Source organism: Macaca mulatta, chromosome 7 (genome assembly GCF_049350105.2).
Source record: "Macaca mulatta isolate MMU2019108-1 chromosome 7, T2T-MMU8v2.0, whole genome shotgun sequence".
NCBI classification, from domain to species: domain Eukaryota; kingdom Metazoa; phylum Chordata; class Mammalia; order Primates; family Cercopithecidae; genus Macaca; species Macaca mulatta.
Window position 1 is genome coordinate 47,440,792 of NC_133412.1, and position 72,089 is coordinate 47,512,880.

Sequence of the window (72,089 nt, forward strand, 5' to 3'; positions counted from 1 at the left end):
CCAGCACACCTGGAGTTAGGCTTTATCCATGGAGGCCCAGGGCTCCTAGAGCCAGTGTTTTCAGAGGCACAGGCAGAAGCTACAAGAGACCTAGCTTCGGAACATCACTTCTTCCTTATTCTATTGGCCACACAAGTCACGAAGACCAGCCCGGATTCAAGGGAACAGAGTAGATCCCACCTCTCAATGGGAGGAATGTCAAAGGATTTGTGGCTATCTCAAAGCGACCATCACACACTTCACCAGGGCATGGTCTTAGGTGTGTTTTGTGCACTGCTAGTTTCCAAGCACCTGGCACAGAGTAGGTGCCCAATAAACATGTACTGACTGAGTGAATGAATGAAAAAATGTAATCTTTACAGTCCATGCCAAGCCCACCTCTCCCTGGATGTCCTCTACACGACCCCAGGCCATGGGCCCTCTCTCAGCTCAGCCTCCACCCCTCACCTGCCCTGCCCTCCCTCTGGGCCTTGGGCTCTTTCCCCCTTTATAGATGACCCTAGAAACCAAGCATTGAGTTCCCTGGGGGCAGGTGTGGGTTCTGCACCATGCAGAGAGGATTCGAACAGGAGTTCCTAACTGTATGCATGGTATAGGTGCATTTTATATGTATAATGGTTCACAAATCACAACCACCCATCAGGTAACTATCGCTATCCCATTTATAGAAGAGGAAACTGGGGCCCAGAGAAGTTGAATCATTTGCCTCAGTTCACCCAGCCAGCCTGAGTCTAGCTCAGTGTCTCCGTAGCGGTAGAGTGGCTCAGTGGCTCTGTGGACTGACTGTTCAATCCCTACGCTGCGCATGTGAACATGAGGCGCCCAAGGCTTCCCCTTGACGTTCCAGAGCCCACTAAAGCAGGGCTTTGGGGCCTCACTTTTCCTTTCTGTCCCCTGGAGACCACTGAAATGCACTGGCAAGACAGCTGGGTTTAATATTCGTGAACCAGCCAGGCATGAGTGATTAGCTGACTCCTGTTGGAGGAGGAGGAATAATTGAATACGGTATTTACATAACAAGTTAATGCTGCCGCCCGCCTGTGGGGCTCCTTTGTGGGTCTGTCCTCCACCTCCCTATTTGCCCACGTTGTGCTTCTCCTCACCTGCCTTGGATGGCCAAGGAGGAAGTGCAGTAGCTTTGCACCCCTCTGCTATTGGAGCTGCCATCTAGATGATAACATTATTTAGGGAACAGAGTTCCAGTGCCTGGGAGAGCCTGTAATGGGCTGGCTGGTGGCCTGCCCAGGGGCGCTGGACCCCTAAACAAAACCCTTCTGCAGACTCTGAGAAATGACAAGGGGAGGCTGAGAGGCTGAGACTGGGTTTTTGACATGGGCCTTCTTGCCCCAAACCTTCAGGAGACCTTAGACACATTCCATCCCATTTCTTGGCTTCTCTCCTTTTCTGCAACACGCAGGACCCCAGCCCGACCCTCTGCACCCTCTGCCGTCTAGGACTGCATTCCAGCTGCCTGGTTGAAGGCAGCAGACAAGGGGAGAAGCTGGGGTGCGGGGCCATTTGAAAGAGAACTCCTCCTTTGTGGCTGCAAAGGGGAGGTAAGGCACTGTTTCCATGCCTTCCTCAAGAGCTGCCTTTGGGTTACCCCGGTCAGTGCTCACTTGGGGTTCTGGAATCAAAGGTTATTAGCTTATAATCACCTCATTCATAACTGGCTGGGAGGTGTGCTGTGTGCATGTCTGACCCTGGGCACGAGGAATACCAGCCAAGTCTTTCTGGCTGCAGTTAAAAGGGCTCACCAGCCTCTCCCTGAAGGTGAAGTGCAAAGATGGGCTGGGGAGCTGGGGACTTTCAAGGGGAGTGGGAAGTATTAACCACTGGGGTGCTAGCCCCACTGTAAATGCATTAAAGCCAGCGTTCTTTGTGTCTCTGGAATGGTGGATGGTGTCCGGCAAGGGCCAGAATAGCCTGGTTCTTCTTGCCCAGATGCAGAAGTGTAGACCTTGGAGAGCTGTACATTTTCTCATTTGCATGACTTCTCCGCAGAATGGGCAGGGTGACAGAGCTCCCCTCATAGGGCCTGTGTGAGGATTGAGTTGCTGTATGTTACGGCTCGAAACAGAACTAACTCCCCAAGCAGAAAGCTGGGATGGCTTCTGAAGAGATTGTAGGGCACAATGTCAACACTTGAGTGACCAACTCAAGTTTTTGATGACCAACGTCCTGAGAAAACTTGGGTTCCTTTCACGACTCTGAGCTTTCGTTTTCTTACCTGTAAAATGGGGGTAATAAGCCCGATCTCTCAAGCTTGCTGGGAGGATTAGACAGTCACCCTGGTAGAAGGTGCCTGGCCTTGGTGCCTGGCACACAGTGGGTGCTCAGAGCATGCACAGATGCAGTATCGGGTCTGTGAGGGTCTGCCTGGGGAAGGGGGGCACAGATCCTGGAGAGGGAAGACCTAGGGACTCAAGACAGCTGGCTTCAGGTGGCTAAAGAGCCCTGAGGGCCAGAGGTTGCACTTCTATGCATTTCAGAATGACAGACCGAGGAGCATTGATAAGTGTTGCAACTAGAAGTATTTTAATCCAAAGTAAAGAGGAGCCCCAGCTGCCTGATGGTCAGGCAGCATGAGTGGGGTGGGTGCCCTATCACAGGATGTGTCTAAGCTTAGATTGGTTGGGAGGTCATGGAGGGGCTCCAAGTAATGGAGAGGAAGGAGGTTCCTGGGCTGGTTACTAAGGTTCCTTCTGTGATATATGATCCTGAGGTCAGCAGTGGTGACACTGTCTTGATTTCTTATCACTCTCAGTAGCCATGTGGCAGCCCGTGCTCCCTGCTGCTGTCCCCATCCCCTTCCATGCACCTGCCTCACTGCCCGTGGCCAGTGGCATCCTTCCAACACTCTCTAGAACATATCTCTTCTCTCTCTGCCCCCAGGCTGTGGGGAATCCAGACCCTTGCACTTGGCAAAGGGGGCCCTCCATGCACAGACTCGGACCATCTCTCCAGCTACTTGTCCTGCTGCTAGACAAAGAATCAATATTTAAGCCCATGTTTCTGGACACTGACACCCTTTCTGTTTCTGTTTCCACTGTATCACAACATATTCCCAAACATTCCAGTGTGGTCCCCACTCTAGTGCCACTCAGACATGCTCTCATCCCCCACCCTTCATGGGCCATGTGTCTGAGTGGGGTTGGGGGAGGTCCGCTTCCCTCATCTCTTGCTTTCTAAGGGCAGGACCTCTGGGCATGCCCCCCATGCCCACAGTGCCCCCCAGTGTCAGGGACTCAGGAACGGCTAAGCTCCTATAGGCAAGGTTCTTGGGAAAGCCTTAGTTCCCTCAGTGAAGGGTTCTCCTCACAGTAAGGGCAGGAACTTGGGTGTTGGGGTCCCTAGCCTTGTCCTGTTCCCTCTCCTCACTCAGGCCCAGAACTCAGCAGCACCCAAGCTGGAGGCAGCAAGCCCAGGGGAGGCCACGGCTTTCAGGCACCCCACTCTGCTGCCACAGGATACTCGCTCACATCAGGGGGCTGTGCTAGATATGGTGCGCCATCCCCTCCAACTCACACAGCCCTGCAGGGCAGCCTGTCAGCCTCATCTGACAGACAGAGAGATGGAGACTAAGGCTCAGAAAGGCCACATGATTGCCCTCAGCCAGGGTTTTGAGGGCCAATGTTGAGGAACAGAGCTAGTTCAGGGGAGATGAATGAAGCACCTGGCCCAGGGCACAATATTTAAGAGGGTGCCCCAAAACTTGGCAATCAAGATAAGTATTATTTCAGTGCAATATATGTAAAAATTGAAAGTAATGCAATAGACATTTTGCATTAAATCTGACCTTTTAAAATATTGCTTGGAGATATTATTCATCGTAATTGATGAGTTTTTGGTTTTCCTGAGAATTGCCCCATACCCAGTGAAATCATTCATTTCCTTTCCCCTAGTCTTGGCCCTGGAGCTTGTGTCCTCCAGGTGGCTGTGGGGTGGGGACTGGAGAGGGCTGAAGAGCTGAGGAGGGGACTTTAACCTCTGGCTTTGTGGGATGTGGGGTGAGTGGGGAGGGAGGAGGAACCCAGTTTGGAGCTGTGCAGGGGGGACTGGCTCCAAATGTCTGAGAGACCCCTCTGACCTGGGATGCTGGAGGGAGCAGGGGAGCAAGCTGGCTCTTGACAGGCTGGGCTGTGAAGCAGAGGCAAAAGGGACCTGGGGGAGCCTCTTTGTCCCCCAGTCCCTGGAGCTTAGCAGACAGGAAGGACGCCAGAGTCCAGCCTGAGGTTGGGGAGCAGTGGCTGGCTGGGATTTCTGCAGGGCTTTTGGGGAAGCTGAGGCCCAGGCGCCCCTCACTTTCCCACCTCACACCTGCTCTGCTCCCTGCTGGTGTGGGAGGACCCCAGACCCTGACAAGGTGCAGGTGGGTGATGCATGCAGGAAGCGCAGAGCCCCTCCTGTCAGCTCTGGGCCAGGGCTGCAGTCAGCCTTCCCGGCTCCTGTATCATCTCAGGGCATTCTCCCATCACTTAGGAGGAAAGGCTCTGTGTCATCCTTCCTGCCTTGTGTGGATGAGGAAACCGAGGCTCGGCGAAGAGCAGATGCCCAGACAGTAGGACAGGGCTGGGGCCCTGCCCAGGGCTTTCCTCTCTCTCAGCCCCCTTCCTGTCACTCTCTCAGGCTGCCAGGGAATTACAACACCCTCCCTGCTCCTGCCTGCCCGACCCCAAACTGTCACTTCCACCTTTCCCTCTTCTCCTAACTTTCCCAAAGTGAATATCATTATTAATATTATTTGCCTAATTAACACGTTGGCTGAATGACAGAAAACATGCAAACAGGTTTTGCCAAGGAAACTCTGTCTGATTAAAACTGCAGCCTGTCTAATTAGATGGAGATTTCTTCATTAGTTTCCCCATTTTGGATGCACCCATTCCCTCCCCCAGCTCCCTTCCCTGCACTTTCACCTCCCAGCTCCCACCCCTAACCCTGGAGGCCTTCTCCCCTTGCAATTCTGCTGCCCGCCTCCCCAAACCCTCCCACTGCCCCCACCCCTCTTCCCTAGGAGGAAGCTGATGGAAGGGCTGACCTGCTTTGGTCTGAAGCTGACCAGATGACAAGAGGACACTGCCCTGGGGGACAGGTGCTGGCCCACCTTGTAGGACTGAGAACTTCCTGGGATCAAGGTCACACCTGAAGTCTGTTTAGAATGGGAGTGTGCAGGTTGCTAAAAGTGTCTTCATTAAAAATCCCCATTGACAAACAAAGCAAAGCAAAACAAAATTTCCAAGTCCTCTCAATCAGATGCCATTGAGAGCAAAATGCACACTTAATAACAAAAGTAGGGTTAGGGAACATTTGTTGTGTACCTACTATGTGTCAGAACTTGCAAGTGTTTTCTTATCTCCATAGCAACCCTTCGAATGAAGTTATCACCATTTTGCAAGTGAGAAAATTGAGGTTTAAAGGAGGTTGGCAAGGAGTAGAGAGTAGACTCAGATCTAGCCCATTCCAGCTCCCATATACTGGTTTCTTCCTCCCAGGGGCTCCTTTGTGGTGTCCAGAAGCCCCCACCCTCCTTCCTCCTTTTCCCTTCTCTTCCTTTCTCTTCGCCACAGTGCTCCAGGAAGCAGGAGGTGCTGCACCCTGGGTGTGGCCGGGCAAGGCCAGGGCAGTCTAGCAAGGTCCCAAGCTGAAGTTCATGGAGCCTCCGGACTGGTTCCTTTAAGGGCCTCAGGAATGTGCTCTGGCATGAGAGGGGTGAGGGTGGAGGAGAAGGCATTAGACACATTATGACACCTGAGGTCAAGCAAAAATAGGGGTAAGGGTGCTTGGTTTGGAAAGAGCAGGCCAGTATTGGATTACTTGGAGGAGGTGAGATGGAACCCATCATGTTTTGTGTCTATCCCATGCCAGGGAACTGTGCAAGATACCTTATGTGCACACATGTCCACTCATTACAGCAAAGTGCTGTCATCTCCACATTTTTTTTCTTTATTCTTTTTTCTCTGAGACGGAATCTTGCTCTGTCACCCAGGCTGGAGTGCAGTGGCACGATCTCAGCTCACTGCAACCTCTGCCTCCTGGGTTCAAGCAATTCTCCTGCCTCAGCCTCCTGAGTAGCTGGGACTACAGGCGCAAGCCACCAAGTGCGGCTATTTTTTATTTTTATTTTTTGTATTTTTAATAGAGATGGGGTTTCACCATGTTGGCCAGGCTGGTCTCGAACTCCTGACCTCGTGATCTGCCCACCTCGGTCTCCCAAAGTGCTGGGATTACAGATGTGAGCCACCATACCCGGCCCACTCCACCAGTATTTACAGTGTGACAGGAACTGGGTGCGTGGTGAGCAGGGCAGGAGCGCTCACTCCGTGTGGAGCTGGCCAGCTCAGTGGCAGGACTTGGCTTCAGCTCCCTGCCCCCACGGCTGGCCCTTTCAACCCTCTCAGGGGTGTCCACTGCCCAGCTGCCGCACATCCATCCCTTAGGACGTTCTGTCCAGTCTCTTGACACCCAGGATTGCTGTTACTGCCTGCCAGGACCTGCCAACTCCACCTCAATTCAATGATTCAAGAACCATTGAACTTGGGGAGCGTCGGGGGTGGGGAGTATGAAGAGAAGTGAGCTAAAGGGTACAAACACACATTAAGATAGAAGGAGTAAATACAATTGATAGCAGAGTAGGATGACTCTGCTTAATGTATGTACCTGGGTGATAGGCACTCTGTACACCCTGACTTGATCGCTACACATTGTATACATGTAAAAACTTTCTCATGTAGCCCATACATTTACACGCACACACAAGAATGGTTGAACTTAGGGCAGAAGAGACGGTGTGAGTGGGATGAGCTGCTCCTTCCCTCTCTACTCCTCCCACACCCCATCAACCCACAAATGATGGAGCAAAACAATTTGCCATCGAGGAAGCTCTGGCAGGCTGTTCCCTGGACACATCTAGTGAGACAGCAGGTTGCCAGGTGGGGCTGGGGGAAAAACGTGGGCACAGCTGGTTCATTAATAGAGGAGCCTGACTTGTCAATTCTATGGTCCAGGTCGTTGCGAAGCATCTTGGGTCGGGGCTTTGTGTCTGAGGATGGTGGGGCAGAAGACCTCAGCCCTTGCCCTCAAGGAACTTCTAGTCTAAGTGGAAAAGCTTATTTCCTTTGGCTTCCTCAACCCTCCTGTGAAAAGAGCCCTGGCCTTGGGTTTGAATCCCAGCTCTGCCATTTGTTGGTTCTGTGACCTTAGGTGCATGCCTTAATCTCTCTGAACCTCTGTTTCTTCATCAGTGAAATGCAGAAATGATAATGCCTCACAAGCTGGTTGCACAGATTGAATAACAACGTGAACAGAGCACCGAGTATAATCCCTGGTAAGTAGAACAACTCCATCCCAATACTCAAAGTTCACAAGCACAGTTGTGGCGTTCTGAGCTCAGGGTTATGTCTTCATCCCCGTGGGTGGGAGAACACTGACTTTGACCTGCCACCGCTAAAGGTCCTTCCTGGAATCCCCAGCTTCCTTCCAGCTCTAACATGTTCCATGTGCCGGTTCTCCCACTGATGGGCCTTTGCCTTTAGGTGCTCCAAACGTCCGAGTCCTCCTATGGGCCTGGCAATGTCTGGTGGCTTCCCAAAGCCTCACTGTGCTCTTCCAGCAAATGGGCACAGGCCCAGCACTTCCAGAGGTGATTTGAGGCCTGTTGGCCAGTTTTACCAGGAAGCCCAAGACGCGAAGGGAGCATGATCAGAGGTGGGGAGACAAGCCTCATTAGATAGCTCCAGCGCCGCGGGCTCTGTCACCATGGCAGCCAGCGCTAGCGCAGGCAAGGTGGTTTTTATTACCGAACTTGGAAAACTTTACGGCGGCACCAACAATGAATCTTTATTCTGTTGTTAATAGCGTGTCTCTTATTAGCATGTATCTTTTCCCCTTCTTAATAACCTTTAGTTTCCAAGCCGCATTTATAATTAAGTCATTAATCCCTTACTGGAATTTCTTGTTTTTCAGAAACAGCAAACCAGAGGTCCCGTCTGGCTGGCATGAATGGAAGGGCAAACACTCTGACCAAATTACTCTGGGAATGTCATTCTCATTACTGGATCCTGACCCAGCAGTGAGCTGATAAGCTCTGGGCTGGAGACGCCCTATCTCCAAGGAGCTCCAAACCTGCTCAAGGCCTTTTCTTGCCCCTGCGACTTTCCTGCCAAGCAATTAGCCTCCAGAGGTATCTGAGAGCGGGAGACTGGGAGGAACGGGGTCCCCAGGGATTGCAGTGAGGAGGGCTGACAGGCTGGGGAGGCCCTCCGTTGTGTTTCCAGGGAAAGCCTGTCCAGAATGCCGTTGCCTTCTTTACCTTCGGTGTCAGAGTTGGGGTCCAGCCTGTATCGTGGAGAGTAGGAAGACCTTTACTAGTTGAGCCCTGGGCTTCTGTTAGGGGTTGAATTATGTCCCTCACCACACTCCACATTCATATGTTGAAGCCCTAATCCCCAGTTCCTCAGAAACTGTATTTGGAGATAGAGTCTTTAAAGAGGCCATTAAGTTAAAATGAGGTCACTGGGGTGGGTCCTTATCCAGTAAACCTGGTGTCCTTAGAAGAAGAGGAAATTGGAACACAGACATGCACAGAGGAAAGACCAAGCGAAGACACAGTGAGAAGACGGCCAGCGACAAGCCGAGGAACGGGGTCTCAGACAGAGTGAGAAGATGGCCGTCAACAAGTCAAGGACTGGGGTCTCAGAGGAAACCAACCCTGCTGACACCTTGATCTTGGGCTTTCAGCTTCCAGCACTGTGGCAAAATTCATTTCTTCTGTTTAGGCCACCCGGTCTGTGACATGTTGTCACGGTAACCCCTGAAGACTCAGACAGCTTCCTTCTAGCTCTGGTTCTCCCACAAGTGTGCTTTCAGGCGCTCCGAGGGCTCAGGTGGGGGGAAAGCCAGGTCTCCAGGCTCCTGGCCCAGGGTGTGTTTAGGAGGCAGGGCCTTATCTGACACAAGTATGAGGGGCAGAGAGGTTTTTCTTCTTCAGTCTCCACTAGGTCCTGGCCTCCCTGGCTTCTGTAGGCAGAGACCTAGACAGGGCATTCACCAGAGACTTTGACAGGGAGTCCACGCCCAGACCCCATAGGCAGAGCCGGGAGCTCTGTGCCAGCTTCGCAGGGAGCACCGGGCCCCAACGCAGAGTCAAGAGCTGGCATCAGCACAGGTGCAAGGTGGGGTTGGGAAGGGCATGGCAGCTTGGGGGTCTGCAGTGCCAGGCATTAGTCACAGGTGGCCTGGTATGAGGTAGGTGGGCTGGCTTGAAGATCTAGAAGATGGATAGACACCAGAGACTTGTAGTCCTTGTCTCCCTCTTGCTGTCCCTTGGATATCACCTCCCCTCTGCCCCCAGTGCTGAACTAACCCCCTTCATCTTTTACTTGGGACTCATCAGAGACTCATCATTGCTTTTGATGTGACTTGCCAGCAGCTGCTCTGTCTGCCTCTTCCTTCCTCTCCAGGGTCATTTCGGACACTCTTCCTTCCTGACAACTAAACTTTTCACTGTTTCCCATCATAACATGTTATTTTATACTTCATTTACCTATCCGCCCACCTATCCATTTATCCACCCACCTACCCACCTATCCATCCACCCACCCACTCATCCATCCATCCATCCACTCATCCATCCATCCAGCCATCCATCCAGCAAGCCAGCCAGCAAATATTTGCCTAGTGCCTGCCTTGGGCACCCATGCTGGACTCTGGTGCCACAGTGCTGAGCCCACGCCCAGCCCCTCCCGCCATGAAGCTCACAGTCTAGCAGGGGAGCTAGACATCAGCCCATTCGATGACTTACATCTAAAATTATAAACAGACTTGCAATGAAGGGAAAAATCAGGGTGCGCTGAGCACAGAAAACCACGGGACTGATGGGGTTGGTGGTTGAGATGAGCTCCATGTGGAGGAGGGGACATGGTGTGGGCTGAGACCTGAACTGTGAGTCAGGTGAATCAGAAGAAGGGGAAGGAAGGGTGTTCTTGGCAGAAGGGACCACACGTGTGAAGTCCCTGAGGTGGCTGGGAGCTGGAAGAAAGCCGAGTGACTGCAGCACAGAGTGAGAGGGTGGCGGTGGTATTGGGTTGGGAGCTCCCAGGGGTCGCATCTTCTTATTTCTAGGGCAGTAACTGGTTCATGCTGAGAACTCAGTGGGAACTGAGGAAGGCATGAGTTTGTCACTAGTCATTCTTTGCAGGGGGATGGCAGTCTACTCAGGGACTCTTGCCGCACATCACAGCACAGCCCCCTCCCCCCGCCCCATTTACCATCTCTAAGGGGTGCTGCTAAGGTCGTCTGTCTCCTCTGGAGCCCAGAATCCCTTTGTTCCTCCCTCTTCCACTGTTAGTGTTTCGACAGGTTTTCCTCTAGGCTTTTTGGGTGCAGGTCACTCAGATTTCTGCAGGCCACCCTAGCCCAAGCAGTCACTTTGTTTCTCTGGCTCTGCCCTGCCTGTCAAATCTCCACACATGCTTTCTGGAGTTCTGTGGGTATGTCTGGTGTGTGCCCACAAGCCAGGCAGTTTGATGCTGTGTAGCATCTGTCATGTTTTAGTGTTGCCTCTGGTGATGTCCATGTCTGAGACCTCAGATGTCGAGGCGGGGTGAAAATGCCTCACCGTCACCTCCGCTGAGAGCAGCAACACCTCCAGGTGCCAAAGGGATGTGCAGCGAGCCAGCCACGAAGCTGCCATGTGGGGTTCTGCCAAGAAGGCTGAGAACGCGCTTGTTCTCCATTCTACATGACAGTTGGTAACCCGGACACCAGAACAACTGGCTGACCACCGCTTGAAAACAGTGCCCAGTGTCCACCTGCAGCTCTCTCTCCTTCAGGCTTGGTCTGTGAATTTGGACTGGGGATCCAAATGTTGGAGGCAGGTGGTGTAGGCTCCCCAGTACCCTCTGGGGTGCACACACTCAGGGGGCTTCTCCCCCAAACCTTCATGGAAACCAGCACATGGAAATCGTGACCCCACCTCACAAGATAACCAAGCAGGCTTAAAAATACCTAGACCCTTATATGAACACAGCTCAGGTGCTGACTTCGCTCTAGTATAGAGGGTATTTTAATTTTGTATGAATTGTAATCACTGTGCATTCCATGTTGAGTGCTTTTTTTTACTCTACATTGTAAACATGTTCATATTATTACAGTCTTCTTAGCAGCTCCTTGATAGTTCAGTAAGGGGATGCACCCCTTTTCCTGAGCACTCCGCTATTGTTGGACATTTAGCTGATTTCCAGATTGTTGCTATTTTCAATGATGTGCATGGAACATCCCCTTATATTGGGCTATCAGTACATATTTTCAGAATAGGAATGATCAAGTTGGGAAGTATAAAAGAGTTTGATCCATTAAATTTAATTGCCATCCAACTAGTTTGTAGCAACTCACATGTCCACCAATATTTTCCATGGGTAGATACCAGATCCTTAACTGTAATTGCTATAGGATCTGCCTGGCTGGATTACCTCTCTTCATAATGACAACAATGATTCTTGAAGCTCGGGGTTTTATAAAGAGCAAGGGAATTAGTTAAGGACTGAATGTAGACCATAGAATCAACTGCATAGAGTTTCTAACCAACCATTTAAACATACCTGTAGATCTAAAATAACAAACTATCTATAGCTATAGCGCCTGTGGGGATCTTGTGTCAATGGCACTCTCATCTCCTAGGATGTGTGAGTGAGGAAGAAATCCCTTACTTAGCCTGGTAAGGTGAGTCCCTACCAACTGCCCTGGAACCCCCTTCTGTCATCGGTGGGGGGATCACCTGCTGCTTCTCCATGCTCACCTTGGCCCGCATTCTGACTGATCCACACTGTAGCAGATGCTCCCTCACCTGTACTGGGAAAGGCCTGACAATGGCACAAGAGTTCTTACTCTAAAGTTGTGCAAAATCCACGCTTCAGGGGCGGGGCCTTCATCAGCTGCATTTCTAAAGCTTTGTTTACTTTTGTTCCTATTTGCTACTATTCAGACCTGCTGCAAAAGCTGAAAGTGTGACTGTCCTCCAGTTTAGCAATTGTATCTTCTGCAGGTCCCTGGTACAAAATGACCATCTCTCTCTCTCTCTCTTTTTTTTTTTTTTTCTCATTTTGGTAGTAGGAAGTGTATGTGGACCTTCCCAGCTATTTACAGGAGGAGGAAATCTACTTCTTCTACACACATGGTACCCAAATTTATACTAAGCCGTTTTCTAGGTTGCTTAAGTGCACCCTCCCCTTGGCACAGCAGCTCTGTGCCCTGTGTATGTGTGGGGAGGGAGGTTTAACTCTTTCATAGTACACCTTCGTTATCTATGAACTAAGGTGATAACTTATACAGATGGTCCCCAACTTCTGATGGTGCAACGGCATGACATTTTGACTTTATGATAGTGTGAAACAGTTGCAATTTTCATGTAGTGTACAGTATTCAATTCAACAAGTGACATGAGATATTCAGCACTTTATTATAAAATAGGCTTTGTGTTAGATGGCTTTGTCCAATGGTGGGCTAACATAAGTGTTCTGAGCAAGTTTAAGGTAGGTTATGCTAAGCCATGATGTTCAGTAGGTTGGGTGTATTAAATACATTTTAGAGTTATAATATTTTCAACTTGCAGTGGGCTTATTGGAGCATAACCTCATAACCCCATCATAAGTCAAGGAGCATCTGTACCTGGTTAATAGAAGGAGGGACCGCCCCCGCCACAGGTGGCCATGTGCCTTTTTGAATGGGAAAATTCTTATGATTAATCCTCTTTAACAATAAAAAAGCAAAGCTATAATGGGGGAATGACAGGCTGAAAGACAAGGACCCAGACTACTCCATAGAGGCACATCTCATTTTGGGGCCATTTTTTGGTCATCTGGTCATCCTTGGAGGTGATGGGAAAGGTCATAATTTCCTACTTGGTGGGTTGCATCAGTGACCATAGGTACATGCCAAAGTCTCAGCACCAGGTGAGCAGTTTAGCATAGCAACTAATTCAGACTGGAGTCAGGCTTCCTGGACTCAAGTCTTGGTTCCTCCACATGTAGCTGTGTGACTTTGGTAGAATCACTTTCTGGGCTTCAGTTGGCTCATGTGTAATCTAGATTAACAATATCAACTTAATAATGCTGCAGAAATTAAATAAGATACTTAGTTTGTAAAGTGCTGAATGCAGAACCTGGCATATAGTAGGGACCTAATAATTGCTGGCTATTACTGTAATTGTGAGCATCTCATTCTCAAAATCTCTTCCCCAACACTCCAGCAGTAAATACACACCAGGTACAGTGTCTTACAACTCACAGATGACTTTCACTCCATTAACCCTTTGGATTCTCATAATTATGGAGGAAGACAGTTTTTTTTTTTTTTTTTATTCTCCTGCTCTTGCTATATCATCCTCATCTCTAAAATGTGAACAGTTCCACCTCCCACCCTCCTTACAGGGTTGCAACAAGAATGCCACAACAAGGTCAATGTTAATTACATGATCAGGTCTATAGCATCATACAAATGGAAGTTATGTGAGCATTTGGAGCTGCCATTCGAGCCCGCCAAAGCTAAGTATTTTATCTAACCACATAATAAGTTTCACAGACACAAGCTGCTGCTCTGTCTTCCTCCATGATCTTACACTTGTAGGGCATGTGGCAGACCAAAACAAAGAGAAATGCTGTATTCACGTAGACTTGGATTTCTTCCTCCGTGACTTTGAGCAAGTTACTGAATCTCTTTAAGATTCAGCTTCCTCTTCTTTAAAGTCAAGTGGTACCATCTGTGTCACAGAGTTATTATAAAATTTCGTTGAAATAATTTAGATAAAATACCTGCCCATTTATTCAACAAATATTTACTGAGCACCTACTATGTGCTAGAAATGACGATAGGCAATAGGAATAGGGTGCTGAACAGAGATGGGGACCCTGTCCCCTTGGAGTGGAGGAAACAGATCAGACCATATATAATTGAAGTGCTTTCTGCTGCCAGTAACACAAAACTTGACTCCAAACAGCTTCGATAACCCAGGTATTTAACATCTCACATAATATATTCAAAGGTAAGACTAGCCCAGGGTTGGTGAATTCACCAGCTACTCTATGCTATGAAGGCTAAATCTTTCCATCTTTCTGCTCTGCCATCCTCAGCATACCTATGTTTGTCTCCAGCCCGGTGTCCTCATGGTCACAAGATGGCTGCTGAAGCTCCAGGCTGGCATCCTCACATGGCAAGGTAAAAGGCCAGCCATGCAAAGGACCTTTCTTGATGTCCATTTTTCATTTTCCTTAAAGTGAAATTCACATGACATAAAAGGAATCATTTCAAAGTGTACAATTCGGCGGCATTTGGTACACTCACAATATTATGCAACCACCACCTGTATCAAGGTCCAAAACATTTGTATCACCCTAAAAGGAAATTCCTAAGAAACCTTTCCCAGAAGCTCAGAAGATGTGCCCTCAAGTCTCATCAACCCAAATTGAGTCACATGGTCGTTCTTAAACCAGTCACTGGCAAGGAGTGTGGATTATTATGATTGGCCAGTCAAAAGTCCTTTCTGCCCAGCAGCCCCTGAAGCCCAAAACTACTGTATTCCTGTAAAAATGAATAATGAGATTGTCGGCACAGGGTGAAGCAAATAATAGATACCTAATGTATGCGTCTCTCACATATTAATGAATGTTAGATGAGCAGGCAGAGCACACTCCAACCTGCCAAAATGAAAAAATAAAATGTAACCAAAACAGCCCCTCCAAGCCTATCCCCAGTTAATTTTCAGTGCTTGGAGAAGGCATCTTTGCCATGAAAGAACAGCACAAACTGTTTCGGAGGTGGCAGAGGAATCGGCATCTGGAGCCTGGATGTCTTGCCAGCCTCTCATGAATTAGCCAATTACACTGCTTTTCTGATCTTTTTCACTATCCTAAACCGACTGCTCTTCTATTCTTTTTAAAAAATGTTACTCAGAAACAGTAGACCATATTATGCATTTTGAGACACCTGTTTGCAATCACATTTCCTTTTATGGAACTATTTTGAAGCTTGTTTACAGGCGCTACCTAGAAAGCCAAGATGGTATAGCTAACACCTGCACAAAACCTTCCCCACGCTTCATCCTAAAGGGTGCACTTCCCTTTCTTCTTTGCATTATGGTGACTTGTGAGAACGGTGCACTGTCCTTACTTGTCTGACAGCGCCTCAGGTGCAAGGAACATTCCAGATTATCCCTACAGCTCCTACCAGGATAAATGACTTATTAAGTTGGCACCTCCCCTCCTGTCTCTGTGGGGGTCAAGCGGCCCCTGGTTGCTCCAGGCAACAGGATGTGCTAGAGAGTCCCATCACAGGGAAGCAAAAGCAATAGCTTAGTGAAACAGGGATGGTGACTCATCTCTCATTTCAGAGGCTGAAGTATTCGTTCACTTAGCAAATATCAGTGGAGGTAAAAAATGTGCCCAACACTGTGCTAGGCACCAGGCACACAACACTGCTGCATGGACCCTACCTCCCTGGAGCATAAAGTCCATACTAGTCGAACAACCTTCCAAATATACAACTACACACTGTGGGAAATCTGTATGTTTGCAACATTCAACTGGCCCAGTCCATTACCAAGAAAAACAACAATAGGAGAGATAATGAAGAGTCTCACTGTCAGACAATTGCAAATGCACACAGAATCCAGATAAGGGGCCAATTGGCCATGCCTCCTCCCATTAGCCCTTTTCATGTCCCTTCGAGGCTGCCTCCAAGGAAATTCAGACTTTCCTTCTCAGTTCAGACTTTTCCTTCTCAGTTCAGACTTTCCTTTTGAGTAGTAGTCTTTTGCTAGTAGCTCATTTGCAAATCTCTCTTTTCATAGCTGCATAAGGACGTAATAAAGTAATTGTAGTGAAATCTTAATGGTAGAATCAGAGTTAAGGGTAGGCAAACCTTGACTTAAAAGGCCAGATAGTAAATAGCTCCCACATTTTGCAGGCTGTATGGTCTCTGTTGCAACCATACAACTCTGCAGTTGCATCATGAAAGCATCCGTAGACAATTCATAAACAAATGGGCCTGGCTGTTTCCAATGAGATTCTATTTATGGACACTTCTATTTGAATTTCATGTAATATTCACATGCCACAAAATATCATTCTTCTATAGATTTCTTTTCTTCGACCACTTAAAAACCATTTAAGAATCATTCTTGGCTTACAGACCATACAAAAGTAGGAGGTGGGCGGGATTTGGCTGACGAACCACAGTTTGCCTGTCCATGATCCGACTGGTGGAGATGTGGGTATTTCTTTCAGTTCTTTGAAGTTTTTGAAATTTTCCATATAAAATGTTGGGAAATTGTCTTTTCTAAGTCAATGGCTTGTCTTTTAGCTTTGTTTTGATGTTTCATTTTTTAAAAACAATTTTGGGGGAGAGCATGCTGAAGTACTTTATTTGTAGCTAACTAAACTTGCTAACTTTTTCCTTTGTGATTTGTAACTTTGCATCACCTAGCTATGCTCCTATATTTTCTGTAATCCAGCTGGAATTTACTGTGTGCGTAATAAGAGCTCAGAGCAGAACCGTCCCATTTCCACAAGGACACTCAGTCACGCTGTGCCCTTCGTTACTGGTCGCTCCTTTCCTGCTGATTGGGAAGTTTGTGTCAGCCACCTGCCAGGTGCTCTGCATGGATAGATGTGACTCCGGGCTGTCTCCCTGTCCCTTTGTCCATTCCTGGGACACTTCTCTTTGTTCCTGTCTCCTCGCTGGGGATGGCGACAGCCTTCCTGCCTCTGGTCAGGAGTCCTCATGGTCTGCCTTGAGAGGGTCTCCGCTTTCTAGGTCTCAGACAGGCTTCAGGGAAGACCTTGGTTACGCAAAGCTTTTTGTATATCATCACTTTGCTGCTGTATTAAGCTGATGTAGAGACTGTCCTGACTTTACCTTGTCTAACCAGTACCCCTCCCCACCAGGGGCAAAGAGGAGGAAATAAAAGCAGGGGTTCAGATGGGAAAAGGAAGCTCTGGCCTTTCCACAGAAAAAAGCCAGCAGGGAGCCCCCTGCCCCCCCTCCCCACCCCCTTGCAGGCCATATGGAGCTATAGGGACTGTCCCGCACCTCCTGCCTCCCCTGTGGAGGGTCCCAGGGGCCCCAATCTCCTCACCTGCGAAAGGGAGGGATGGGCCTGGGCTTCTTCGTTCTCAGAGCCCACCAGCATTCGGCCTGACTCATTGAGGACCGTCCCTTTAAGCCACTGGCCTCCTCACAGTCTCCCCAGGGTTTCTCCTGCCTCAAACCTCCCTCCTCAGGGCACAAAGTCAAGCATGACAGGCCTCTGTGGTGGGAACGACCCTGTCTTTGGTTTCCTGGCCTCTCTGCCATCCCTTTGTCCTCTTGAATTCAAAGCCCCTTCTCCCATCCTCTCCTCACCCCTCGGTTTCTCCAGCAGCACCCACATTCGTTCAGTTTATCTCCTCTCCACTGCCCCCCACTGACTGAGGACTGTTGGGATACAGGCAGGACCCTGATCTTGGGGTCCCAACTGTCCCATGAAAGTGTCCTGTAACCTGGGAGAGACACTTCCCTTCTGCAGGCTTGTTTCTCCATTTTTCTTCTGGTAAAATAAATTTTTATCCAGGTGATGTAAAATTTCAGCCTACAATTCCAGCCCTGAAAAGTCCTCATGGCTAACCTGAGCTCAGAGCAGCCCCTCATCTTGGCCAGCCTCCTTCACCATCGCTGCATCCCCTTGGCTTGCCCCTGAATTAAAACAGGTGTCTGAGCTCCTGAAAGCATCCTGGCAGAGTCCAGCTGTAACACGGGAAGGGAGGCAGCCACCTCCATGGTGGGGGGACCCATCTCTTTATCCTATTCCCTGCACCTTCCATTTAATTAGGCGGTGGGATCTCCGTTGCCAAACCCAGCCCCTCCAGCTGCCAGACTCATGGAAACTCTGCTTTGCAATCACAAAGGGAATATTAGAAGGGAGGGCCACTCACAGCCTGGGAGCTCCTGGGGGCTGCCTGCCACCTCCCTGGCTTAGCTCCCTGTTTGAGGCCCCCCATCCTCACTCACTGGTTGCCTTCCCCTGAGCACCCGCATGGTCCCACCCCACGTCTTGGTTCCCTAGTGGAGTGGTCATCCCCCACGTGGGAGGGGGTCTTCTCATAAGAGTTTTGGGACAGGGCCCAGCTAATCCTCTTCTTGGATGGAATCAGAGGATTTGAGTCTTTGATGCAATTCTTTCTGGGAGGAGGAAGGGAGGGGAAGCTGTGCTGCTGAATGGGACAGAAAATGGCCCAAACAGGCCTAGTGCAGACCCCAGAGGGGAGCACTGTTGGATGACCCAGTCAGAGCAAGGGAGGGGACGCCTGCTCCTGGGGTTTTTTTCAATATTAGACTCAGTAGTTTTCAAAAAATAGAAACTGGAAGAGTCGTTGAGGTGTGATTAAGACGGACCTGGATTCACTTCCTGCTGTACATGTAACGAGTTGTAAGACTTTGGGGTCTGTGATTTAGCAGCACTAAGCCTTGGTTTTCTCATCTGTGAAGTGGGGATAAGAAGCATGTCCACCTTGCAGGGCTGCTGCGAGGGTTAGAATGAGAAAGCGTCTGTGTAACATTATCATCACGTGTTAATTCTGGTTTCTCTTGACTTGTGTTTCCAACCTTACAGCAGGTGCTCTAGGTGCCCTGCGAGGAACAATGAGAAGGGCATGCTTTTGAGATCCTCAAGAGGAAAAAGAGTGGAGCTGGCCCGTGCAGGGATGGGATTTCAGTGGGTGGGTCCCCAGGTAGTGAGTGTTCTCACCCAGCTCCACCATGGCACGACTCCAGAAGGTACAGCCCTGGGAAGACTCGAGGAGGCTGGCGCTTGCTTGGCAGCTGCCTGCCTAGCGAAGACCCTATACCCTTCATGCAGCCTAGAGGTGGGGAATGGCTGGGAGCCCGGGGATCTTAGGAGTTCACCCAGAACAGTCCCCGATGTCCTGGCCTCGAAGGCCTCTCCTTCAGTTCTGGACACACATGAGCTGCAGGAACCAAAATTCCCCAGTTGGGTGGGGATAAGGAATGGGATAGCAAGAATAACTGATAAAATTCCTCACCACACTGGAATGAGGAACCACAGACTCAGATTTAAGATGATGGGAATAAAGAAGTGTGTTTCTCATACATCGGCATTTAGGGACTCAGATTCCTGTTAGCCCAGGTGGAAAGTTTTTATTAGCAAGCCCAGAACGAAGTAAATTTTCAGTATATGAGAATAATTCTTGGGGTTCCTCTGCAGAATGGGATATCATCACAGGGTTGATGTGAGGGGTAAGGAAGCTGTTTATTTATTTTCAGTGCTTGGAACAGACTGGTACATAAATAGCACCATGGAAGTATTTGCCATCAATCTTTAATTGTTTAATTTCAGCTCAATTCCTCCTTGTACAGGAAGGGTCCAAGGACTGGAGGGCTTGTTTTGCTGAGGTTGAACAAGGGTATGTGCTGAGGGACCTGTGGTGTCCCCACCACCACATTGGCAATGCCACTGTTCCAGATTAATCTACTGCATGGCACTGGTGGAAGGTCAATAAGCATCTTTGGGCAGCTGCCCACCTACCTGGGGAGCAGAAAGAATTCAGTGGAACCGGGTATGATTTTAAATAGGATGAATTTGTCCTCCGAAAACAGGATGAATTTGTCCTCCGAGGTGGTCGTGGCTTGACCTCACGTAGGCTAGGGGGAGGGAGCAGAGGGTTTCATATGCCTTTCCCATATGCTGTCATCTGTTAGAGCTCAGAGGGGGCAAGTGACCTGGGCCAGGTGGTGCCCTGAATCAGCACCAGCCAGGGAGAGACTTAGGATGATGAAGAGCACTGGAGGCGAGCGAGGGACCACCCTGCCTGTGTGCAAAGATGCTGAGAAGTTCAGAGAGGCAGAATTCAGACAAAATGGAGACACAAGCTGAGAATTAAAACCCTTAGAGTGAACCACAACTAGTTTGGAGCCTGGAGGGGAGCAGGTGTGGCAGGGGGACTAAGGTGTGAGCAGGTAGCGTCTATATGTGAGTCAGGCTGCTAGGACAAAGCCAGTCTGGCGATTCTAAAAGAGACCAGATGCAGGCAGGGCCAGCCCTTGGGAAACAGTCCTTACTCTCTCCCAGCTCTGCGTCCTGGGCCCCTCCAAGACTCAGCTGACTCAGCCAAGTCTGTGTCCCTTCTTAGAGCCTAACTCTGTTCCCCAGCCCTCCCGCCCAATGACACTTCCTAGGACTCATTGCCCAGGAATCCTGCTCAGTCACTGCATTGCCTGGCTCTGACCTGGGATTTCACAGATCAGTGACATTCAAAATGCAGTATAATGGGACACCAGCGTAAGGGGCCAACCGTTTCCTTTGCCAAGTAAGGTCATTTTCAAAACCTCATTATTCCCATTGTTCTATAACTAAGGGGATTCTTTTTTTGCTATCTGAATATTGGAAAGACATAACCTTGGAGTTGTCCTTGACGACCCTTCTCTCCCACCCACATCCAGCCTCTCAGCAGGTCCCAGCTGCTCTGCCCAGACTGCGTCCAGGTTTGGTTGGGATGCTCTTTAAGAAAAAGAATGCCAAATGCCAAAGAGAAAATTAGATATGAGACTGAGTAGTAGAGTAAGAAATCACAACACATCACAAATCACATTTTAAAAAGCTGGTGAAAACACAAACATGACAAAATCCAGGAAAAAAAAAAAACTCACAATATTTCATTGTGTTCACTGATATGCTTTCAAGACACTTTTTTCTTGTATTTTTGACTGCATAGTTTTTTATTCTTCTCTTCTCATGTCAATAATTTTGTGTTTCTTTAAAGAGAGAACAGAAGGCCAGTTCTGTCTTCCTTCTGGTATTGGCCATGGCATTTTGTTTTACATTATTGATCATTTGGAGAACTTTTCTTTCAGCTTCATAACTCATTGCTCTTAGGCAATGTAAATTTTGAGACTGATGCCAAATTTGGGAAACGCTCTATCAAATTTTCTTCCTATATGAGCTGTCAATGTCTCGTGCATCCGTAATTGTATGCAAAGGATTATGGAGTGTATTCCAGATAGGAAAGAACTTCTGTTTTGGTCAGACAGCGATGAGAACCAGATCCCCCACTTAGAAGTATACACAGCTGATGACAGGAAGAATTTTCCTTAGACAAGCTTCCTGCTCACTACATTCAAACCTTGTTTCTCCCCTACCAGGTTTGAATGTAATGAGCAGGAAGCCCATCTAAGGAAAATTCTTCCTGATCTTTCTGATCCACAAACATAATTTGGTTTTATCGAAAACTTCCTGCATTCTTCTTGCTTCTCTCACTCGGTTGCAGGCTGCAGCGAAAGTACGCTTCCTTGATGAGTCGGGGAAGTGGATGACACCCCGAGACCCTGGTGACTAACCCTGGCATGCTGCAGTATCTTTTCAAGATGATTGCCTTCAACAAGGGAGAAAAAAATTCTTCCCTGTGGAATTCTGAGCACAGCGAAGACTGGCCGAGGGGAGAGTCTGTAGAGGGAGAGGCCTTGCAGGGCATGCCCACCGGCTTCCTGGCCTGCCTACCCCCGCTGGCTCTGCCCCGAGCAGCTCTGCCTGCTCCAGCCCTGCAGCCGAAAGGGTCACAGGGATTCTCCCAAGAGCTTGCCCCATGCCTGGCTGAGAAGACTCAGCAATCCCTGATGATGTGGCCATGAGTCCATAGCCTAAGGTACAGTCTCTCTCCACCTCCACCCCCAGATTTTGGAGAGTGATTTTCAGATCTCTTCTTTTCTCTAAAAAGTAATAAGAAGTCATTCTCACTTGGGGAAAAATGATTAAATTTCAAATTACTCTGCTTGCCAGATAAGATTGAAATCTCTGGATCCCAGCAGGCCGGAGACCTGTTTTGCACACAGGAAGCTCCAACAGCAACTTATTTGCCACGTAGCAGGTTGACTGAAATGGAGCAGCGTGTTTAAAACTGCATTAAGGGTGGCAAACACGGTAATGAGGGCATTTGTTATACTGTAAGGAGGTTTCCAGAACATGGAAATTACCAACATGGCGATTATGATTGTGAACTCGGTGAGGGAAATCAAATCCATCCACTGCCCCTCTTCTCCTCCCATTAAAAGCCAGAGAGTGAATAGGAACAAGAGGCCTTTCAGGGTCTTTGGGAGGGAGGAGTCCTGGAAAGTTATTAAACACTTTAATAATGCGGGGAGTTGTGGCTTCAGCTCAGGTTTGTGGGTACTTTGATCAAATCCAGCCTCACAGCAGGGCCTGGTTCCCCAGGGAGACCCAGGGAGGAAAAACCAGAAGGCAGGAAAAGGCTGGCTGAGACCAGCCTCAGATTTCAAAGCTCCGTGCGGAGAACGCATTGTAACTGGCTGGTGGTTCCAGTTTTCTTCCAAATGGCTTGAGGGCAGGGCCCAGTGTCTCTTTGCCATTCAGACTTGTCACCAAACTCAGACTGGAAGCAAGTGTGTGTGTGTGTGTGTGTGTGCGCGCGTGCGTGTGTTTGTGTGTGTGTGTGTGTGTGTGTTTGTGTGTGTGTGTGTGCATATGTGCCGAGGACATGCCAAAATCTAATGATGGGTATACATTGTTGACAGTTATGTACAGACAAGCCTGTGTGTGGTGTCCCCACTCATACTTGAAAAGGCATCATTCCCAGAGTTGGTAAGATTGACATCTAATCACCACAGCCACTCAGCTTAATGTACTTAGCACCTTTGAGCCTCAGTTTCCCCATCTTTAACCTTACATCCCCTCCTCAGGAAAGCCTTCCTGATCACCCACACTAGTTAAGGTCCCCGGATAAGAATCCTGCACCTCCATTTAAATGGTGTTTCTCACTCACACCCATCTTTCCTGAGCGGCAGCAAGCTCCATGAGGCCGGCGCCCACACAGGACCAGCCTTCAGTACATATTTGAGTAAGTCCCCCATCTCAAAAAGCTACTCTTATTCAAAAACTTTAATTTTAGGCTGGAGAGAGTCTGTTTTAGTGAATTGATGACCACAATTATCAATTGATGACAGCACAGACACAATGGCACTTCTCGTTATGCCCCTGTACTTTGCATCAGGACTGGAGCCCTCTAACATTTACAGGGCCAGGAGCAAGAAGTTAAATGGACATCCCAGCCCATACTGGCTCCACCCCACTTTCATGCCTGTGGATATTCCCATCTATAATCCACTTCCCCCCACAAACAGCCACCCCTCGAGCTACCCCTTAGGCCCAGGGCCTGCAATCATTGGTGGTGTGGTCAGACTTCAGGGAGACAGATACAGAAGAAGACTCACTCAGGCCCAGGAAGCATGATTTGGGGGTCCTAGACTCCAGCTTGTGATCTAGAAGGAAAAGCCATCAGCTCAGAGTGAGCAGGGCCCCTTTACTCATGAATTCGTGGTCCCCTTCCCCAGTGTACTTCTATGCAGTGCAATGATGATCCTGGCTTCCCCTTTATCTGTATATCCTGTGGACTCCTTCCCCGCAGGGTGCAGAGTGGCCAGAGGTGGCCCTGGCTCTCCCTTTACCCATGGATCCTGTGGACCCCTTACCGCCAAGGTGCGGTATGGCCAGCGGTGGCCCTGGCTCCTGTTGCCCAGGTCTCAGGGTGGTGCAGACTTGAGCGCAGGGAAGGACACCACTCCTTCCACATCATTTAATCTGAAAAGGGACTGTGGAGCCCAGCAGCTTCACATTGGCTGGTCATCCCTTCGGATTGAGCATTGGCCCTACAAAACTTCTCTTTTCAAATGCACCTCTCTCCTGCTGTCCTCCCCATCCCTCTTCTCCTATGCAGGGAGTGGGACAATACACCAGGCCCATTTCTGGCATTGAGGATGGAACCGGGGCAGATGGGAGGTTTAAGGATAAAGGAGAAAACGTGTTGCTTTTTCTTTGTTTGTTTGTTTGTTTGTTTTTGCTTAGCATCCACCCTAACTATGAGTTGAGCGTTTCAGGAGTGGCTTGGGTGGTCAGTGTTGGGGAGTGTGACAGAGCCAACGGGCCATGGAATTTCAGAACATCTTGTGGTGGAAGCGGAGTGGCACACCAGGCAGGGGCAGCCACTCTGCAGTTTCACTCAGATCATGGCTGAGACCCCAGCCCTCACCTTCCAGAGCCTGCAGTTGTGAAGATACGTTCATTCTAAATGTGTCTGTATATTTACACACATCTAAATATGCTTAGCATTTGACCTGCGCATAAGGGGAGTTCAGAAAAATGCCTACTGAACAGAGAAGTAAACAAATGCACACGTGAGGCTGAGGCTGAGGCTGGCTCCCAGCATTGCTGATCCTCAGCCCACCATGTGTCTCATCTTCTAGGCAGGGCTTATGTTCCAAACCAGCCTGGCATCCTCACATGTGGGACCCTCGGCCACAGCCCAGCTTCCTGTTGTAAAGATAAAAGGCCATTTAACGTTTCCCGTAAATTGCACTTAGGCTCTGGATCAAAGGGCCCCGCCGGGACTGCTATTTCAAACCTCAGTTCTCTTAGTGAGGAGCTCCCCGAGCCAGGGCGGTCGATACTGACGGGGGAAGCCTCTGCTGCCTGTGGAGATGCTTAGGCAGACTTACTAGGCCCTTGCCCCCCAGAGGCTTATCCTAAGGGGTTGGCCATCCCAAGTCCATTAGAAGTGCAGATCAGGAGAGGAGAGTCTCTGAAGGCCACGATGCAGGTGTCAGGGAACGAAGGCAGCCAGAGCAGCAATGAAGGACACACAGCATACTGCCCAGGAGCAGTCCTTGAGTTGCAAACCACAGAACAGCTTGGGACTGGATGAGGCAGGGTCCTTGCTGGAGAGATGGCAGGAAACTCATGGGAGGGCCCGTGGCTGAGGAACCAGTCTGAGAAACAGAATGAGAGCCAAGCTAGGCTGGTCCTGGAGCTCCAGACCAGGGGAGCTGTGGAGAGGGATGTTCTTGGACCTGCCCCTACACTCCTACTTCTCACTGGGCTCCAGTGGCAAAGACCTGGGAGGGTTGGGAGCTGAGCTCAGTCTGGGGCCTAGGCCTGCCCCTAGCTGGGGTAAACAGCACCTCTCTCAAGAGCCCCTCCGAGCCTGCACCAGACGGAGAGCCTGGGGGCACTGGGCAAGAAGGGTGTTCTCTGGGCAGCGAGGAGATCAGCGTGGGCAGGACTCAGGCAGGGCCTCTTGCTGGGGGCTTAGCCTCTTGCTGGGCAGTTGGTGTCTTGAGATGGGCTCCAAATGGAAAAAAGCATAAGCACCTCCTCCTTTATGGTTTTATGAGCAAATGTGTGGTTTCCCCCACTGTTGTTTTGGGGACTGTTGAAAGCCTGCTTCCATGTAACCCCACACACCATTTTTCACTACTTTACCCCTCTCCAAGTCTTTTTCACCTTCTCTCTCCCCTGGAAAAGTGGAACAAATCAGGCAGGTGGGCGATGGGATTTTATGAACCCAAGTAGGCCAAAATCGAAAAGCTATAAAGGCCAAGCAGTCTTCAACTCTAGGTACCCAGAGGATTCCTTTACTGTAGAATAGCACCCAGTTAGCTGGTGTGTAGGTGCTCACACCCGTGGTCTCAGCTCTCAGAGGCTCAGGGAGGAAGATCGCTTGAGCCCTGGAGTTTGAGGCTGCAGTGAGCTGTGATTGCGCCACTGCACTCAAGCCTGGGTGACGGAGTGAGACCTCATTTCTGTTTTTAAAACAAAATAAAGAAAAAATAAATGGCACCCAGGACTCCCTAATTGCTGCTTGTTAGAACAGGAAGGCTCGACATTTTAGAATGATTTTCATATGAAATGGTTAATACTTTTAATAATATATAGTCCTTAAATTGAGAACCTTAAATTTGCTGGAAATAAACTTTTTGGAGCCCCTCTTGGATCTCCAGGCCAGCAGGCATTCACTTTTTTTTTTTTTAAGATGGAGTTTCACTCTTCTTGCCTAGGCTGGAGTACAGTGGCATGATCTGGGCTCACTGCAACCTGTACCTCCCAGGTTCAAGTGATTCTGCTGCCTCAGCCTCCCAAGGAGCTGGGATTATAGGCACGCGTGACCACACCGGGCTAATTTTTGTATTTTTAGTAAAGATGGGGTTTCACCATGTTGGCCAGGCTGGTCTTAAACTCCTGACCTTAAGTGATCTGCCCACCTCTGCCTCCCAAAATGCTGGGATTACAGGCTTGAGCCACCACACCCGGCCTCACATCTACTCTTACCAACAGAGACACACAACTGGGGCCGGGAGAGTGGGGATAGAGTCTCCCTTTGTTCTTTCCATCAGGTCAAGAGTTGTCATTGGAAGAGCACCAGACAGGGGATTGAGTGGGTCTGAAGACTAATGTCAGCCCTGTCAGTAAGAGCTGTGGGACACGGGGCAAGTTACTTCAACAAACCCTGGCCAGCCTGAGAGGAGAAGGGGATGGAAAACACTTGGAGTTAGTTCTGAGAATTAAGCGAGATCCTATAGGTAAAACCCCTACCACAAGGCCTGGTGTAGAGAAGGTACCCAGTGAGGTTAATTGAATGGAAAGGTGGGGGAGAAGGAAAAGGGTGGGCTGGCGGATCCCTGCATGGTGTATAGCGTCCCAGATCCTACCAGACCTGTCAGCTGCTGCCTGAAATTCTGCCATTAAAGCATCTTCCCTTTAGCCTGAAGCACTGATCCCAATTAAAATGCTAATTATCTCCAAGGGTGCTACTTTTTAATTTTTTTTTTTTTTTACTAGTTTATCATTGACCCAGAGTGTGAATGAGGGATCTGAGAGCTGCATTTCATGGACAGAGGATGGAGAGGACAGCCTATTCCCCCAACAAGCCCATTTCTGCAGCCCCTTGGCCATCATTTCCCATTTGGTCCCTACCTTGGTTGGGGTGCCCGTCTCACGAGCACCTGCCTCCTCCACACCCACTCCAGCTGCTGTGCTTTTGGGCTTGTCCTTCCCCCTGCCTGGAATGCCCTCCTTGCTCCTCTCTGGCCCACCCTCCAAGGCCCAGCTCAAATCACACCTCCAGCTCACAGCTCTTTCACCTTCCTCTCCTCCAGGATATCATCACCCCCATCTGCTTTAGCCGTTAATGAAGGATGACAGTGTGCAGTGCGATGATGATTCTGAGAAAGGCTTGTGTGTGGATAGCAGCTGCAGTTCCCAGAGGTCTTCCACAGACAGTATAGATCACAAGGCCAGTGCCATGTGAGAGAGCATGGTCCTTGGAGTTGGGCAAACTGCTCACATCCCAGTTCCACCACCATGGGAACACATGCATTCATCAACACCTCCAAGGCCCAGTCTCCTCCCCTGTAGGATGGAGAATCGGCATGAGGAATAATGTGAGAATGTAGATAAAAGGCCTGACATTTAGTAGGGTCCCAGAAATATTAGCTGCATCCTCTTTGTCATGATAGATGATAACACTCAGCCTGAGCATTATTATCCCCATTGGACAGATAGATAAACTGAGGCCCATGAAGGTAAAGAGACTTCTCCAAGGTCACATGGCAGCCTGGTGCCCGAGTCAACCCCTCCCTGGCTCCTGCTTCCTGAAGTGGAGCTGTCTGGGTCAATTAGGCCAGTCGCGGGGTGCAGGAGGATGTGAGGTGACCAGAAATAAGAGGCAGCTGGAGGGTACAAATCAGCAGCCCAGAGAAGGCTCTGCTCTGGGGATTAATTAAACAGAGGCTTTCATGTCGTCTCTCTAACACGGTTCTCCGTCTCCCACAGTTTTGCTGGAGTGGAGTTAATCTCGGTTTCTCTCTGCACTTCAGCTGTTGATGCTGAGGCGATTATGAAGTGAGCAGCTGTCACCTTGGAGGGGAGGGAGCATGGGGCAGAATCAGGTCAGCACTGTAAGGGTCTGTGTTCCTTTTTTACAGGTGGGGAAACTGAGGCTGGAAGGGACTGGCCAGAGGCTTCTTTGCAAAGAGCTCTACATGCCCGGGAACTGACTAGCTGGGAACTGACTTGGGCAGGTGAAAGGAAGTCCAGGAAAGAAAGTCAAGACCTCATGGAAGCCTGTGTTCATTCCTATGGCCATTCTCAAACATTTACCCTGGGGCCCAACTCCCTACTAGGCCAGGGAGCCCAGGGGGAATGCAGAAAGGCTTTCTTGAGCAAGTGCTGCTTCTTGCTGAGACTCGGAGGACAAGTAACATGTTAGCTGGAGATTTTCATCCTGAGCACTAGAGACATTTGGGGCTGAATAATCCTTCGCTGTGAGGGCTGCCCTGCACATTGTATTATGTTTAGCAGCATCTCCGGCTTCTGCCCTCTGGACGCCAGCAGCACCACCATCCTCCCGCCCCCCCCACCAGTCGTGACAACCATAAACATCTCCAGATATTACCAAATGTCCCTTGGAGAACACAATCACCTGTCATTGAGAACCCCTAGATAAATTAAGGAGGGGCATTCCAGATAGGGGAAATCCCATAAGACACAGGAGAAGATTTGACGCTTTTGGGGAATCACAAGGTTTGTCCACTATGAGTGAAACATTCCTTCAAGGCTGTGGGGGTGGACGCAGAGGAGGTTGCAGACATCCTCAGGGATCTAATGAAAGTCATTGTGTGCTCAGCTCAGGCTCCTGTAAACTGTTCTGGAAGTTACTGTTCTCTAATCTGACCTCTTCAGCTGACAGCAGGTTTCTTGTCTTATCCACCTGTGTGTTGAAGCCTCACCAAATACCCTGGGGGTTGAGCTTTTGCAGGAACTCTGAGACCGCATTGTCTCTGTGGGGGCTGCACACACAGCTGGCAGTTGCGCCTTCACCTTTAGAATAATCACAAGCATCCAGATCACACTGTGTCCCTTTCCTGATGCAGTTGACATAAACTAAAAGTTGATTTGTTTAAGTGATGACACAAGAGAGAATGTAGGCTAGAAGAGGGGAAGGGTGCAAAGGCATTTTACTACCATCCAGGCATGAGGAAGCTGATTAATTCCCACTTAATGAGTCCATTAGATTCCCTCTTCAATCAAAACATCTATTAGAAAAGTCACCTATACCAGATGGATCAAGGAAACAGATGTTTTCAAACCTTGACCAAAGATTAGCCAATGGAGTCTTTTAATTGATGCCTGCCTGAGTGCCTGTAAAATAATATTCACTTTAGGAGGACCAGTTTGTCCACAATGTGTTCAGCTAAAGACATTGCATGAAGCGAGTCACCCCATGTTAGTCTCTACCTAATTCCCAACCCAAATACACTTGACTATTTTGGTCTAGACCACACTTGATCATCACAAACAGCCATCAAATCCCTCTCCTCTCCTATTTACGGATGGAAACAGCTGCTGTATTTGCATGCCCTGCTCCTTAATATAAACACAACTCTGATTTCCTAACTTTCTTTGGGGAATTCCTCCTAGGCGTCCATGTTTATTTATGAAGCTGGTGTGGAAATACAGCAGGCACCATTGTATTTTCTGCGGGTTTAGTTGCGGTCAGCCGTGGAGTGCTAGCATTACTTGGATGAAGGAGTAGAGCACCCCAATGACAGTGGGCCACCCCTGTCTCCCAGGCATCAAGGCTCCACCCCCAGGCCAGGATCAGATTTTCCTCGAAAAGGATCCTTGAAAAGGATCTGCGTGCCGTGGATTATCTTATCTTTTGTTTGCTTCATTTTGCTTTGCCTGCCAGGAAGCTCAGAGGTTAATCAGATCTTATTCAAGGCTCCCAAAGAGTTCTTTCTCCCAGTTCTCTAAATGGCTTGGGAAACCTCTTTGGTTTATTTCTTTCTCTTTTTGGTTACTTTATATATGTATTGCTATTGTAAACTGCCTTAAATACATGCAGGAAGTAGATGTGGTATAAGTCACGAACAAATAGACCTCAAATGTGCTAAACATTTCCTCCCACCTCCATGAAAGTGCAGTTATTTTTTCTCTTTTTTGCTGGAGGATTCCCTCTGTATTAAAGAGCTGATAAAAATGGTGAGACAGAGTGTTTCCCTGGAATGGACCATTTCTTCTTGGAAAAAAGAAGAAATTCACATTATGAACTGCCCAAAGTCATTTGCCTATATTTGCAACCCAGAAAGGAGAACACCAAGGTCCAGAAAAAAGAGAAAGATTTTTTTCTCAAGCCAAGACTGGAGTCCGTGTCTCCCAGCAGCTCCCAGCCTGGGGCTCCATGCATCACTGCCTTGCGATATCCATGGGGCTGATGAGGCACTGCCAGTCAGTGAGTTAAGAGAGACCTACTCAAGCCAGTGTCTTGTTCCAACAGGGAAGTTCTACTGGAGGGAATGTCAAAGGGAAATCAGAGATTTTAGCAACCCAGTTCACTGCTTAGGTTCTGAGCACATGGGAGGACCTCAGTTGTGGCATTCAGACAGCTTGTTGTCAGCCTATGTTACAAAGCCTTGTGTTGCAATGTGACAGAACAGGTTGGGAGAAAATAGGCCCAGGCTTTTAACCCAGAAGGAGAGGGCAGCAGCTTCTAAAGTTCAGGTAAGGTTAAGAATCAACCCCAAAAAGACAATCCTGGCTTCTCAGATTGGGACATCTGGGCCTACCTTCTGTATGATGCTTGGATTTCCTATAGTAATTTGACCATGTGTTTACCCAGTCTCACCTTGACCATCTCCAGGGACAGAGAATTCATCACCTACACAGGGTGTTGAGCCAGCTGAAACAGAGAAGAATAGGTAGGTGGCAAATGTCCTGACTCCCAGGGTCCTGGGTCCCCCAGGTCAAAGAGATGTAGTGAGAGAGCATTTGGGTGGTGTATACTTCTAGAACAAAGGGAACTCCCCAAGCTGTCTTCTGGGACCCTGCAGATCCCATGGGTACTGGCCAGAGCTGGTCCCCCCTGATTAAGGCAGCCATGGATCACCTCTCTCAGGAATCCACTGTGCAGTATCTGGCCTGCCTTAAGAGATGAGAGTGGGATGCTGAGGGCTGTAGCCAGGAAGAGCCAAAATAAAGGCTGGAAAATAAAGTTGCTTTTTATCCTAGACATTTTCTCTGTGAGAGGGGGATCAGGAATTAGGTTTGGGAGGAGTGAGGTACAGGACTCTGATTTGTAGTTTCTGATGATTCCCATGGTGTATTAGTCTGTTCTTATGCTGCTGAGAGACATACCCAAGGCTGGGAAATTTACAAAAGAAAGAGGTTTAATTGGACTCATAGTTCCACATGGCTGGGGAGGCCTCACAATCATGGCAGAAGGCAAGGAGGAGCAAGTCACGTCTTACATGGATGTCAGCAGGCAAAAAGAGAGAGCTGCTGCAGGGAAACTCCTGTTTTTCAAACTATCAGATCTCATGAGACTCATTCTCCATGACGAGAACAATGCAGAAAAGACCTGCCCCCATAATTCAATCACCTCCCACCAGGTTCCTCCCACGACACGTGGGAATTGTGAGAATTACGATTCAAGATGAGATCTGAGTGGGGACACAGTCAAACCATATCAGATGATGTAAATAATCCCACCAGGGTCAATTTCCAGCTGCCCATGTGAGGCCGCTGATGCAGAACTGGAAAGAGAGACTAATAATCATCTTGCTAGCAGATCCCAGCTGGCCCCAGCACATCACTGGGTGAATCCATGGCCTGGTCTTAGTCATTGCTCTGATTCTAACTTGCCCTATACATTCTGGCTTGGTTTCCACATCTACACAACAGAAGTAAGAACAGCTGTCTTCACATGCCCCACAGAGGTCATCAGGTAGTTTTTGGAGAACTCTTCTTAGAAAACAATAAAAGAGTTTTACATTATCACCAAGTTTGATCTTCTGAGGCAAAATAAATAAAATGCACAAGAGTATAACTATCAAGATGGAACAAAGAGAGAAGCCTAGTTTTGAATCCAAAACCCCAGCCTTGAGTCCAAGTGATTACCTGTGAAACCATGGGCCCCAGCCTCCCCACCTGTGAAATGTGTGTCCCACTTCACACCGTGGCAACCTCCAGGGGTATCATGAAACCCAGGGGGATTAAAGAAAAAATATACATTTTCAAGAGCCCATGTATGGGAGAAGGAGATGATTGTATCATTAAGACAGATGCAACAAAAAAGAGGGCCAGCCCAATCATCAAAGGGACAATTTATGCTCCAGAAAATGAATCCCTAATTATTCCTTTCAGTTCTAAAGAAACAGGGGCCCAGAAGAGAAGCCAGCAGCTCATCCTTCATGTGACTGTTTAAGCCTGGACCAAGAAGAGGAACAACTGTACATACACGGGCAAGAGTTTGAATATCTAATTTGATGGGGCTTATAAATTGGCAGTTATTCAAATGTTCTCATTTGCATATATAGGGTTTAAGGCTACATGATAATTCCTTAATATTTTTTTCCATGGTGCAGAGTAAGGACTTTAGATCTTTCTCCTTCTTTTCAAGGGTTTTCAGGAAGGGATTGAAAAAGCAGCTAAATGGAGCCCAGGCTGCCCCTGGGTACACCAGGATTTGGGTATGGGGTTTGCACCCAAGAGATGCCCAGCAGCCCTTCTCTGGGGCAGAAGAGGTGGCATCACAATTGCTTTCCTATGCATCTGACCATGGCTTCCCAGCTTGTCAGTGCCCAGCTAGAGCACCTCCCTTGTTTCTGAGGGTAGCAGAAGCTCTTGGCGGGCTTCTCTAGGTCCAAGTAGAGCAGGGACTCTCAAAGTGGGGCCCCCAACCAGCTGCATCAGCCCTTCCTGGGAACTTGTTAAAAATGCAAATTCTCAGGCCCATCCAGACCCCTTGAATCAAAAACTGGGGGTGGGGTTCAACACTTGTGTTTTAGCAAGTCCACCACGTGATTCATTCATTCATTCATTCATTCATTCATTCATTCACTCATTCATTTAGAGACAGGGTCTCACTCTGGCTCCCAGGCTGTAGTTTCATGGTGTAATCACAGCTTATTACAGCCTCGACCTCCTGGGCTCAAGCAATCCTCACACCTTAGCCTCCCAAGTAGCTGGGACTACAGGTGTGCACCACTGTGCCCTGCTGATTTTTTAAAAAATATTTTTTGTAGAGATGAGATTTTGCCATTTTGCCCAGACTGGTCTTGAACTCCTGGGCTCAAGTGATCCTCCTGTCTCAGCATCCTAAAGTTCTGGGATTCCAGGTATAAGCCACTGCACCCGGTCCTCACCAGGTAATTCTGATGTGTGCTCAAGTTGGAGAGCTGCCGTGCTACAGCATCCCCGAGCATCCCCGACATGGGAATCTGTTTTACATATACACAGCTTAAGCTTACACAATCATTTGGGTTCATTTCCCAAGGCCAATTCCAAGTTCTCATCCAGTGCCCTTTAGGAATGGTTTTCACTTCTGGCAAAGGAGGAGGGAGAATCCTTGTTTTCCTTCAGGAGGGGAAAGGAGGAGGAAACCCCGTTCCTCTCATGTTTGGTGGCCTGGGTGTCAGCAGGCAGCAGGGGACCCTCCTGTCTGATCTCATGCTGCCCTTCCTCACAGGGTGGGTGGTGAAGCCCAGGAGGGCTCCTGTCTTGGATGGATGGAAGTAGCCCTAGGTCATAGCTGAGGAACCTCGAAATTGCTGGAATTTTTCAGCCCTCTCTGTTGGGCCCAGGCCCTGAGAAATGCCTCTGCCCTCTATTACTCAACACCCTGTGCCAGGTGCTCAACCAGATAGTGGGCCCAGAGCAAACCTGGGTGGGATGGGCCCATCCTTAAGGAATGTGCTGCCCTGCAGAGGAGGTCCTGACAATGAGTGATTTCAATCAAGAGCTGAGAGCTCTTGTAGGGGATGTGCAGGTGGTCTTGGGACCAAGCACCAGGGAAATCCCACCTGGTCCAAAGGTCAGGGAATGCTTCCTAAGGATGGTGGGAGGAAGACAAGTGGTCAGTGTGGCCAGAGCTTCATGTTTAAATAGGCCCAAGAAGCAAGTGAGATTCTAGAGGCAACAGGGAGTGTTTGAAATGTGCTAAACAGGGGAAGGAGATAATCAGATTGATGTTCTGCAAAGGCCACACTGGCTACAGGGTGGAGCCTGGGTCAGAAACAAGGTTGGAGGAAGAGATCTCAGAGAGGGCCTGTTAGGACAGTCCGGGAGAGACAGGATGGCAGACTGAACAGGAAGTGGCAGTGAGATAGAGAGAAATGATGCTCCCTAGCCACAGATGGAGTTGCCTGGAGAGGGAGGTCCTCTGAATGTTGTGGTGAGAGAGGGACTTTGATATGGTTTGACTGTGTCCCCACTCAAATCTCAAATTGTAGCTCCCATAATTCCCAGGTGTCATGGGAGGGACCCAGTGGGAGGTAATTGAATCATGAGGGTTGGTCTTTCTCATGCTGTTCTCATGATTGTGAATAAGTCTCATGAGATCCAATGGTTTTATAAAGGAGAGTTCCCCTGAACATGCTCTCTCTCACCTGCCACCGTGTAAGATGTGACATTGCTCCTCCTTTGCCTTCCACCATGAATGTGTGGCCTCCACAGCCACATGGAACTGAGAGTCCACTGAACTTCTTTTTCTTTGTAAATTACCTACTCTCAGATATGTCTTTATTAGCAGCATGAGAACAGACTAATACAGGCTTTCTCCCAGGTATCTGACTTGGGCATCTGAGAAGCTGCAGAGCACTTATCAGAGCTAAAAAGCCCTGCATTAGGATCAGGTTTGAGTTGCCAGATTTGTCTCCTAGACAAATGGTCCTGCCTTAGCACTCTGAATAACTGGATTTGTAGTTGTGGTCTTGGCTCCCAGTGCAGGTAACTGGATGGGGTCATCCCAGTCTGGGCTGGACATGCCAAGCAGCAAGGGTGGGCTACAGTAAAGACAAGGGATGGAGACTCAGGTCACCAGAATGGAAGAGGCAGTCAGAAAAGCTGACTCAACAGGATGAAAAGGAAGATGTTAGGATCATATAGGTGAGTCCCAGAGAGGAAATATGGAGCCTGGATACAGATCGGGATAAGGAGCTGGGATTGAGGTTCTCTGGGCTGGACCTAGGGTAGAGTTGGTAAGCTCAAGTAGGCCATAGACAACTATTTGCCAACTGCTTAGGGTGGTCCATGATTTCATCAAGTAACCAGGCTCCTTCCAGCTCTCTGTTCTGCCAGCCCCAAAGTGTGGCCCCATTCTCTTATTCACAAGATGACTGCTGGAGCTCCAGCTATCATGTCCATGTTCCAGACAGAAAGATTCTAAGAGGAAGGAAGGAACAAAACTCACCAGACATCTGAGTCAGCCCTTTCAGGAGCTTTCCTGGGGACCCCACCGGATGACTTGGAGAGGTTGGAACAGCAGTTTTTTTAGTTAGGCACATGCTACCTCCAAAGTATAGGGAGAGTAGAATGGATATGAGGTAGGCAACTAAAAATTCTCTGCTGCAGAAGGAATAAATAGGAGAAATTAGCATATTTTCCTTATTAGATTTTAGTTTTTAAAAATTAAAACTATTATAAAGGTTGCAAATACGGTCAATGTATTAAGGAAACCAAGAGTATCTTAGGCCGAAATCATTCATTTGAAAGGAACAGAAAGCTACTTGGTTGCTTTAAGTAAAACAGAATTTATTGTAAGGATTCATGGGAATATTCCAGATACTGAGGACAGGAAGCTGGTGGGCCCATGAGGCTTTGCAGCCAGAAACAGGGAACCTGGCTCAAGGTTTTGATTTCCTCTTCCCTTCCCCTTTTTAGGTCTCAGTGGGATTCTGTCTCCAATTCCCCCCGACCTTCTCATCTGCCTCAGATTCTTTCTGTACCCCTCCCTCTAACTTCATCCTTCCCTTCCCCACTTCTCTTTCTCCGCCTCTCTATGTCTGTCACTGTCTCTCTCTCTCTCCTTCTTTGAATTTTGGCTTTCTCTCCCTTGTGTATACGGCAGAGAATGGTCACCCTGCTCTGCCATTTCAAGTGCCAACAGGAAACGTCTCCAGGACCCCGTTCCAAATTCCCTGGGTGTCTTAGTCTGCTTGTGCTGCAGTAACAAAATGCCTGGGACTGAGTAATTTATAAACAATAGAAACGTATTTCTCATAGTTCTGGGAGCTTCTTCGTCCTGGTTTGGTGTCTGATGACGGTCTGCTCTGGTGCCTTGCTGATGTGATGTGTGCCAGAGGAGATGAACTCTGTGCCCTTACATGGCTGAAGGATCAAAAGGGCAAAAAAAGGTCCAGCTATTTCCCTACAGGCCTTTTATAAGGTGACTAATCTCATCTAGGAAGGTGGAGTCTTGATGACTTAATCACTTCCTAAAAGCCTCGTCTTAATACTATCACACTGGCCATTAAGTTTCAACATGCAAATTCTAGGGACACATTCAGACCACAGCACTGGGATAGAATGTAAGATAACCCAAGCCTGGGTCAGATGCCCACCCACCTGTTTCAGTAGTTGTGCTTCAGGTGGGGCCATCAGCAGAAACTGGGGGCAGATCACCTGGGGTGCTCAGGAGGGCAGGCAGGCACTTAGGCTGTACGTCCCCACAAATACCTGAAGACAGCCTTGCTCTCCTCCTCGTGCTTAATGAAACACTAGCTTTCCTTCCGGGTTTATGGAGAAAGCTTCTCCCTAATGAGATGTCCCTTTCCAGAAAGGCTCTATGGTTCTAGGCCAAGTGACTTCCACACTATTCTTGACATGTGTTCCTACATTTATTTCCCTCTTCCAAAGGCTGGAGAGTCAAAGCCAAGTAGAACTGTCCTTGTGTTTAGTGGCTCCTAACAGGGGAGGAAGGTAGACAGGAACACCCATCGCTTTCAATAAAATCCAACTGTGGTTTCACATGCTGCATTGTTTGCACAAATAGATTGAGAATACATTAAACAGCTGGGAAAGACATTGTCAGCACCAGCAGAAGACAGAAGTCTCCTCAACAGATTCTCCATGCATTACGTAGGCGCGGGAGCGAAAGTGAGAAATGCTGACGCTGGCCAGGGAGAATGAACCACAGCTGATAACATTAAGCAAACTGGCTGAGACCTAAGGGATTCTAGCGAATGACATGACAGAAAATAATAAAATGCAGCAATTGGACTTGAATTTCCCAGCAGCTCAGAGTCAACAAGTCTTGATAGCACCAAAGCTGGGAAGAAGCCCGAGGCCACTATAGACAGCTGAACACGTCAAGCCAAGCTTAGAGAGTGAATTACATCTCATTGGAGTGACGCTATCTACTCTTTGCCCTTAGAAAGACTTTTTTCAAGTTGAATTTGCAAAAAAAAAAAAAAAGAAAAAAGGTAACATATGCAAGTGTTTAAAAATTGTTTTGAAATATAATTAATTTCTGGCTTATTTTCCCAAACAATCCAATTTCTTTTTTTTTTTTTTTTTTTTTTTTTTTTGAGGCGGAGTCTCGCTCTGTCACCCAGGCTGGAGTGCAGTGGCCGGATCTCAGCTCACTGCAAGCTCCGCCTCCCGGGTTTCCGCCATTCTCCTGCCTCAGCCTCCTGAGTAGCTGGGACTATAGGCGCCCGCCACCTCACCCGGCTAGTTTTTTTGTATTTTTTAGTAGAGACGGGGTTTCACCGTGTTAGCCAGGATGGTCTCGATCTCCTGACCTCGTGATCCGCCCATCTTAGCCTCCCAAAGTGCTGGGATTACAGGCTTGAACCACCGCGCCCGGCCCCAAACAATCCAATTTCTTAAAATTTCCAAAGAGTATATATATATTCCTGGTTATATAGTTTTTAGTTATTTTTCTCTATGGAAGAAAACTTAACTCTATGCATCTACCCATTTTACCATGCTGAAGCACCACTAATAACCTCCTGACTGACACCAGCAGGTACCAGGAGACAGAGTGAGAATTCCCAGCCTCTCAGCTACTAGACCAATGGTGCAAACCTCGCAAAAGAAATGGTGCTCCCTTCCACATTGGTTCCACAAAAACACACATATGCACATTAAAATGCTAATACATTAGCCAACTGGGTAGTCAGAGAGAAATTTAACAATGCATTCCAAGAACCGTAAGAATGTGTTTTCCCTTCAATCCTGATCATTTATCCAAAGGGAATAATATTCCCACGACTACCAAAGAAAAAAGCTAGGCTGGACACAGTGGCTCACACCTGTAATCCCAGCATTTAGGAAGCTGAGGAGGGCGGATTACTTGATCCTGGGATTTCGAGACCAGCCTGGGTAAAAATGGGAGATGAAAAAATACAAAAATTAACCCGTGTAGCAGCACTCAACTGTAGTCCTAGTTAATCGGGAGGCTGAGGTGGGAAGATCGTTTGAGTCCAGGAGGCCGAGGCTGCAGTGAGCTGTGATCATGCCACTGCACTCCAGCCTGGGTGACAGAGCAAGACCCTATCTCAAAAGCAAAACAAAACAAAAAAGTGAAAAGGTGTATATTATAAACTTTGCTTTAATCTAAATGGAAAAGTGGAAGTGTGTATTCACTAATGTTTCAGTTTAGGCCAAGCGGGAGACATTATTTCCTTCACCAGGTAGAGCAGTCGGGATCTGGAGTGTAGGTGGCCATGGACTGGTGGGGCCCCACCTATCTAAGCTCATAAGCCACCCCCGATCCAATATGTTAGGTGGGCAATATCGTCCCTTGCAGATGAGGATTCACTTTCCAAGTTACTGGGAGTGGCAGGATTAATTTCCAGCCCAGTGTTTTCCAGAGAGCTGCAAGGCACTCCATTATTCCTGGAAACTCTGCCCTTGGCATTGAGACGTGCCATCTGGGGCTCCTCTCAGTTTTGAAAGGAGGGAAGACAATATCATTTGATACCTTATCAAAGTGTACTTTGTAAAAAGAAAAAAAAAAAAAACAAGTTCAAACACATTAGGTTTTTTTCCTTTCTTTTCCCCCTCCTTTTATTAAGCACTTTATATTCTCTAAGAAGTTGGCACTCATTAATTACAGCGGTGGTAATTATAACCCACTCGTATTTCTGCAGAGCCCTTCTGAGGAGCTGAGAGTCCTTTATAAATATGAGCTCATTAATCGTCCCAGCAGCCCTGCAGGTAGAAGACAGCTACTGTCCCTCAGAGTCTGGGGCTCCAGGGCTGCCTGAGCTGGGGTAGGGGGGCTACAGGTGCTCTAGTGCCCACGGCTTGGGCTGCCTGAAGCCCTCTGCAGCAACAGCCACTTGCTTGAGGCACTGAAAGTTAAAGGCTGCCGGGTCACTAGCTTCAAGGGCTTCAAGCTGTCTTGAAGTTCCAAAATCAAAGCTGGCAGCCTAGCTCCCCTCCAAAGCATACCCACAGGACAGGGTCAAAGACAAGAGCCAGCAGCCTCATCCTGGCCCCCGCATGGCCTGGCGCTTCCCATCTCTGCACTTTTGCTTAGGTGTGCCCCGTGTTTGTTACGCTCTCCCTCTTTTAAGTTAGTTTTACTCTTCAGCTGAAGTTCTGCTGGGTTCTACAGTATCTTCCCCTGCTGTCCTCCACCAACATGGGCAGTCTGAAGTCCTCATTTTGCAGGTAACCCTAAGCAACGTGACCTCTTCAGGCTTCTGTCTTGGCTTGCTAGTGATTTTCTAAATTGTGATTTGGCACTCCTTGAAAGCATAGTCAGGTCTTTTTTCCCACTGGGAGCCCCTTGAGGGAGGGAAACATCTTTCCCATGCTTCTGGGAGCTCCAGGGACAAGTTCAGGGTTCCGTATACTGTAGGGGGTCAAGAATTATTGACTGATGGGCTAACAGGGCCGTGAGTGGCTGTTCCCTGGGAAGCACTGACAGAGGAGATGGGCTGGGGGAATCAGAAGGCCACTGCCCCCTCCCCTGCTGCATCTCACCCAGCATGCCATGAGCCTCCAAGCCAGAGGACAGCACCTCCTACCCTCCAAGGCCATGGTTTTCACATCTTCAGATCTTATGTGAGCAGCTCCTTACCTGTCCCACCAGGTTTGCCTGTAATGTCAAACAATGCTTATCCTTCAAGCTGATGTGCAAATGCCATCTCTTTAGTGAAGTCTTCTTTCCTGAATTTATTCTTCTTGCATGAAAAACCATTGCTTTGCTCTGACCCTGCACAACATATTACATAGGTAATCCTCCAGATTGTGGCTTTACCATGTTCTAACTGCATGGCCTTGGAAAGATCTACACCTCCACAGGCCTCTGTTTCCCCATCTTTTTGATGGTAATCACACACCCACTATGAGTGATAAGAGCCAAAATGGAGAGCTAGGTGCCTGGTGTTTAGTATCCATCACAGTTTGTGCTCTCTGCCACAAGAAGCATAAGGATGGTGGTTAGTTCATTGTTAGTGATGGGGTGACTCCCAAATCTCTTGGTTTTTAAAAGGTTATCAAGTGATTCTGATGTGCAGCTACATTTGGAGACCACAAGTCTAAACCAGACTGTGTAAGAGAGAAAACAGGGTTCCAGAAAGTGGGGGTGGGGAAGAAAGGTCAACATCACAAACAAGGGTTGTGTCAAAGGTGAGACACATAAAGCCCAGGGTTGGAACCTTCTATGTCACCCAACGAGCAACATGTCTGATATTCATATCCCATTAAGTCTTTGATGAGCCTGGCTGCTCTTTTTATTTTTATTTTTTAAATTCTATTCATGTAATGTGTGATTACCTTCTCATTATAAAATAATTACCACAGATAAATCAGAATTGCCCTTGACACTCATCATTCACTCCCTCTCCACTGTTCTCAGGTTTTCTTTGTAGTATTTCAGGACTTTTTTAGTATATTCAATTATTTTTTTATTTTATTTTGAGGATAAACGAGGGTATATGGAGGACTTTAAAAAGATCATGTTATACTTGTGGTATTAGTCTCAATTTAATATTAAACTTGACTTCCCTGTCTATATCAGATAATGGGTAAAATTGTTAGTTGGGGTAGAGTCCTATTCAGTCACAGCCACAGCTACCACCCAGTGGACACTCTATTTAGGAAATGTTGCTGAGCATCTGCTGAAATCCAGGCATTAGGCATTATTCAGAGTCCCCTGAGTTATGCTAAACTCAGTTTCCCAGGTTCCTGCCCATATTTCTCCATCTGTATTTCTTCATCTCCACCAGGATGTACTAAGAGTCCATGCCAATTGCTTTACTGAAATTAGATCTCTTATATTTATTGTGTTTCTCTGATTACCAGTCTGGTAACCTTGTCACAGGGAGCTTATTTTTACATAGGCTTATTTTGATTCACCTATACTTTGTAAAGCCATCTTTGCCCCTAATGATCACTATTTCATTTTCTAATTGCTGATAACTTGTGGCTTTAATCACTTATGCTACAATACTGCCCTAGATCAGTATCAAACTCATAAGCACACACTATTTCCACTTATTATTTCCATAATGAGTGGAAAACAAATTTCCGCTTATTATTATTTCCACTTATTATATTCCACACTATTCACCACTGGTGAATTTCTCACCAAAAGCTGAGAAATTTAGCTTTTCTCATCTCTTCAGTCCTTCATATTTCTCCATCAGCTATGTGGTGATCTTTGCAAGCTCTCTCAGGATTCAGGAGCATAGTTCATTGGCCTCAGAAGACTGAACTGAGTTCAGGGCCATCTGGGCTCTGTCTGATCACCCCTTTATCACAGGTGTCAGCTGTACCACCAGCTCCTAGCCCTCTCCCCAGCCCAAAGCTCACTTTACTGGCCTGAAAGTAAACCAGCAGTGGAAAGCATATGTTTCCTCTTTACCTGCTGACATCGGTGGGAGGCAGAGTGAAAAGGACAGGGGCCTCAGGAATCAGATAGGAGCTTGTTCAAGGCCCAGCTCCACCAATGGCCAGCTCCCAGGGGCAAGTTGTTGGACCTTGGTCATCCTTGCTGTATTATTTCTGTAAAAGGCTGGGGTGCAGGGGCACCATCTAGACTCACTGCAACCTTTGCCTCCTGGGTTCAAGCAATTCTCCTGCCTCAGCCTCCCGAGTAGCTGGGACTATAGGCATGCACCACTATGCCCAGCTAATTTTTGTATTTTTAGTAGAGATGGAGTTTCACCATTTGGCCAGGATGGTCTCAATCTCTTGACCTCGTGATCCACCCACCTCAGCCTCCCAAAGTGCTGGGATCACAGGCATGAGCCACCATGCCCAGCCAGGAAAACTTCTTTTCTAAATTGAGTTATTCACCAAAGCAATCAGCCATTATCTCCTCAGTGCCTGCCCTACCTTGGATCTTCTGCTGAAGCCGATATGACTGATAGAAGGCAGAGATGGGGCTCTTCTAGCTTTTCTATTTAACACCAAGGGGAGAATTAAGTAAGTCAGGGCACTTCAGAGAGAAGGGTGATTCTCCTCCCAAGTCCCTTTGTGGCAGAGGCTCTCCTGGTCTCTTGATGGAGGATGCTATGACAGTCCTGCATGCCTTGCTAAACCCGATCCTCTTTCTATCCTCCATAAAAAAGGTCCTGGCCACAGCTGACCTCAAATACTGCTCTCATTCGTGGACTTGGTGAGATCTGTGCTCTCACTACTCAGTCAAACTCCTTTACAAATGAGGAAACCGAAACTTAGAGAGGGGACATAACTTGATCAGGGTCCTCCAAAAATTCAGTTGTGGAGCTGGGGCTAGGACTCAGAAATTCTGGGGTACCATCTCTTCCTCTAGGCTCAAACCCTCTGAGCCAGTCTCTGTGTAGTTGACAGGAAGCTTTCCTTAGGCCCAGAGGCTCGGTGCAGAACTATTTCCATCAGTTACCTCTGCTCCTCCTTTTTCATGCCCTAACAGTATACCAGGACCCTAACCTATACATCAAGAATCCTATTTCTGCTGTGTGACCTTGAGCAAGTCACTGACCTTCCCTGGGCCTCTGCACAATGTGGAGGTTGCAATTCCTGTTCTCTAAATTCACTTTCCACTCTGATTGTCTCAGACTTAGCACCTGTAAGACCCACATCCACATCACTCCACCCTTGGTGTTGGACAATTCCCGGGCTCACTCCAGCCTATATCGACAGATGAGAGTTCCCTTCTACTTATGCATCCAGGCCTCATGGTCCAGTCACTGAGCTTGAGGGATGCAGGGCAGACATAGGGCCCTCTAATGCGGTAATGTGTACGCCATGAGCTTACATTGCAGTCGACTCACCACACCCTCTCCAGTACAGTTTAGTTGGATAGACTACAATCTGTGTGGAGACCCCTGAATGCACACCCCCCCTGAATCACCCCCAAATCTACCAGGTCTCCTGTTGGGAACCCTGAAGAAGGCTATGCTAGAGCTGGAGCTCCCTTGGCATGGCTCGCATCGGGTCATTAGCTGTCAGGAGTAGACTCTAGAGGCCGCTCCAACCCCCATGCACACACACACCGCCTTAGGCATCATCCACACACACCCACTCCCACCCCACCGGAATCAGTGTTTGGAAAAGAAAGAACGCAGCTCCTGCTTGGGCCCAAGTGACTCCCTGCCCAGTCAGCCACATCCAACCAGCACCTCCCACGCTCCCCTGGGGCCACGCCTGCAGAAGAATGATAAGGGAATCGGATTCTCCAGTGACACCAGAGGCGCAGTCCAAAGATCCAGAATATTTAGCTGTGTTTACCCGCAATAATCAGCTTCTCAAAGACATGTCGCCGGGCAGCTCTTGCTACATTGATTATGCTGCCTCATATTTTTGGCCCCCAGGGGCAAACAGTTCTGATTAATATTTCACAACACCATTTTTTTCCATATTCCTTTCTTCGTGTTGTTGCTTTTCTCTCTTTTTATTTTTTTCCTCCTCCTGAGCCCCTGAGAGCCTGGTAGAGAGACACGGAATATTTCACCGTCTCTTGTGTCTGCCTGCTCCAGTAATCAGCGGACTCAATCACGCTTGCAGTGTTTTTATGAATTAATAACAGGCACTTTAGAGGGCTAGCGGGGGAGGCAGGAAACGCAATCTATGGAAGCTTAATGAGCGCCGTGGGGAGCAGCTACCTCCGCTTCCAACCCTGCCACGCTGTGCTCTAAATCATCGCTTCTGAGATCACCCACTTCCAGACCAGCCTGGACAGCTTGCGTGGGACTCCTCAGTGACCCTCTGTCCCTGCCAGGTCCTCCCGGGAAGTGGGATCTGAAAGAGGCAGCCTCAATGCCTCGCCGTTTTAATTCGAAAAAGGAAAGGGAAACAGGGGCTCTGGATTTGTCCCTGTCATTGGGTGTGTTTTGCATCTGTCGCTTTTCAATAAATTGGATGAGGAGCAGGTAAGCGTAGGGCATAGGGATCCGCAGGTGATCTAGGCAGGGCCATGCATGGGGTCTTGCTGTTGTAGGTCTAGAAATGTGTTCTTCTTGGTACTCCATGGTGTCTAGATTCTAACAGACTCATTTATGCCGACTAACACCCCAAGGATTTGAACTGTATGTTCTGAAATACCACTTAAGAAAAGAATTTTCTGGTCTGTCATGGTCTGACATACAGCCCCACTATACGTGACCAACACTCAGTTCATATCATGTGAAACTCACCAGTTGAATCTTGTTTGATGAGACAAGACCAGTCCCCTGACTGTGTGCATAGAGTTAGGGCGATGCCAAGTGACCACACGAGTCTCTAAAGGTTTTCTCTCAATGTCCTTGTATTCTGGTAACAAACAGGTCACAGGCCCCTGTCTGTATACCACACTTTGAGCAGTACTGGTCTAAACCTGAATGTCACATTCATAATTTGCAAAGGGAAATGTAACCACCAAATAAACCAGGATCTTGTGGCTGGGGTTGGAGCAGTCAGTCTTTACCGGCAGGATGGGGAGTAGTCAGATTCTCATCAGAAAACAAGGCATGTGTTGGTTCTTCTTTTCTTTTATTTATTTCTATTTTGACAAATGTCATATCTACACAAAAACAGAGAGAATTATATAACAAACTTCGTATATCCTTCACTGAGCTTTGGCCATTAAGTTGCATATTTATGACAACCCTGTCCTTGAGCTCAGATGACCACATTTTCCTTGAAAGGCAGGCTCCACCCACCAAATGCCATGTGTCCGAAATTCAATGAGATCAGTGACTTGGTCTGGCTTCCCTCTTTAGAGATGCTGTGCAGCTCACCCCTCCCAGGAATTACCTCCTCCCTAGTCTTTCTCCCAGAGGGAAGACCCACGAGTCCAGGTGGGAGAGGCTCTTCAGTCACACATTCACAGATAATCACTTGGATTCTTGTGCTAGATGGCTGGTCTTATTCATCACATTCTGATTCTTCCTAATTTTACACTCATACTAACCTGAAGGACCTGAGAAAGCCAGAAAGCAAGAGCTTGGGAAGCACTATGTATTTTGACTTGGGTTTTGAAGGTGCCCTGCCATGAGGCCCTCCAAATGCAAGTATGTATTACAAGCAGTGGGAAAACGTCCAGTCTCTTCCTCCACTCCCTGTACTGCGCGCTATGCCAGCACTGGAGCTCCAAGCAGAAGAGAGCAGTGTCTGCCTTCAGGGGGCTCCTGGTCCAGTGTGTAAATGCTGGTGATTTCTGAGAGCGAACTCTGATCACTTGGTGAGGTTGTGAGTCACCTATCCTCTGCGAACCAGCTACTGTAGAGACAGCGTGGGGAGGAGGATAAGGATGATGATGATGGAGAGGGCAGGCGGGAAGTGAGGGAGAAGGGGAGGGACAAATAGAAAGAAAGAAAGGGACAGAGAGAGAGAGAGAGAGAGAGAGAGAGAAACAGCACGCCCACACACCACTCAGACACATAAAGGCAGGGGGGAGAGCTAGGACCTCTGAGAAAACGTGAGCTGGGGTAGAACACAAGGTGAGGGGAGGGGGAACCTGGGGCTCCATGTGCAAGCCAGAGGGGAAGGGGGATTCAGGCCCTCCTGGGCCCTGCGGACATGGGCCCCAGCAAAGTCTCAAGGCCCCATTTTGTGTGTGCATCTTACAGTTCTTCAGAGCACTAATCAAGATCCCACGAAAATACAGATCCAAATTTAAAAACAGCAGCCCTGTGTATTAGTCATTCTCTCATGAGGGAGAGCTGCTTTTTGCCAGAATTCCTCCCAAACCATCACACGCCGTAGGGCTTAGGCCTTCCACCAAAGCCTGGTTTTCTGGGGACATTTGGGCTTGCTGTTATGTATCACTGCTCTTCCAAATGTGGTCTTTGCAGTGTTGGCCTCATGTGGGATCTCCTGAGAAATGAGGGTTCTCAGGCCCCGCTCAGGCCCCCTGACTGGGATTCTGCATTTTAACTCCCTCCCCATGTCATTCATGGGCACATGCAGGGGTGAGAAGCGTTGGTCTATCCCACACTTGGGGAGCACCTGCCTGGGACGCTGGCTTCTCTTTATCACACCCCTCCCTCCTCAGCCCCATCCCCACTGGTTTGCGGGTTTGCTGCCAGCCGGGAAAAGTCCATCTCTCAGGCCAGGTGCTCAGAGGTCCAGAGATAATCGCTGAATATTGATGCCTCCCAAATGCATTTTAGTGAGAATGTCTTAAACATCTAAAAGCCTTTAACATTCCAGGGAATAAATTTCTAATAATATTTCAGGCCCTTTGACATGCCTTGGCATAACAGTATTTCTAGATAGGAGAGGATGCCTTCCTAATATTGCTTACATTCTGTCATGTAATAATGACTGGAATTTGTATAGCAACTTCCTTTTATAACATGCATTTATTCCTTCTCATTTAATCCACCTGTCACCTGGGAGGTAAGCCAGGCAGCTTTCAGGATCCCTACTTTACAGGGAGGAAACTGGAGCTCAGAGAGGTTAAGGGACTTGCTTGTGGCCACCTAACCGAAGAGAAGCAGAGGCAGGTATGGATCCCCAAATCACCTGCCCCCAATCCCTGTGCTCCTTCTGGGCAGACTCACAACTTCCAGGACAATCCTGCTGGAAGGTACTGTGTACTAAGGGAGGTCTTGTTGTGTTTGCAGTAGAATCCCATCTTTAAAACACCAGGGCCAGGTGTCCAGTTTAGCCCAACAAACATTGTCCTCCCTCACTGGGCCCTAAACAGGGTGAATGAGACCCAGGCCCTGTCTTTGGGAGCTTGAATATTAGAGCATCATTTTTTTATTATTATTATACTTTAAGTTCTGGGTTACATGTACAGAATGTGCAGGTTTGTTACATAGGTATACATGTGCCATGGTGGTTTGCTGCACCCATCAACTCATCATCTACATTAGGTATTTCTCCTAATGCTATCCTTCCCCTAGCAACCACCCCCCAACAAGCCCTGGTGTGTGATATTCCCCTCCCTGTGTCCATGTGTTCTCATTGTTCAACTCCTGCTTATGAGTGAGAACATGAGGTTTTGGTTTTCTGTTCTTGTGTTAGTTTGCTGAGAATGATGTTTTCCAGCTTCATCCATGTCCCTGCAAAGGACATGAACTCATCCTTTTTCATGGCTGCATAGTATTCCATGGTGTATATGTGCCACATTTTCTTTATGCAGTCTATCATTAATGGGCATTTGGGTTGGTACCAAGTCTTTGCTATTGTGAACGGTGCCACAATAAACGTACATGTGCATGTGTTTTTATAGTAGAATGATTTATAATCCTTTGGGTATATACCCAGTAATGGGATTGCTGGGTCAAATGGTATTTCTAGTTCTAGATCCTTGAGGAATCGCCACACTGTTTTCCACAATGGTTGAACTAATGTACACTCCCACCAACAGTTGATGGAGCAGAGGTGTGTTCTTACATCACAGCCTCCCCAAATGAATGCTTTTTTTCCTCTAAGAAAGCAGCTATTGGCCGGGCGCGGTAGCTCAAGCCTGTAATCCCAGCACTTTGGGAGGCCGAGACGGGCGGATCACGAGGTCAGGGGATCGAGACCATCCTGGCGAACACGGTGAAACCCCGTCTCTACTAAAAAAATACAAAAAACTAGCCAGGCGAGGTGGCGGACGCCTGTAGTCCCAGCTACTCCGGAGGCTGAGGCAGGAGAATGGCGTAAACCCGGGAGGCGGAGCTTGCAGTGAGCTGAGATCCGGCCACTGCACTCCAGCCTCGGCGACAGAGCGAGACTCCGTCTCAAAAAAAAAAAAAAAAAAAAAAAAAGAAAGCAGCTATTTCTCTCCTCTTCAAGATGAAGCAAAAACAACTCAGCTCCCAGATCCCACCCCTACACCCCCAGCCAACAGCTGTCCCCCAAAATGCCTCTGGCTGGGCTTTGCTTAAATCTGACATAGGACCCTTGGGCAATGCGTTAGCACCGTTTACGTCTCACCTCGGCCTAAGAGTTCTTGGTACAAAGCCAAACTTCGACAAAACTGGAAACCGTCTCTTTCTTTCTTTCTTTCTTTTTTTTTTTTTTCCAGCAACACATTTAAATAAGCTTTTCTCAAATTGGATTTAAGGCAGTTTCACTTCCCTCTGCTCTTCTTCAAATCAAAACTTACCTTTCCTGTGTCCCATTTCTTCAGAGTCTTTCAGATTATTTAAAGCTAATCTGTTAAACCACTTTGCATTTAGAAGGATTTAACTAATATTAGAATAATATTTTACTCCTCCCTGAGAAAAATATGCCTTTCTATACTCATCATTGCCTTAATCCAGCATTCCACAAAGTGTGTGTCTGCAAAGCACTAGGTCTGAAAAGGGCTTTGTGAAAATATATTTCAGGTCAATGTGGTTGGAAGATCCTGCATACTTAAGGCCCCACCTTGGGTCATTAGCATAGTAAGGGCTCTGAGAAGTCCTGCAGGGTGTAAAATGCTTTACATTTGTTTAAATCAGCATTGCCCAGACTTTTTGGGCACAGAGCCTCTTAACGCTTTTGCACATCTTGAATCTAGGTGCCACCTAACACGCCTTTGGGAAATTTTGTCAACACCAAGTGGCTGACTCCCCTTGAGAATTTCAGGTCTGCAAATGGGTAAGGCAGGACTTCCTCTGTCCCTCCAGTCAAGTCACCCTGCACCCTGCATGCTATTCCCCTGGGCCTCTCCTCATGGTCTGTTGCAAAAGCAGCAGAAGGTGTCCAGGCTCTTTTCTGCCTTTGCCTGGCTGTGTGACCATACTGCAGCCGCTCAGCCTCTCAGAGACTCACCTGTGAAGAGGGAGGGTCCTGCTCCTTCTATCTCACAGGGCAGCAGGGAGGCTCCAGAAACGGACTATATTTCTAGAGCACCTCAGTATTCGTCATCCTAGATTCTGCAGGGACATAAGACCATTGGTTTCTTAAGCAGTGGACAGTAGGGAGCAAGTCCAGCCTTGCTTCAGAGTGGCTACTCCAGCTCCCCAAACTCAGGTTGACATTTATGTCCTCTCACGTTCCTATGAGAGGCCAATCTTGGAGCTATAGTACTGCTCGGAATCCCACATTTTGGCAATGATGCCCAAGATCGTGCCTGGTACTTACTGTGGAAGGGGGATGGGGTCAGGTCGTGGGAGAGGGAGGTGGTGCACCCCTCTCTGCCATCACTTCACCAGCGTGCAGTCATCACAGCCTGTCCTTGGCTTCATCGTTCCCCCGAGCCACACCTGTTAGCAATCTGCACTGGCGTGTGCAGTGCCTGTGCACGACAGCCTGGCTGTAGAAATCCCGGGGGAGTTATTTTTGTCGCATACATACATACCTTGTGTGCAGTCAGACGGGGGTGGTGTTTATGTCTCAGTTCTCTTTTGCAAAAAGAAAAAAAAATACAGTGGAGCTAGAAATGTGTACATTTTGAACAGCCGCCCTCATGCACTGTGTATATAACTCTGCTGCATGAAATTTAAACATAAACTCGAGTTTTCTGAGATTGGATGGAGGAAAATTTGGCCATTGGCATCACGATTATTTTTCTGCACCAACTGCCAAAATCAGGCATTAAAATACAACACTTCCACCCCCAGAAAAAAAAAAAAACAAGAAAAAAAAAACCACATACACATCTATACAACCTAATTTTCTCTGGGGACAAGGTAGCTGTTGTTGATATGACATGTTTTTGTAGCACAAATGTTGGCTCTTCAGCCCATTTTGCTCTTTTATATACACTCAAATGTGAAACATCTGAGAGAACACACACCATCAGTTCAGAGCATTCTCCCCTAGCCTTGCTGTGAGCTGAGAATCTGTACCAGACTCCAAGGCAAACTCTCCAGGAGCTGAGACTGAGACTGAGACTGTAAGGTTTGATTAACTGGCACAGAGGGAAAAGGGTGTCAGGCTGCTTTCAGGGTCTAAGGGTGGGTGATCTTGGCATTATTGTAGAAGATGGTGGTACAAATGGGGTAGAGAAAGGGGAGGTAAAAGGGATGTGTCCATACTATGGCCACTGGAAAAATAAACAAAGCTAAGGCAAAGTCCATTGGGATTCAGAATGATCTTATGTGTGCTGGAAAGGGAGATGATGATGGAGACACATGCAGGCTTTGGACACAGATGGACCTGAGTTTGAATTCTGACCTAGGAAAGCTGCTTCCTGAAGAGGCTGCCCCCTCCCTGAGCAGTGCCGGCTTCTTCCTCCAGGGTGCCTGTTGGAGGTGCTGCACCAGCGGCCCAGACTTGAGTGTGAGTGGTCCCCTATGGTGGTCTTCATGGTTTGTTCCTTGCACTGTCAGCTGCCATTTTGGATTCTTCCAGCAAAGGCCCTTCCCTCACCAGCAGGCCCCATTTCCACCACTCACACTCACATCATAATCAGGTCTTCAATGGGAGGGTAAAAAAGTTGAGGACTATGATTCTCTTAGCTCATCAACTTTTATAATACATATTCTAAAGTTTGGAAACTCTCTTAATTCTTTTTTTTTTTTTTTCTGCTACAACAAAATATCTGAGACTGGGTAATGTATAAGAAATATAAATTTATTTTCTTACAGTTCCAGAGGCTGAAAGTCCAGGATCAAGCCCTGGCATGTTCAGTTGTCTGATGAGGGCCACTCTCTGCTTCCAAGATGATGCCTTGTTGCTGTGTCCTCCAAAGGGGAAAAATGTTGTGTCCTCACCTGTCCTTGTATGACAGAAGGGAAGAACTCCCTCAGTCAAACCCTTCTATAAGGGCACTAATCCTACTCACAAGGGCCCCACCCTCATGACTTATTCACCTCCATTGCCAGTGTTTTTGTATATTTCCTCTGAGGCCTTAGAGAATGTTTTTTTGTTGTTTTTTGTTGTTTGTTTTTTGTTTTTTGTTTTTTTTTTCAGAAATATCCTTCTGCAAAGGCAGCAGGGGCTATGCTAGGAGTGATGCAAATGCACCAGAAAGAGAAGCAGAGGAAAAGCCTGGACAAGGAGCCAACAGACTTGGAACAGAGAGAAAGGGAGAGCTGAGTCCAGGCTGCCTCCTTCCAGTCATCCAATTGCTGGAGGAAGAGAGGTCAAGAGGGAAAGACAGAAAGCTTCTTAGAGTGTCAAGGTTGCAGGTTGTAGAAAAACGAGTTGGTGGGGTCTTGCGTGGGATTGGGAGGGTCAGGGAGGTAGATGTGAAATAGGACTCTCGGGAGGTGATGCTCCCTACGCTGGGTAGGCCTGAAACAGGCAGATGGCTTAGAGTGCAGGACCCCGCTAACCAACAGTCTAAAAACCAATGGCAGAAGAAGCCCGCTGCTGGTGAGCCCAGTACCTACTCACCCTGTCCTCTCTCATCTCATCACATAGCACCTCCCTCTCTATCTGCAGCTCACTGTCTCTGAGCAACCTGGTCACCCAGGCAGGCCACCTAATGTTTTCCATGCTACCTCTGTGATTTTCCAGAGTGGCATTAACCCACTGAGGAATCTGTCAGGCCTTCAGCACAAGGTTCTTGACTATTGTGTGACCCTAGAAAGAAGACCCACCAAGGCTTGGCAAGGTTTGGTTTGAGGAATATCAAGAATCCCTTCCTCCAAAGGCCATCATGCCTGTACTGCCACCATTCAAGCACTTTAAGAGGCAGTGTGATGCTCTGAGCACTGGGAGGGAAGTCAGGACCCCTGGGTCCTAGTCCAGGATCTGTTCTTCTGAATTAGGACTTGGAGAAGTCATTTCACACTCTGAGTTCACATTTTTCACTTGGTTAATTAAAAAAAAAAAAAAAAGATTAATGTGAGGCAAAACGACAAAGCAAAGACTTGCTCCAGGAGTGAACGGCCTAGAGTCTGTTGTATGCACTATGAATGGGCCAAGTCCCTTAGGGTAAGCACTGCTCATGCCCCCTCCTGTTAGGATTTTTTGAGCCACTGGAAGTTGCCATTCTAAGACCTGTGTGTGGATGAGTGTATTAGACCCTACCTGGGGAGCCAAGGAGCCTAGGGAAGAGAGATGGGTGCTCAGAACCAGGCTGAACTCAAGATCAAAAAAGGGAGATGGGGAAAATAGGGGTGGGGGTGCCTCAGCCTCATGGGAGGAGCTGACCCAGCCCCGGGACTTTGCACTGGACAGAGTTTGCTTCAATGTCCAGAGGGCAGGTCCAGAGGGAAAGGCTGAAGTTCGGTGTTGGAATGCCAGTGCCTGCCTCTTACCACCCAACCCTTCTCACCTCCTCCACCCAGGCCCCCTCCTCCACTGGCTCCCACACATTCTTCAACACCTCTTTAAAAATTAAGGGTGCAGTTGGGGTGGGGGCAGCTTCTGAAACAGATAAGAGGTAATTGCCTGCCTTTGACTCCTCTTGATGTGAAAATGGGATTGGAATGACTCACTCTGGTTGAAAGGTTAGTTGAAGGTTATTACAGGAAAATTGTTATTCATACATTTTTTCTGTGCGGCCGGATAGCCTAAAAGATTAAATTCACAGAGTGCATAATGACCCATCAGGGCGGACAATGGTAGGGGCGTCCCCGGGGAGGGGAGATAACGGAACAGAGACCTCTCTGAATAATTCATGCTCCAGCGCAGTGGCACTGACAGATTACATGAGGGTTTTCATTAGAAAGGAGAGGAGAGAAAGGCGCTTTGAAAACAGCCGGTGTGTTTCTCAGCATCGCAGCCAGCTCTGGCCCAGTTTGCTGTGGCTTCAATTAACGCCTGTCCCTACATCTTGGCGGCCCTGGGAGGGGGAACAAGTGGGATAAGAGAGCTTCGTTGTTCGTCCCGCAAGGCGGGTGGGTGACAGATGTCCCACTCCTAAGTGAGTCTGAGCTACCCGGCCTCATTCTAAGCCTTGAAGCTCTCAAAGGGTGGGCAGGCCTGGAGAAGAAGCTGAGGCTGGGTTCAGCCTGTGGGGCTCTGGATTTATTTAAAAAATAAAGACGTGTTTATGAAAAATTTGAGTTTATTGAGAGTGTGTGAGAGGTGTCTTCTTCCTGTCCCATTGATCACATCCCAATTGGTGCCTTTTCTGATCTTCCCTGAGGGTCAAGGGTCACCCACCCACCAATCATTTGTGATCAACACTTGTGAGGGTGGGAAGGGTCTCTCGGTTGCAGATGGGCAGAAAGGGAGCTGTGGATGCAAACAGGACTCAGAAGGTTCAAGACACCAGCTTGGGCCTCTGCAGGATTAGAATTTAAACCTCAGTCCTATAACCTTGGGCAGCTGGTGTCTCTGTCCCCTCGTCTGTGAAATGGGATGAAATAACTGCACTTACTCCAAAGAGCTGTTGGGAGTGCTTGGAAAAGAGTGCTTGGAAAAGGCTAAGCACAGTGCCTGGCACCTGGCAAATAGGAACTCAGTGCATGTGGAAGCACTTCCTCCAGGCAGATCTTCTGGATTAACTGGTTACTTTGGCCTCCTTCCCTGAATGTGACAATCACATATTTGTTCCTTCATTCACTCATCCATCCATCCACTCAGTCATCCCTCCTTTCCTGAAAGGCCCACTCTTATGCCTACCCTCAGGTGGGCACTGGTTCTAGAGAACTCACTCTCATGTGGGCCTGTCCTCTCAGAACTCCCAGCATGAGGGAGACACAGACATGTGGGCCACCTTCGGTGTCTCCCTCCTTGACCTAGAAAATCCAGCATGGCAGAAGAGAGACTGTAAAAGGTAAAGGGAATCCTGCAAAGATTGCCTTGGGAGCTCATGTGGCTTGAAACAAAATGAGATCTAGAATCTTGAGCAAAACATTGAGAGCTCAGTTTGAGCATGGGTGGGCACAATATTCCAGCAGGCAGTGATCCAGGTCATCTTTTCTCAGATGAGGTCATGGAAACCCATGGAACAAGGGGGACTCACTCAAGGTCCCACAGTTAATAAACCACCAAGACTCAATCCCAGGTCTTCTGCCTCCCCATCTTCGAGGTTTTCCCTTCTGCTATATTCTCCAACTCCAATTTTGTCTAAAGGTGCTACATTTCGGTAATGTTTTACTGAAGACTTTGAATAGATTGTCCTTTCCATTTAAATAGTAGTTCATCGCTCACTCTCAGTTTATTGAAGCTTATCTTAAGTGGGCACAGTGTCTCAGTTCCTATCTGTGGATCATGTGTCATCACACCCAGTTGGTACTCAAGATAAACAGCTGTTGTTTTCTTAAGCCCTAATTAAATCCTAAATCAAGCAATTAATTTATCCCCTAATGCTTATGATTCGAGTATATGGATTCAGATCATCCTTTTCTTCTCCTTCCCTCCCTTCCTTCTACATCTATGTAATGAGCAGCTACCTTGTGCTGGCCACTCTGCTGCCACATTTAGGGACCCAGGAATGACCACAGTTCTCACCTGGAACAGCCATATTCATTGGGTAGGGAAGAAATTTGGGTCAGGAGCATTTCCCCTTTACAATGAGCACAGATGTTGGGAGTGCACAGACCTGAGCAAAATCCCACCACTCCCCTTGCCAGCCAAGGGTTCTCAGCCATGCTGCAGCTTCTCTGAGCCTCGGCCCCCTCTCCTTCAGGGAGTGGGCTACATTATTTCCTTCTCAAGCCTGCCATGGGGCATGAAGTGGGAAAATAGCCGAAGGCTCTCAGCTTTCTAAGAAACTAGTGGGGATGTCATCTGACGTGATGTTTCAAGGGGTCAGTGTGGTTCGCCACTCTGCATTGGAGAAGCTGCAAGAGTTTCATGAGGACTGGGTATTGAAGCTGCATCTAGAACTACAGTGGGTTTTGGGTAACGTGGGGCTCAAGGTGGGAGGGTGCTCCAAGCAAAGGGACCAGCAGGAGGAAAGGCAGGAGGGAGGATGGGAGCAGAGCATGTGAGAGAACAGTAGGGTGTCAATTTTACCGGAGCGTGGGATTCTGGAGAGTGAAGGCTGCAAAGAGACTGGGTCCTAGAGGAGGTTGCCAATTTTGAGTCAGAACAACCACAGTCAAATAATTAGCTGTGTTGGTTGGTTTTCTCTTCTCAAAAGCTCAGTTCAGTTCCTCATGTGTAAATTGGAGTGAGGAGGAACTGCAAGCCCTGCTCCCTCCTCATAGATCCTTGTTTTTTAAAAAATATATTAAAGAATTGTGATGGTTTCAATGTCCCTTCCAAAGCTCATGTTGAAATTTAATTGCGATAGAGACAATTAAGAGGTATTAAGAGGTGATTAGGCCATGAGGGTTCTGCCTCCTGAATGGATGAATGTTGTTATTGTGGGAGTAGGCTCTTTATTGTGAGAGTGGGTTGCTATAAAAGCAAATTCAGCCCTCTCTGTCTCTTGTTCTCACCTTCACCATGGGATGAAGCAGCCTAAAGGCCCTCACCAGATGCTAGTGTCATGCCGTCAGACTCCCCAGCCTCCAGAACCATGCATCAAATGTGTTTCTTTTCTTTATAAATTGTTCAGTCTATGGCGTTTTGTTATAGCAACCCAAAATGGACCAAGATAGAAAAATGATACTGTGAAGTGGGGCTGTTGCTATAACAAAAAAAATGTGGAAGTGGCTTTGGAACTGGGTAACGGATAAAGGCTGGAAGGACTTGGAGGAGCAGGCTAGAAAAAGCCTGGATTGCCATGAATGGAGTGTTAAGGGCAATTCTGATGTGGGCTCAGAAGAAAACACCAGAACTAGTAAGACCCTAAATCTTCTTAGGGATTACTTAAGTGGGCATGATCAGAATGTTGGTAGAGACCTGGTGCAGTGGCTCCTGGCTGTAATCCCAGCACTTTGGGAGGCTGAGGTGGGAGGATTGCGTGAGTTCAGGAGTTCTAGACCAGCCTGGGAAACACGGTGAAACCATGTCTCTACCCAAAATAAATACAAACATTAACTGGGTGTGGTGGCATGTGCCTGTAGTCCCAGCTACTTAGGGGGTTGAGATCAGAGTATTGCTTGAGTCTGGAGGGTCAAGGCTGCAGTGAGCTGTGATTACACACCTGAGCAACAGAGTGAGACCTTATTTCCAAAAAACAAACAAACAAACCAAAAACAAAAAAGAATGTTGGGCGTGCATGGTGAAACCCATTCTGATGAGGTGTCAGGTGGAACTGAGGAACAAGATATTAGAAACTAAAGACCATTCTTGTTACACACTTGCCAAGAACTTGGATGAATAATGTCCATGCCCAAGGGCTTTATAGAAGGTAATATTTAAGAGTGATGAGCTAGGATATCTGGTGAAAGAAATTTCTAAGAAAAATATTGAAGAAGCTATGTGCCTACTTTCACCTGCATATAGTAAGATACAAGAAGAAATAAATAACAAGATGGTATTTGTAATTTAAAAGAAGTGGAATGGAAATAGTTTGAAATTTTTAGCCTGGCCATGTAAAGAATAAAAAGCATTTTAGAGAGAGCAAATCAAGGGTATGGCCAAGTGACCTTTGCTAAGGAGATTCATATGAATAGAAGGGGTCCTCAAGACAATGGGAGAATGACCCTCAAAGCATTTCAGAGATCTTCAGGACTGGCCTTATCACAGACCCAGAGCTCTAGGAGGGCAGAATGGTTTCAGGGAACTGCCCAGGGCACCCTCCAAGGGTTTGCTGCCACCTCAGAACTCTGACATTCTGGTGCAGCACCCCTTCAGCTACCCCAGTCACAGATTAAGTGAACCCAGATGTGGCCCAACTCACTCTTCTGGAAGGTACAAGCCATAAACCTTTGTGACATCCACATGGTGCTGATTCTGCAGGCTTGCATAATGCAAAAATGGGGGGCATGGCTACCTCCGCCTAGATTTCAAAGGATATCTCAGGCAGCCTGGGGGTCCAGGCAGAGACATGTCGTGGGGTTACACCTCAGGGGAGACTCTTTCACCACAGACAGTCCCCTACTAGGGCAATACCTAGTATAGCTGGGGGAGTGAAGCTACTCCTGAGACCTCAGAACTGGAAAGCTACCAGTGTGCAAAGCCAGTCTGGGAAAGCTGCAGGCACAAAACGCTAACCTGAGAGCTGAAGCATGGGCTAAGCCTAGCAAAACCATGAGAGCAAGGCTACCTGAAAAAACCTTGGGGCCCCAACCCCCTATCAGTGTGCCCAGGATCCAGGACATGAAATAAAAGATTATTCTCTAGCTTCAAGACTTAATGTTTTTCCTGTTGGGTTTTGGACATAGTAGGGACTAGTTACCCCTTTCTTCTGGGCTATTTATCGTTTTTGAAACGGGAATGTCTATCCTATCTCTGTCCCACCATTGCATTTTGGAAGCACATAACTTGTTCTTTTCACAGGTTCACAGCTGAAGAGAAATTTGCCTCAGGATGATTCGTGTCTTAAGCCTCACCTACCTCTGATTCAGATGGGACTCTTTCTAGATTTTGGACTTTTGAGTTGGTACTGGAACCAATTAAGACACGGGGGGCTATTGGAATAGAATGAAAAGATGTAATTTGTATGTGAGTGAGTTTTTGGGGAGCCAGGAGTGGAATGCTAAGGTTTGACTGTCCCCTCCAAAACTCATGTCGAAATTTAACTGCCACTGTGATAGTATTAATAGGGAAGACTCTTAAGAGGCAATTATGCTATAAGGTCTCTGCCCTTGGGAATGTATTAATGTCATTATATCAGGTGTAGGTTAACTATCATTAAAGTAGATTGTTAGAAATGTGAGTTCAACCCTCTCTGTTTCTCACTCTTGGCCTTGCTTCCCCTTCCTCTGTTTGCCATGAAATAGCACAGCATGAAGGTCCTCCCAAGTGCTAGAGCCTTACTCTTAGACTTCCCAGCCTCCAGAATTATGAACCAAATAAATTTCTTTTCTTTATAATGTACCCAGTGGCATTCTGTTATAGTAACACAAAATGAACTAAGACAAACGTTGGGATCAATGTGATGAGCTTGATGTAGCCATTTTGGCAAGGATCTATGTTGCAGATTGGCATGCACACTGTCACAACATTGACTGAGGTGAGGGAGAAGGTCAAGAGAATCTAAAAGTAAGGTGCATTCCCCCGTGGAACTCCTAATGGTAGGACAAGGACTCCCAGAACCCATTGAACAATATGAGTACCTAGAAAAGAAAGAAAATATCTGTGGTTCCTGTCCGCCCAGCGTCTCCTGCCTCTCTGTCCAGCAGCAGCAACCCATTTCCTTTGGGAAAACAGCTCCTCTCCTAGTTGATGTGTTACCCCTGGGGTAGGCATAAGAATGCCAGCCTAAACACATCAAACTCTGACTCCTGCAGTTAAGCTTTCTCCAAATAACACACCACAATTAGGACTATGTCTTCCTGTTGTTAAATCTCCCCTAATATTTTCTTTGGTAAGAAAAAATGTGATTATCTTTGTAATGTAACTAAAAAAAAATCTTTCTATACACATTGAACCTCTAAGTGCCTCAACACATACACAAACATTCTGTTCAAAGTGACTTACCCTCTAGAGTAAGATACACAGCAAATTAGAGGGTGTCATATAATCTGATCCATGAATCACCCAGCCCTCCAGCTTCTGTCATTACTTTTTGTGTTGAGGTGGTTGGACAAGGCATGGGCACCTGGCTTAAGCCAGACCAGTCAAAACACTTGTTCAGAATTTGGGAATTTTATCCATGAGACAACATGAGTCAGGAACCCTTCATGTGGTTGTACCTTCAACATGTGGCCTCGGTTGCTGGGGCTTGGAATTGTCCATAGCCATGTAGACTAGAGAGGCAGTGGGTCCAATTTGAGCAGCAAGGGGAAAACGAAGATTTTACCAGGGATGAGAGATGAAGAGAGAGACCAAATGGCTTCCTGTTCTGATCTGTTCTTGAAATCAGGAAGCTTGAGTTCCTTTAGATTCTGTTAGACATCCCTATGTCCTAAAAATAAATCTCCTCTTTCTCCATTTAAGCTAAATCCAGTTGGTTTCTGCCTCTTCAAAATGAAGACTTTTCTATAAAACATTCAGGTTTTTGCTAAACTATAAAATGCTTCCTCCATCCTTCTCTTCCTTGTCCTCCTTTCCCCATTTCAATCAAATGTGTGATCTCTGACACATGTATATTACGCAGAATATCAAATATAGGTCAATGGATGTCACCATGGTAAAACAAGCAAAAGAAAAGCTCACACTTCTCAATGCTTGTTAGTAAAAGGATACAACAATGAATTCATCCCCCCTGCTGGTGGGGGGGTCGTGAAGGTCAGCCCATGCTTTGGCGTGTGAACTTCTTGTTCCCACCAAATCAGTCAGCTGAAGTGGGAATGTTTTATTTAAGCAGACATGTGTCAGCCTCAGTTTGAAACAAAGACATTCTGCCAGCATCTACCGTCACAAAAGCAGGCTGTGTGAGACATCTTTGCTAAGGCAATGATTTTTCTCTATTGCCAGGCACCATTTTGGAAAGTTGCTATGGGAGGTTGGCCTGCACTTTAATGACATCTGAGACACATTGAAGGCTAATGTTTTTGAAAAACAAAGCACTGGGAAGGTTTCAGTTGGGGCGGGGAGGTGGTGAAAATCAAATGACCCATTGAAGCTGAATTACCAGCCTCACAGAGCTTTTAGAAATACCATTCTGCCTCGGCCTGGGGCCACCACACTCTCGCTCCTCCAATTAATTGTTGTGTTTTAACACTATCTCCAAAGATAATTGCCTGTCAGTGTATCAGTATGTAACACCTCCGGGTGAACGATGTTCTTGCTGTTCTTGCACTCGTCTGTCAGCCCTAATAAACACAGGGCAGGGAGAACCCACCTGCTTTCGTGTGATCACCCAGAATACAGATTCTCCTCAGCAAAGATGCTGCCTCCCTCCTTACCCACCCCTGGTTCTCACAGTGTGTGGGATACAGGGTGGGCTGGGAGCCAGACACACATGCTCCATGGTAGAAGAGTTGCCTTATCACCACCCGGAGTCTAAGGACGACTTCTTTTCCATAGACCTTTGTCTGTTAATTTATTGTTGAGGATGGCAGAATAGATATCAAAGAAGGGATTTCTTTTTTTGCCAACCTGTCCCATCGCCTACAAAAAGAAAAGATATAGACCTTTAGCTTTTGTAATTACAGACGTGGTAAAAGTCAAATATTTTCCAAATAAATCATGGTTGGAGGGGTTCTTTTGTATTTTTAAAGCAAAATGGAAGAGTAATGGAATGCAAGGATCAAAGCTGTTTAGTTAAAGCCTGCTGCATTAAATATTTCAATAGGGGAAAGAAAAAAAATTCCCCATTTCAAATTAAATTGAACCCATTCGGTGAAAGTATGAGCATCATATGGAGTAAGTGTCAATTAAAGTGATAAGTAGTGGGTCTGGCACCGAGTTCTGGATTGTTCTGAGGTCTGCTTCCCCGGTGTGGCCATTCGGTGCTTTGGGGGAAATTGAAACTGATCCACCATGTGCGACCTGGGATTCTTCTGAGAAACAGATTCTAGTTCAATATCTCTGAGTTAATTGGCATTTCATTCTCATTTAAATCTCTGTCACAACCTTTTATTTTATTTTATTTTTGTATTTCAGAGGAAACTACAATTCCAATATCTTCCCTGCAGCTTTCAGGAAGCTCAGAGCAAATTAGGTGGTGTCATATAATCTCACCCATGGATCTCGCAGCCCTCTGGCTTCTGTCAGGATTTTGGGGGATGAGGTTGCTTGCCAATTGCTTTCTCTCTCAGTAGCAGAATGGAGAGGAAGTGAAATCATTAATGGCTTTGGACACTTTCTGCAAAGCCCAGTGTGCTTCTTGTCTTCTGTGTGTGTTTACCACAGCAAGGGGGACCTCTCTGTAAGGAAAGGAAGGGAATCACCTGAGATGGGAGAGGGAGAGTATGGAGTAGATTACTATAAGGTTACACATAATTATAAATTATGAAAGTGGCTACAAATCTGCAGCCTGGGGAATAGGAATGCTCCTAGGGTGTGTCCCACACTCATCCCAAAGTGGCACTTGGAATGTTTATTAGCAGCACCCCAGTGTTGGGAGGGAAGGCCAGTGGGGTGTGGGTTTCATCTTCTCAGGGACCCCATCTTGGGGAAATCTCTGGGTTCTTGGCCTTGATTTCCCTGGTTTCATCTCCAGACAATGTCAGTTTGTGGTCACTTTCCCAGGAGGGTCCAGTTTTGCCAGGTGCCTTCAATGAGCAATACAGTTAAGGCTTTGTGCATCCTGCCCACTCCAGTCCTCACCAAGGACTGCCTACATCACATGGGCTTTCAGACCCTCCAACAACCAAAGAATGTTTCCCTGGGAGCCACTGAGTTAAGACTGCTATCTCTGTCATCCTTGGCAACTTGCATTTTCCCAAACACAAATACAAGCCCACATAGTCATTTACCCACTCTTAGCTCCACCTCTCATCCCCTACAATGTTCTGGTCCTTTTGAAGCACACTGAATTTTCCCAGGATTCCTCAGTTTGTTGGTACACAAAACGTCTCAGCAGTTAACAGTATTAAGCAGATTGTTCTGACTCACTCCATTCACCTGCTAATACGGGACTCCCTGCACAGGTGTCTGCTCTCAGTAAGTATATTTCTAGAAACCCACAGGAAGGTCTCTTATGAATCCCAGAGAAGTCCATCTTGTTACCACTTAAGGTAATTGGCCATAGTCACCAGGCATTGGCTGTCTCCCACCAAGTTTCCAAGTTTCCACTTTCCCACCAGGCATTGCATCCACAGCCTGGCATCAAAGTCTCCCCTGCTCTCACCCACTGTTCCACCGAAAGCCACCATGATGTCCACCAGAGTCCCCACGGAACCCAAGCAGGGGAGAAATGCATGCTTCCTCCACTCTGTAGAACACTTGTCATTTGGCTCCTGAACAGGACTGCTTGAGCCCCTTTGAAAACAGCTGCATCAGCTCCCTCAGGCAGCCTCCACTTCACAGCTTTCAGACATGGTCCAGGGGCTGGGCCAGGGAGAAGTCTCCTGCTCTCTCCCTCCATTGCTTGTCATATCTGCTCCAGACATCTATGTACAGAACTCCTCCCCCATGCAGCAAGTTCTCCCTGGGGTGTTGCCAGCACACAAGCTCTGCAGACACAATGAGACACTGTTTTTCCTTTAGAGACAGCTGGAATCCTGGCTCCAGATCCGTGCCACATTTTGCAATTCTCTTGGCCACTGGATGACAGAGACTGGCAGAAGCCCTCCTATGATCTCATAGCCCTTCCAGGGTGTCCATCCACTGGGTTCTCACAGCATTGCGTGGAGAGAGCCATAATTTTATTTCCTGGAATTCACTCCTGAAGTCATCTTTTTCTTTTCATGTCTTTGAGCCATTTGAGGGCTGAGCCCAGGGCTCAAATAGTTCTGTACTCTCCACAGGATGTGGCCCACTCCCCGGCACAGAGGGGATACTCAGCAATGATCAAGGACAGAACCAAGCTCAATATGAGACACTTAGGGTCAGAATGAACTCAACTGGAAGCCCCAAGAGGTTCCTACAAAATCATATGTTTTTCGATTTTGATTCAGGAAGGTCTGAAAGAGGTGCCCAGAGATGAGTATACTTAATAAGCTCCAAGGTTCTGATAAACACCATCATTTGGAACCTCTGGCCTAGAACTCAGCACTGCTTACAGCTCATGGGGCTGTTCACTGGGTTTGGGACACGGGGTTGGAGTTGGGTGTGCATGGACTGTCTTCCTGGCTGTGCCCCTGGAAATCCCTGGACGTCTCCTCCTCCATGGTTGCTGTTTCAACATCCCATGCATAGTACACACCAAGCACCATATCCCACATGCAGCTCTCTAGCTCCCCTGAATTCCAGTGTGAAGTCTTCTTGGTAAGGGCAATGCGTTTCCTTCCTTCCTGGCCTTGAGAGATGACAACTTTGCCTTCTCAGGGACTATCATCCTGGAATCTCAAGCTTGTGGTTGAGCATGGCTTTGGTGTCAGGTCTGTGCTGCGTGCCTCTGGAAACTCAGATACAGGGACTGAGAGAAAGAGGGACTACTACCCCACCACACTGAATTACGACTTTTCTCCCAAAAAGATAATTCACCACCCCACTTTTCCATCTTGCCTTTTGTTACCCTGGGCACTGGTACATGCCTTCAGTCCAACTGAGAGACTTAAAAGTTAACAAATTGCTCTGAGCTTCTACCTCCTACTCCACCTGCCAACCACTGACAGTCTTAGGCTTTTCAAATTTTATAATTAACCATCCACTGAAAGATGATGGGAGGTCCTTGGGAAATCTGTGACAGTCACAAATGAAAATTATTATGGATGTATCTTGGGTTTGTGGGAAGAAAGGCTCATGGCAATCTAGTCTCATGGCTTTAAATACCAACTCTATGCTGCTGACTCCCACGTTTATATTTCCAGCTCAGACCTCTTTCCTGGACTTCAGTCTTATATATCCAAACGCCCACTCAACATCTTAACTTAGATGTCTAACAGGCATCTAAAACTCAACATATCCAAAATTCCTAATCTCCTCCTACCCAAAACTGTCTCCACCCACAGCTTTCCTCAGCTGAGCTGATAGCACCTCCATCCTTCCTCTTGCTCAGTCAAAAACCTTGGAGATGCCCTTGATTCCTCCCTTTCTCTCACGCCCTACATCTAATAGATTAGCAAACCTGGTGCTTCCACCTTCGAATAGATCCAGACTCTGACCACTCTCCCCACTTCCCCTGATACCACTTTGGTGTAAGCCGCCATCATTTATCCTGTAGCTTATAGCAAAGGTTCCCGAATGTGTTTCCCTGCTTCCACTCTTGCCTCCTACCATCTACCCTTAACATAGAACCAGAAGACCCTTTTAAAAGACAAGTACAATCAATCAGGTTTCTCCTCTGCTCAAAATCCTACAATGTACTTCTACTCCATGCAGAGTCAAACCGCAAATCCTTGAGATGGTCAACAAGACACTGTGTGATCTTCACTTTCCATCAACTCCATCTACATGCTCTTTTCTAAGACCCTGACTCTAGGTCCTTCCTGCCCTTGAACATTCCTGCACACCTTCACAGCTCTGCTCAACTGTTGCCTCTGCCTAGAAAGCTGTTCTGCCAACTTCTTCTTCTTGGCCAACTTCCTCATCTCCATCATGTCTTTTTAAAAATATTGCTTTGTCCATAAGGCCACTCTGAGCACCCTATTAACTGCTGCAGCCCACACCTTGGACCACTCCGTTCTCAGTCCACTTTTCATTTTCTCATAGCACTTACCACTTCTTAATAGATTGTATAAGTTACTTACGTATTATAGATTTTGTCTCTCTCCCTTTCCTAGAATGTGCACCTAAATCTTTATTTTGTTCACTTACGGCCTGGCATACAGAGAATGCATGAGTAGGCACTCAGTGAATGTTTGTTAAATGTTGAATGGAGGGTTTGTGAGCATGTGTTGGTTGGCAAAGGAAGGTACGTTGCCAAAGATGGTGGAAATAATGCCATAAAACCAGGAAATCTTGGAGTAAAATGCACCAGTTGTTCGAAGATAAAAACAAGGTTCTTGGAGAAAACCAAGATGAGCGAGATCCACTAGAGCAAGCCCAACAGCTTAATACTAAATAAAGACATTAGATCACAATAACAAAAACTCCTCTCGACATGTAACTTCTTTCACATACAGTTATTTCACCCTCCAGTGATTCTACAAGATAGATTTAATATTCCCATTTCACAGTTAAGGAATCAGAGGCCCAGAGAGATGAACACACTCGCCCAGTGTTATATAACTAGGAAATTACTAGGTTGACCAGGTTTGCCCAACTCCAAGTACTGAGCTCCCTCCCCTCCCCTCTCATTACTAGGCAATCCAGAGGACGAGGGAGAGAATGAAGAACAGTGGTTGGGCAGGCAGATCTGGGGTTATCACTTTTCAGAAATATCCAGTCTGGAAGGATTCCCTCAGAACTGAAGTCATCCCAGGAGATGCCAGCTCACATTCTTCTTTGCATCCTGGTTCCCCAACTCAAGCATGAAGACCTCATTCCTGAGACCCATGCAGGACAGAGTCTTCTAGCAACCTTACCATGGACCACCCTCCTCCTACTCCACTCCCCACCCTAAAATGATGTCCATTCCTCACACATTGAGCTGGCCTGATCAATTTTCCTTTTTCTTTTTCTTCTAAGAGGATATAAAATCAAGAGCTATCTAGAGAGCAATGCTGGCATTTTAGTCAGGACAATAGGCTTGGAGGCCAAAGGATTCTGTGTTGACAAGATAAAGACCACATGGAGGGCTGAAGGCAGCCAGCAGAAAGGAGTTATGACTGTCCAGCTTAATGACAGCCAGACACGGAAGGGGTTATTCACCCCAAGTTTTAAAAATTCTACAGTGTGCAATTGGGACCTTGCTGGAGTTGTTTTGTCTATTTCTGTGGATGCTGGCGCATCCCTTTCCTTGGCAGGGCTGAGAGCGCCTCCATAACTCACTTGCAGATGTCTACAGTGCCGTCCCACTTCTGGAGTTGATGTTCATTAGAAGACACAACTGGAAATTCTTAAGCTGTTGCAAAATGGGTTATTTGGAACTGAATTCTGGTCTCTATGTCCACATAGTGGATTGTTGTAGCTCTCTTGGCTGGAGTAGATGCAGATGTTGTCATTGTGCCTGACATGCTGAAAAGACCCAGCTAGAGATGTGTGACACGTTCTCAGATCAGGACAGCTGAAGCAGGTCTTAGGCAATGTCTAGTCCATTTCCACTTAAGAAGCCAAGGCCCTCAGTTGGGAGTCACCGTGCTGTGATGGCAAACCCTCATGGGCACGTTCACAAAGCAGAGACTCATTGCCTTGGCCATGGTACTGGCCTGTTTTGTAATTGGCAAAGGCCATTGCAGACATTGACATTCAGCTTTGTTTGACTCTGCTTGATGCTTTTTAATTTTGTGCACTAAGCAATTTCAGTCATTCATTCAACAAATGTATTGAGCACCTACCACTTCTACATTTACCGGGCACTTTCTCAACAATAATAATAACTGACACAGAGCACTCATGGTGCAACGGGCACTGCTATAAGAGTTTACCCATAAAAGCTAATTAAACCTCACCATAACCCCAGGAGTAGATGAGCTACTGATAACATGGAAGAAAAGAAGCCTCAAAATCAATAAATGCCAGATGCTAAGTCCCCTTGTTTCCTAAAGGTTGTCTCACCCACATCCATAAAACGTTAACTGTGAGATTCCCATTTATAAATGGAACCTGATCTTCCAGGAGATACCCCCAGCCTCTTCTACTTTGCAAGCTACTCGATCCACTCCCTCCCCATCTGTGGAAATCAAACGTCCTTCCCAGGGGAAGAAACACTCTCTTGCTCGAGATTGTCAAATGTCATAAGGATTTGACAAGTAGGGCAATCCATTTTTTTATAAATTTGCTTCTTTAAATACAAAGCCATCCCCAAAGGGACCTGTCTGGGCAGACACTCCGGTCTCAGTAAATTGTAAAAACCTCTTCTAGTCACCGTTTGTTCTCCTAGTACCACAAGCCTGGTGGCTGCTCAGCAGATGTCAGTGCTGATTCATGTATACGCATGCCTGAATGAATGAATGAGTAAATGAATTAATGAATTTTTAAATTTTAGGGAAATTTAAATTTTAGATAAATTTTGAGAAATTCTTGTTCATAAGAATCCCCTTGCATACTCTAAAATGTCACCTCTTCAACATATCTAAAATTCTACCATCGAATCGTTATCATCTCAGGCCACACGGCCTAATATGGTAGCCGCCAGCCACCAGCCACGCTAAGCTATTTATGTTTAAATCTGAATTAACTCGTATAGATTTTAAAATTCAGTTCCTCACTTGCCCTAGCTACATTTCCAGTGCTCAATAGCCACAAGTGTTTAGTGATTACCGCGTTGGACAGCACAGATATAGAACACTTCCTTCACCACAGAAAATTCTACTGGACAGCCCCACTCTAGGGAACCATTTCTTTCTTTCTTTTCTTTTTTTTTCTTGGCTCACTGCAATCTCTGTCTCCCTGGTTCAAGGGATCCCCCTGCCTCAGCCTCCCTAGTAGCTGGGACTACGCACGCACGTCACCAAACCCGGCTAATTTTTTGTAATTTAGTAGAGACGGGGAGGGCGGACCATTTCTTAATCTTTTTTGGTTCACAGACCAATGGTGAATCTGATGAAAGATATGGACTATCTCCTCAGGGAAAAAAGTTTGAGCGCTTTGACTGTACCCACACTCAGACCTTCCATGGACCTGGATTAAGAACATCTGCTTTAGGTTTAAATCTGTCTTGGAATTAAAATAATCTCTTGGAGAAACAACACATCACACATCAAGTGGTTATCAGTTGTCTATACCTGAGAGTGTGTGAGTTTATTAAATGCTCTTTGGAGCTCTATCCATCTGGTTTGGAACAAGAGGAAGAGGTCAGGACCTTGGTAGTTGAAGGAAGAGTCTGGGGTACAGACAAGACATGTTAGCACTAAAGACGCCCATGTACTGTGCAAGGATTCAGGGGAACAATTTTTTCTGCACCTCGCAGGTCATCACAGGCAAGATTCTGATGGTGGTCTAGCATGATGTGTTCACAGAGTAGGTGTTTAATGCATAAAATAGTTTCTTTTCTTTTTTTTTTCTTTTCTTTCTTTCCTTTTTTTTTTTTTTTTTGGAGATAGGGTCTCACTCTGTTGCCCAGGCTAGAGTGCAGTGGTGCCATCTCAGCTCACTGCAACTTCCGTCTCTCCAGCTCAAACAATTCTGCCTCAGCCTCCCAAATAGCTCCCGGATTACAGGCATGCACCACCACAGCCAGCTAATTTTTGTATTTTTAGTAGAGACAGGTTTTTGCCCTGTTGGCCAGGGTGATCTCGAACTCCTGACCTCAAGTGCCTCGGCCTCCCGAAGTGTTGGGATTACAGGCATGCGCCACCGCGCCCAGCCCAAAACTGCTGAATTTCTATGACAGGTGTTGTGCTTGGCATCCTGGGGTTACAAAGATGAATTACACATAGTTTCTGTCCTTGCAGAACTTAGAATTTCCCCTGGGAGAGACAATGATACAAACAACAATAGCAGCAAATAATGATGGCTAATATTTACTGAGCATATGTTCTATATTATTTATTGGTTGTACATTTTTTCATGTTTATCACCCCAACAGCCCTATGGGTAGGCACTATTCTTACTCCCATTTTACAGATGACAACTGAAACTTCAAAAAGGGAGGAGCTTCTTCAGTGATGGAGCTGAGCTCGGGTCAGGTCGCCTTGATGTCAAGGTCAGTGTTTGCTTCATGGAATCAGGTCTTGGTAGGTATGTGAGAGGAACACAGCTCAGGACATACATGGCCCAGGCGAAGCAGCCCATATCCCGGGACAACTGGGCAGCTCTCGGTGAGCTGGTGAGTGGGCAGGAATGAGCACTCAGAAGCGGTCCAGTGGGCCTCCACAAATGCCAATTGACAGTGTGCATGTGCCCTCTGCCCAGGGAGGGAGGCCTCACTCAGGAGGTGACCAGGTGACTATGTACTGGCAGCCCACCTGGGACACCCAGCATGGCCCACACTGCTGTGGCTGCCAGCTGCATTAGGGAGACAGTGGGCCAGGCCTTCCCCAGAGGGATGAGCCTCTGGGTCCATACATCCCTCTGGGTCCATACCAAATGGGCTCTAAGGATACCATGCAAAGGGAAGCTTCTCTTTTCCTCCACAGTCCCATCTATACATAGACCTCTGCACACACTGGCTCACCCCTGCTTAGAGTCAGGATGGAAAGAATGATCAATTTAAGGGCACGAGCCTAGTCTTCCTATAATTCTTCAAGTTCAAAGTCCTCTGGTAGGGATAAGCATCACAAGCACTATGTTTGTGGAGCTGTACAGGCTTGTGTAGTATAGGACTTACGCCCTATGTCCAGAAGAGGACAGCCAGGCCCACGGGCTTAATTGACCTGCCTGTGATCAGAAAGGGGCTTGGGACCAAAACGTCCACCAGCCTGCCCTGTGCCCTGAGGCTTCCATGGCCAGGGAGTCCACCTGGTGTTTTCTGAGACATCCCGGGGGTCTTGAAGGCCAAGGAGCCCAGACACAGAAGGGAGCAGCACCCAAGGTAGGCATCCTGGAGAGGTGCCTCTGCAGCTTCTCCCTGGGGCTCCTCCAGCTTCTGCACTCTCTCTTTTCCTCTCTCTCTGTCTTACACACGCATAGATATGCACACTACCACCACCTCTGACTACTGTGTCACTCCAGGGCTTCCTGCCCCTTTCCCAGGCCTGCTGTGGAGCAGAGGAGGACCCTGAGTCGTGGCTCTGGGCAGTGTGCACTCCCACACCTACTCTCCATCTTTCCTAGCTTTGAGGTCACCATCCTTACAGACACTGGGTGGAGCCTCCTCCCTTTCTATCCAAAGCCTCACCTGCGCCCTGGTCCTCCCCTGTGGGGAAGACAATCCACTCAGGAGGAAATTTACCTCACAGGGGTAATAAGGACTGATGAGAGGTCCCGAAAGAAGAGGGAGAAGCTGCCTGGCCACAGGGGCCTGGCCGAAGGGGCCAACGTGCCTGCCTACCACTTCCCCTCAGGCAGCCCCTCAGGCTTCAGCCAGCACGGGTGAGGAAATGGGGCTCCCTCCCACAATGCCCACCTTCCACCAGGAAAGGAGGCCTTGGCATCACGCTGCCATGCCTGTTTTCTGGTGGGAGGTAGCTGGTCTGGAATGAGTCTGTGACTTCCAGAAAGCCACGTGAACTCTCTGAGCCCATTTCTCGCCTGGTAGGGGAGGCATGCCAGTTAAAAGGAGGCACCCCATTAGAAGGTCCTTTGGAAATCATGCTGTAAATAGAAAGTGTGTTCTTTCTCAAAGAAGAATATCAAAATGCACCTACACTCTTATACATGCAGACACATACACACACACACACACACACACACCATTTTTCTGTAAGATATAGTAGGAATTCTTTAAACATCAGTTATGTTCCTAGGGTAGTGCTGAGGAGACAGAGAAATCTCAGCCATAGCTTCCCCTCATTGGAAGAATCTGATGCTGTTGGAAGAGCAGAAGAGCATCCCCAGAGTGGGAACGCCATTCCCGAACCAGCTGCCACCCAGGCTGGAAGGAGATGGGCTCGCGGCCTCAGAGTGATTGAGAGTGAGGAGAGCCTGCTTCCTCTGCCTTCCTACCAAGGATGATGCAGGGAGAACTCTGCATTTCAAAGTCAGGAAAAGGCAGGCCCGGGAGAATGCAGCGGCTTGGCTGACGTTCCACAGAGTTAGTGGCAAGATCTGTGGAAACAGCATATGTGCTAGTTACTCAAAAACCTTCCCAGCACCTCCTCCCTTACTCTTGTTATGAAAGATAAACACACACACACGTGCACACACAGAAGCACACACACGTGCACACACCCGCGCATCCCTCTGGGTCCATACAAAATGGACTCTAAAGAGACAATGCAGACAATTGAACATGAGACCAGTCTTGATGACGTCTACCGGCACAGGAAGCACTGGGATATGAGGAAAGCTGCTCTGGAGTCAGAGGCACCCTAGGTGGGATCCCTGCTGTCACATACTAACTGTGTGACCTTGAGCATGTTACCAATCTAAGCTCCTGAGCTGTAAAGCGGACCTAACAATACCACTTGCTTGTTGTGGAAACTAAATGAGATAATACTGCATAAGACCTCAGCCCTCCCTGGCTTGTAGCTCAGGCTGTTGTTACCACTTTCCCAGAAGCAAGAGAACAGAGAACCCACAGTGCCATCCCCTATGCCTGATGCAAGGATAAAGCAGGACACTCGGCCTCAACGAGAGCACTGGGCTAAGTGCTTTAAGTAGCTATCCCATTTCATTTAATAATAATCCTATGAGATTGTTCTACTTATCCTCATGCTAGAGGGAAATGGAAGCTCAGAAAGGTTAAGTATCTTGCCCAAGGTCACACAGCCAGGAAGTAGCAGCACAGAGATTTGATCCCAGGTCCATCTCTCTAAAGCACGAAGATTTCCTTCTAGTCCACATTGCACAGCCAAGAAGTTTCATCTTGTCTCCTGGCCGGGAGATGGCCTCCAGCACAAGCCCTGGAGTCATAGGCCTGTCCTGACTGACCAGGGCTCTGGGCTGAGTATCTTGGCCCACCTCATGGTGAGTGGCCTGGCATGATGGCCACCTCCATGTAGCCGGGAGGGGTGGTGGCCATGATCAGACAAGGGCTGGTGCCATTGTAAACTGGGCCAGGCTCACTTGAGGGTGGCCTGAGCCTGAGATTGTGTGGACAGTGAGGGGGCTGCCTGCCTGGGTCTCTGCTGACTGTCTTGGCGTTGCCTTGTGGTCTGGATTTGAGGAGCCCAGTCATAGCCCCTCAACCAGTTCCAGATTGAGTTGATCCTGCTACTCCCAGCAAGGGCTGTCTTGGTGATGGGCCCTGTCAGGGGTCTTTGATTATTTTTTAGGTTCTACCTGGACTCAGGATTCCTCTTAATCCAGAAAAACAGGTTTGTGACATGATTGGGGAATATTCCCATTATCCACTTCCATGAGGCTGGAGGCCAGCCTCCCCTAGCAGCAGTAGCAGGGCTGGGAAGGAGCAAGGACTTCGGTGTAGGACAGGCTGAGCTTGAATCCTGGCTTTGCTGCTTCCGGCTGAGGGACTTGGGCAAGTGAGGGTGTGCCCTGGGCTTACCACTTGTGGAATGGGAATGATAGGACCTGCCTCACAGCTCCTCCCGAGAACTACTGAGAATGCACAGAAGGCTGCTACCCAGTGCTGGGCCGGCCACATGGTGAGTGCGCAAACATAGGGAGATCCAGCCTGACCGCCAGGCCTTTTCTCAAGGACACTGAGGCAGCCCCATCACCACAGCTCCCTCCCCAACCCTTCATCTTGCTCTCTGCCCTGAAATGCACCCCACCCCCTACACATATACAAACCCACGAGAACCATTCCACCGAGATTCACAACTGAAAAATGTTTGCTTAATCTCAGCCAATGATTTAAGCCTCAATATATTTTCCTTTCTTTTTTTTTTTAATTTAAATTTTATTTAGCCTGGTTTCTATACTAAAAATACCAACCTCTGAGATAAAAGCATATGCATTATGATTTTGCTTTATTGAACCTTCCACAATACAGTGAGTGCTTGAGTAACGGAAAGGGGAAAACCAGATACTCTGCAATGCTCCGAGCCTGTGAAGCTCTGTCTGCCGCAGGAAAGGGTTTTTGTGAGGAAATTGATCATTTTCTCCCAGAGCTATTGTGTCAGAATTAGGGAAGGGCTGC